General features: G+C 40.0%; 5 protein-coding genes across 10 annotated transcripts; 3 read left to right on the top strand and 2 right to left on the bottom strand.

Moving 5' to 3' along the window:
* Positions 1–23898: 23898 nt before the first annotated feature.
* Positions 23899–25087, bottom strand: P2RY4 (pyrimidinergic receptor P2Y4). Its single transcript, XM_008058813.1, has one exon. It carries the CDS (start codon positions 24940–24942, stop codon positions 23899–23901), a length of 1044 nt encoding a protein of 347 aa, XP_008057004.1. The 5' UTR covers positions 24943–25087.
* Positions 25088–34937: 9850 nt separating this feature from the next.
* Positions 34938–46539, top strand: ARR3 (arrestin 3; the record flags this gene model as incomplete). The annotated part of the gene is made up of 15 exons (XM_021712741.1): positions 34938–34979; positions 35129–35189; positions 35375–35419; positions 40924–41123; positions 41245–41304; positions 41485–41552; positions 42192–42327; positions 42511–42595; positions 42839–42911; positions 43258–43395; positions 44909–44992; positions 45270–45293; positions 45483–45535; positions 45795–45804; positions 46368–46539. Coding segments are annotated over 15 exons (1176 nt in total), but the record flags the coding sequence as incomplete, so codon positions are not given.
* A 389-nt stretch (positions 46540–46928) lies between these two features.
* Positions 46929–50353, top strand: RAB41 (RAB41, member RAS oncogene family). The gene is made up of 7 exons (XM_008058812.1): positions 46929–47052; positions 47229–47284; positions 47487–47540; positions 48258–48363; positions 48514–48625; positions 48857–48950; positions 49145–50353. Exons 1-7 carry the CDS (start codon positions 46929–46931, stop codon positions 49277–49279), a joined length of 681 nt encoding a protein of 226 aa, XP_008057003.1. The 3' UTR covers positions 49280–50353.
* A 736-nt stretch (positions 50354–51089) lies between these two features.
* PDZD11 (PDZ domain containing 11) lies at positions 51090–54168 on the bottom strand. 6 transcript variants are annotated; one of them, XM_021712737.1, is made up of 8 exons: positions 54055–54140; positions 53707–53782; positions 53431–53530; positions 52927–53010; positions 52614–52670; positions 52221–52319; positions 51792–51852; positions 51112–51637 (listed from the first exon to the last, which is right to left on the bottom strand). In XM_021712737.1, the coding sequence occupies exons 2-8, from the start codon at positions 53766–53768 to the stop codon at positions 51603–51605; spliced, it is 498 nt and encodes a 165-aa protein (XP_021568412.1). In that variant the 5' UTR covers positions 53769–53782; positions 54055–54140; the 3' UTR covers positions 51112–51602. The 6 variants fall into 6 exon arrangements, with proteins under 6 accessions (XP_021568411.1, XP_021568414.1, XP_021568415.1 ...); XM_021712736.1 differs by having other exon boundaries at positions 51090–51852; positions 54055–54112; XM_008058809.1 differs by lacking the exon at positions 53707–53782 and having other exon boundaries at positions 54055–54168.
* Positions 54169–54255: 87 nt separating this feature from the next.
* LOC103261202 (chromosome-associated kinesin KIF4A-like) lies at positions 54256–68002 on the top strand. Its single transcript, XM_008058823.2, has 7 exons — positions 54256–54332; positions 54675–54815; positions 54928–55042; positions 60957–61147; positions 63130–63222; positions 67111–67277; positions 67524–68002. Exons 2-7 carry the CDS (start codon positions 54696–54698, stop codon positions 67660–67662), a joined length of 825 nt encoding a protein of 274 aa, XP_008057014.2. The 5' UTR covers positions 54256–54332; positions 54675–54695; the 3' UTR covers positions 67663–68002.
* Positions 68003–70862: the final 2860 nt, after the last annotated feature.

The raw sequence follows: 70862 nt of genomic DNA, 5'->3' as shown, positions 1-70862 counted from the left end.
GTACCCCACAATTTGAAAATAAAAAATTTTAAAAAAGAAATAAATGATACAGAATAGTGTCCACAAATGAACGGGAATAAAAACTACTGTCCTGACAAATGACTCAGAAAAGAAATTTAGAGATAATAATGGAATGTGTTGAGAGAAACAAATAAAATGTAAATGTAGCATGCAAAAATGTATGGAAATACGAAATCATTGTGGAGCATTTTGTAGTTTCAGAAACCAAAGAAGTGCTCAAAAAACATGAATGAGGGTATATCAAAGGAGCAGGAGCAATCCGTAAAAGTTTTCAGTGACCAAAGCTGGAATAATTCGAACAACAAGATAAATAACGTAGTGTTGAATTATAATACAAAGTATAAAAAATATATATACTTTGTATTATAATTCAACACTACGTTATTTATAAGCCTGGCTCAGTGGCTCAGCCTGTAATCCCGCGCCTTGGGAGGCTGAGGTGAGTGGATTGCCTGAGCCCGCGGGTTCGAGACCTGCCTGGGCAACTTGGTGAGACCGCATCTCTGTAATAAATAAAAAAATTAGCCGGGTGTGGTAGTGCACGCCTGTAGTTCCAGCTACTTGGAAGGCTGAGGCGGAAGGATCGCTGGAGCCCCAGCAGGTCGAGGCTGCGGTGGCTGGGAGCCGCCACTGCACTCCAGTCTGGGTGACAGAGTGAGACTCCAACTCAAAAAAATAAAAAATAAAAAATAAAAAAATAAAAATATATATATACACACATACATGAGTCTATGTTGATATAAATAAATTATTGAATAAACAAATAGTGGGAGAGGGATAAATCTTTACAGAAGAATTACAAATAATATATGGATATAGATATAGGTATAGATATAGGTATAGATATAGGCATATATATTTCTCCCTCCTGCAGGTGGAGCTTAAACACCTCCCCACTCCCAAGTGTAGAGTAGACTTAGCAACTCAATTCCAAATAATAGAATGTAAGAAGAGAAAAATAATCCTTTACAGTGGAGAAACCAAGAAAACACTACCTTAACCCACTAATCAAGGTTAACATCACAAGGGGTAAATCATGTTGATATCTTGCAATGAGAAGGTCATTTCACCTCTGTGCTATTCTTCTCCAGTCCCATAAACCCAATCTAGTTATGACAAAAACATCAAAGACGCCCAAATTGAGGGATATTTCACAAAATACCTGGCCAATACTCTTCAAAATCATCAAAGATACAAAACAAGGAAAGGCTAAAAAAACTGTTGCCAACCAAAGGAGACATGATGACTAAATGCAATGTGGTATTCTGAATTGCATCCTGGAACAGGAAAAAAAGAAAAAGAATATTAGTGGAAAAACTGGTGAAATTTAAATAAAGTCTGGAGTTTAATTAATAGTTATGAACCAATGTCAAAGTCTCGGTTTTGACAAATGTACTATGGTTATATAAGATGCTAATATTAGAGGAAATAGAATGAGAGGTATATGGGAACTCAGTGTATCATCTTTGCTGTTTTCCTGTAAATGTAAAATTATTCTAAAATAATTTATTTTAAAAATGTATGGGTTGCTGCCAAATTGGTACTGAGATGCCAAAAAAAGTATACACACACATACACACACACACATGCACACACACACATACACACATATATACATATACATAGGGGTTGTGTGTGTGCGTGTGTGTGTGTGTGTGTGTGTGTGTGTGTGTGTGTATATACTCACATTTTCTTTGTCCAGTCCTCCACTGATGAACACTTAGGCTGATTCCATACCTTTGCTATTGTGAATTGTGCTACAATAATCATGCCAACGCAGATGCCTTTTTTTAAAACAAAATATGATTTATTTTCCTTTGGGTAGATACTCAGAAGTAGGATTGCTGGATTTAACTATTTTAGTTCTTTGAGAAATCTCTATTCTGTTTTCCATAAAGGTTGTACTAATTTACAATCTCACCAGCAGTGTATAGCACTCCCTTTTCTCTGCATCCTCACCAGTATCTGTTGTTTTTAGGCTTTTTGATAATAGTCACTGAATGTCCAACTTTCAAAGTCAATATTCAACTGAAACTCAAGATGAAGTTGAATATTACTATCCATTTTAGCATGAATACCTGGTGTGTAAGAACAAATCGGACACTTTATTAAAAATAAGTGTTTTTACAACTTAAAATTTTCAGTAGTGAATTTTAAGAAATTTGACATTACAGTGAAAGAACTATAATGTCATGGCACTGTGAGTTGCACGATTGTTCTTGTGCTCACTATTTTGCACATTTGCCAGAGTAAATAAATGTTCACTTTCAGTTGAAGTCCTGGAAGAATATGATTCATGGCCCTTTTAAATGGAATTAGTTAACTAAAAATTAAATATAGTTCCTGAGTTACTTTTAATGTTGTTAAGGCTAATATATCAAACAGTTCTATAAATATTAGACTTGAAATAGTAGACTTGAGATATAGTTCAATTTTTTTGGTTGACATTTTCATAAATATTTGTTGGTTCATTATCCACTGATTGGTTGATGGGCATTTAAGTTGATTCCACATCTTTGCAATTGTGAATTGTGCTGCAATGAACATGTGGGTGCAGGTGTTTGTTTGTTTTTTTTTTTAATATAAGGACTTCTGTTCCTTAGGGTAGATACCTACTGGTGAGATTGCTGGATCAGATAGTAGATCTACTTTTAGTTCTTTGAGTAATCTCCATACCACTTTCCATAGAGTTTGTACTAATTTACACTCCCACCAACAGTGTATAAGTGTTCCCTTGTCTCCAAATCCATGCCAGCATCTATTTTTTAAATTTTTTAATAATAGCCATTCTGACTGTTTTTAATTTGCATTTCCCTAATAATATGATGTTGTGCAATTTTTTCTTATGTTTGTTGGTCATTTGTATATCTTCTTTTGAGAGATGTCTATTCATGTCATTTGCCCACTTTTTATTTGCTTTTTTCTTGCTAATTTGAGTTATTTTTAGATTCTGGATATTAATGTTCACTATCTGAAAAATGGGCCACCTGAGATCCAGTCCCCACCACTACACAATATGTCCATATAACAAGTATGCATGTGTATCCCTTGAATCTAAAATAAAAATAAAATAAAAGTTTAAATGTTTGAATAATTAGATAAATTTGGATATTCAAGAAGAATTGAATTGAATTGAGGAATAATGTTAATTTTGGTAGCTATGAGAGAAACATTGTAGTTATGGTTTTTAAAAGACCTCATCTGTTTTATATATAAATGGAAGCACTTATGGGTAAAAAAGAATTTGTTGGTTCAAAAGGATATAATGTTCTTTCTAAAGTTATCTAGATAATACATTCTTTCTTATGGTTCATACTATCTATTTTATTCCATATTTAGCTATTGAATGGTCTTAATAATTTTGTACACAAAATTAACAGCTTTTCCAATTACTCATGTTTATAGTATTTAAATCTTACAATAATATACATGTATTAATACTTTAATACAATTTCACTATATTCATCATAGAAGTTTTTAACTTCAAAGTATATTTAGAATGCTTACATGTTCGAAAGTATATATTCAGATATTAATAATAAATTCAAACATCTTATATTTATAATACTGTGATGTTATGATGACTAGATATAATGGTAACCATTAAATCATGTGATATTAGATCATATAATTCAGTGACTTGTGGCTCAGTAACACAAATTCAGTGGTTACAAAAATGACATTGAATTGTGAATAAACAGATACATACTCATATATATCGCCAACATCCTCCAGCCGAAGGCCACAGAGAATAGGCTAGGTTTATTACTCATTACCGTGAGAGAAAACAGATATGTGAAACCATGAATCATCTCAGTAAGACAGAGTTAGAAAGAAACTAGTATAGGATTGGGGCTTTGTTTGGGTAGTTTGGGGGAAGATCTAAGGAGATGGAGGTTTGCTCCAGATTGAGCATTGTCGAAAAGCAAGGGTCATTCTGTGACTGGGTATGTCAATAAATCTTATCTATAGGAAGGGGAAACTAGAGCAAGGATAAAGTTGTGATTGGTAAAGAAGTGACACTCATTCATTTTGGTTGCCAGTGGGGATGTTGGGTATTTTGTGGGTGGCACAGTAACCTTATTTTGTTTGTGTTTAGACAAAATTATAAAGTGACCTTGTTCTGTTTCATTTTATCATGGAGTCAGAGTAACCTGGTCTGAGGTTGGTAGTCCGTGAGATGTTTTATGTCCAAAAGGAGAATAACATGGCAGATTTGTGAGTGTCAGGCCAGCCTCTGGGTGTCAAGTGCTTCTCTCTGTTCTCTGCCTTGGTGTCTCTCTCTCTCTCTCTCTCTTTCTCTCTCTCTCTCTCTTTCTCTCTCTCTCTCTCTGTCTCTCTCTGTGTGTCTTTCTCTCTCTCTCTCTCTCTATATATAATTTATATATATATCTGTGTATCATCTTTGCAGTTTTCCCATAAATGTAGAATTATTCCAAAATAGTTTATTTTAAAAAATGTATGAGTTGCTGCCAAATTGGTACTTAGGGAAAATGTCACTTTTTAATTGTTTTTATTAATTAGAAGAGAAAAGTAATTAATTATATCCCTACCTTAAAGGCTTAAAAAGTGAAAAGAGAGTTAACTAATGAAATACAACATATATAAAATAAATCCCAGGTGTATGTGTTGTGTGTGTGTGTGCACACGCATGTGTTTAAAATAAATCTTTGGTACAGGATATAAATACATATGTATACAAAGAGAGATAAACGATATATATATAGAGAGAGGAGAGATTATATATACACAAACACATTTTATAAGATAATTTTATACATACTCTTCCATAAACTCCACTTTTCACTTAATTCATTGAGAATATTTTTTCGCATCAGAAATATAATCTTGCAATGTCACTTTTAATGCCTATGTTGTATTCCACTGTATAGATGTACTTAGCCTTTTCCCTTTTTTTTAAGAGACGGAGTCTCATTATGTTGCATAGACTGGACTTGAACTCCTGGGCTCAAGGGATCATCCTGCCTCCTCCTCTCAAGTAGCTGGGACTATAGGAGCATGCCACCATGCTTGGCTTAGCCTTTCTCTTTGTGATGGACATTTAGATTGTTCCCATCATTTTGCTGTCATATGCCTGGCAGAACAAACCCTACTGGTTGAAAGTCAATTAGAATTTGGGTCTGACATGGAATATTTCTTAAGATATGAAAATGATCTTCTTATGCTCTGGGTATACAACATGGTGTCTGTTAAGGACTGAAAGTTTGTATCCTCCCCACCCCAAATTTATATGTTAAAGCCCTAACCCCCAGTGTGGTTGTAGCTGGAGATGAGGCCTCTAAGGAACTAATTAAGGTTAAATGAGGTCATAAAATGGGGCACTGATCTGGTGGGATTAGTGTCCTTACAAAAAGAGACATCAGAGAGCTCTCTCTCATGTTCTCTCCCCATGTGCATATATCGAGGAAGGACCATATAAAGACCTAAAAGCAAGAAGATGGCCATCTACAAGCCAGAAAGAGAGCCCCTTACAAGGAACTAGATTGCTGGCACCTTGATCTTGGACTTTGCAGCCTCCAGATCTGTGGAAAAATACATTTTAATTTTTTTTTAAAGCCTTCATCCTGAGGTATTTTGTTATAGTGGCCCAAACAGACTAACACAGAATTCATTGGCCAAATTCTATGACTTTACCTAGGATTTATTTTACACACACACACACACACACACACACACACACACACACATCTGGGATTTATTTTACATATGTTCTAACTAATTAGTTAGCTATCCTTTCACTTTTTAAGCTTTTAAGGTAGGGATGAAATTAATTACTTTTCTCTTCTTATTAATAAAAACGTTTAAAAAGTGATGTTTTTTAAACATATGTATACATGTTTTTGGCACCCCCCCACTCAACAATAAAAAAGAATGAAATCATGTCTTTGCATCAACATGCATAGGACTGGAGGACATTATCCTAAGTAAAATAACTCAGAAACAAGACACACAAAATCAACTGCCATATGTTCTCACTTGTAAGTAGGAGCTAAACAATGGGTACACATGGACATCGATGTGGAATAATGAACATTAAAGACTACAAAAGGTGGGAGGGTGGGAGGGAGGTGAAGGCTGAAAAATTGCCTCTTGGGTATGATGTTTACTATTCAGGTGGTGGGTACACTAAACGCCCAGATTTTACCACTGTGCAATAAACTTGCAATAAACATGCAAGAAACATGTGCAATAAACATGCAAGAAAACTTGCACTTGTATTCCTACAAATTTTAATATTTAGGGGTTGTAGACCCTTGTATCTGTGCATAAAAAAGGATCTGAAAGAATATACACCAAGGTATGAATAGTGACTTTCTTTTTTTTTTATACTATTTTAAGTTATTTCTTTTATTTTTTAATTTTTTTCCAGGTTTTTTGTTTGTTTGTTTCCTTTCTTTATTTTAAAGATGTGGGGTACAATTCAGGGTTAGGTATACAAATGTTCATTATGCAGATTGATGAGGTGTGACTCTCCCTTTCCTGGCAATTTTCCTCAACTGCCAATCCCTCCCCTCCCTCCCCTGGCAGTTTCCCACTACTGCCAATCCCTTTCTCATAGTATTATGATAATTGCTCAAGGTCCAATTACAAGTGAGAATATGTGGTACTCAGTTCTTTATTTCTGTGATAGATCACTGAGTATGATAGACTCTGAATCCATCCAAGTTGCTGTGAAGTCCATATGTTTGTCCTTTTTTATGGTTGCATAATATTCCATTGTGTATATATACCACTTTTTTTATGCAGTCCAACTTCGATGGGCAGCATGATTGGTTCCATGTTTTTGCTATTGTGAAGAGCTGCAACAAACATGTGTGGGCAGGTATCTTTTTTGTAAAATGATTTGAGTTCCTCCAGGTATATTCACCATAGGAGGATTGTTGGGTCATATGGAAGGTCAACTTCTAGTTCTTTCAGAAATCGCCACACTGTCTTCCAAAGAGGTTGCACTAGTTTGCTTTCCCACCAGCAGTGTAGAAGAGTTCCTTTTACTCTGCATCTTCGCCAGCATCTGTTGTTGTTTGTTTTATTAATGATGGCTGTTCTTTTTTTTTTTTTTTTTGAGTTGGAGTCTCACTCTGTCGCCCAGACTGGAGTGCAGTGGCCACTCCTGGCCACCGCAGCCTCGACCTGCTGGGCTCCAGCGATCCTTCCGCCTCAGTGTTCCAAGTAGCCGGAATTACAGGCATGTGCTACCACGCCCGGCTGATCTTTGATTTATTATAGAGATGAGGTCTTGCTGCCCAGGCGGATCTCGAACCCGCGGGCTCAGGCAATCCACTCACCTCAGCCTCCCAAAGGCGCGGGATTACAGGCTAAACCACCGAGTCCGGCTGATGGCCGTTCTACTGGGGTTAGGTGGCAACTTAATTTGGTTTTGATTTGCATTTCTCTGATGATTAGTGAGGCTGAGCATTTTTTCATGTGTATGAGTAATGACTTTTAATCTTCTTTATGGTGAACTTTATTTACCTAACCTTTTATTACGAAAATTTTCAAGCATATAGACAAGTTGAAAGATGGATACAGTGACATTTTGCTATATTTTCTTTATCATGCATCTATTCATTGATCCATTTTGTCTTATGCATTTCAAAATAAAGTGCAGACATCAACACACTTCATCCATAAATAATTTAGAATACATGTCATTCGAGTTAAGTATTTATGTAAAGTTTGCATGCAGCCAAATGTGCAAACCTTAAGTGTACCATTGTACGTGTGATGAACATACACACCTGCATAACCTAAACCCCTATCAAGATACCGAGCATTACTATCGCCCAAAAATTTCTTTGTGGCCCTTTCTTGTCAATCTTTGCCTCCCAAGGTCCCCAGAAGCAACTTTTTCCATATATATTTGTTTTGCACATCCTGGACTTTAGTATGAATGGAATCATTTATACAAAATGCACAAGCTCTCCATGTCTGGCTCCTCTCATGCGGCATAATGTTTTTTGTGTATATCAGTGGTTCGTTCCTTGCTATTGTCAATGGACACTTGGAATGTTTTCAAGTTGGGGCAATGATAAGTAAAGCTACTGAGCATATTTATATGGACATAAGTTTCTCTTGGATAAGTACCTAGAAATGTAACTTCTGGGTCATAGGTATATGTTTACTTTTAAAAGAAACTAACAGACTCTTTCCAAAAGTGGTTGCAACATTTTACATTTTCCCTAACAATGTATGAAATTTCTGGCTACTTCACACTCTCATCGACATTTGGCATTGGCGGTCTTTTTAACTTTAGCCATTCTGAGCAGTGTGCAATGGTATCTCATAGTGGGTTTAATTTTCAGTTCCTTGATGACCAGTGATGCAGGAAATTTTTTCATGTGCTTATTATATGGCTTCATATATCCTCTTATCAATTACTTCATACATCCTCTTTTTTGAAACAACTGTTTATATATTTTGCCTATTTTGTGGAACTATTTGTGTTGTCAACCAGTCCTTTGCCAGATAGATGTTTTACGAATATTTTTTCCCAGTCAGTGGCTTGTCTATTCACGCATTAATGGTCTCTTTCAAAGAACAAATTTTTGTTTGTTTGTGTTTTCATAGACTTTATTGCTTGGAATAGATTTACTGAAAAATTGAGAAGATAGTACAGAGTTCCCTTATTTTTAAAAATTTTTATATTAAAGATATGGGGTACAATTCAGGGTTAGGTATACAAATGGTCGTTATGCAGCTACCCTTGTTGATGAAGTGTGCCCCCCTCCCCTAGCAGTTTCCCACCACTGCCAATCCTTTTCTTATAGTATTGTGATAATTGTTGAAGGTCCACTTATGAGTGAGAACATGCGATACTCAGTTCTTTGTTTCTATGATAGATCACTCAGTATTATAGACTGTAAGTCCATCCAAGTTGCTGCGAAGTTCATAATTTTGTCCTTCTTTATGACTGCATAATATTCCATTGTGTATATGTACTACATTTTTTTAATCCAGTCCTCTTTCTATGGGCAGCATGGTTAGTTCCATGTTTTTACTTTTGTGAATAATGCTGCAATAAACATGCGTATGCAGGTATCTTTTTCATAGAGTGATTTAAGTTCCTCTGGTTATATTCCCAGAAGGGGGATTGTGGGATCGTATGGATGGTCGATTTTTAGATCTTTTAGGAATTGCCACACTGTTTTCCATGGAGGTTGTACTAGTTTACACTCCAGCCACCAGTGTAGAAGTGCTCCCTTTTCCCCACATCCTCTCCAGCATCTGTTGTTGTTTGAGCTATTGATGATGGTCATCCTGGCTGGAGTTAGGTGGTATCTCAGTGTGGCTTTAATTTGCATTTCTTTGATTACTAGTGAGGCTGTGCATTTTTTCATGTATCTGTTGGCTACTCGTATGTCTTCTTTTGAGAAGTGTCTATTCATATCTTTTGCCCACTTTGTAATGGGGCTTTTTTTTTTCTTTTTGGCATGTTTGAGTTCCTTGTAGATCCTAGATGTTAGGCCTTTGCCAGATATATGGATGGCAAAATGTTTTTTCACAGTCTGTGGGCAATCTCCTCACTCTCTCAGTGGTTTCTTTGATTTTGCAGAAGCTTTTCAGTTTGATGAGGTCCCACTTGTCTATCTTATCTCTTATGGCAAGGGCACTTAGGGTTTTGATCAGGAATTGGTTGCCAGTTCCAAATTCCATAAGGGTGTCTTCTGCATTTTCTGAGGTTCTTATGGTTTGGGGTTTTACATTTAGGTCTCTGATCCATTTAGAGTTGATTCTGTGTAAGGTGATAGATAGGGGTCTTGTTTTAATCTTCTGTATGTGATCCGTCAGTTTTCCCAGCATGATTTACTGAATGGTTCTCCTCTCCCCAGTGGTTGATGGTGGAGGCTTTGTCGAAGATGAGTTGGTTGAGAAATTAAGGTTTTGCTTCCAGAATCTTTATCCTGTTCCATTGATCCATATGTCTGTTCTTGTACCAATACCAGGCTGTTTTTTTTTTTGTTTTTGTTTTTGTTTTTTGGGGTTTTTTTGAGTTGGAGTCTCACTCTGCCGCCCAGACTGGAGTGCAGTGGCCGCTCCCAGCCACCGCAGCCTCGACCTGCTGGGCTCCGGCGATCCTTCCGCCTCAGCCTTCCGAGTAGCCGGAATTACAGGCATGCGCTACCACGCCCGGCTGATTTTTTGAGTTATTGTAGAGATGAGGTCTCGCTGCCCAGGTGGGTCTCGAACCCGCAGGCTCAGGCTATCCACTCACCTCAGCCTCCCAACGGCGCAGGATTACAGGCTGAGCCACCGAGCCCGGTTTACCAGGCTGTTTTTATTACTGTGGCTTTATAATGAAGTTAAAGTCTGGAAGCGTGATGCCTCCCACTAGTTTTGTTTTATTTTTTTGCTGAGGATTGTTTTGGCTATTTGTAGTCATTTATGTTTCCATATGAATTCCTGTATTGTCATTTCCAGGTCTGAGAAGAATGTTGCTGGTAATTTAATGGGTATTGCATTAAATCTGTAGATTGCCTTGGGTAGGATGGACATCTTAACAATGTTGATTCTTCCAATCCATGATCATGGAATATTTTTCCATTTGTTTGTGTCATCTTTGATGTCTTTGAGCAGTGTTTTGTAATTTTTGTTGTAACGATCTTTGACTTCTCTGGTTAGGAAGATGCCAAGGTATTTCAATTTTTTTGTGGCTATTGTGAATGGGCTTGTGCTTTTTATTTGGGTTTCTGTTTGTTTATTGTTGGTGTATAGGAATGCAACTGTCTTTTGCACATGATTTTGTACCCTGAGATCTTGCCAAAGTCCTTTTTTAGCGCAAGGAAGTTTTTGACAAATTCTCTTGGGGTTTTGAGGTATAGAATCGTATCATCTGCAAAGAGGGATAACTTAACTTCCTCTTTTTGTATTTGGATACCCCTGATTTCCTTCTTTTGTCTGATTGCTCTAGCTAGGACTTCCAATACTGTGTTGAACAGGAGTGGTGAGAGTGGGCATCCTTGTCTTGTTCTGGTTTTCAGGGGATATGGTTCCAATTTATGTCTATTTAGCAGTATGCTGATTGTGGGTTTCTCATAGATGGCTCTTACTATTTTGAGGTATGTCCCATCTGTGCCTAGATGCTTGAGGGTTTTTATCAAGAAGGGATGCTGGATTTTATCAAAAGTTTTTTTTCTTGTCTAATGATATAATCATGTGGTTTTTGTTTTTATGTCTGTTGATGTATTTAATTACGTTTATGGTCTTGTGGATGTTAAACCAGCCCTGCATCCTGAGGATGAAGCCTAACTTGATCATGGTGCATAATTTTTGAGATGTGTTGCTGGATCCAGTTTGCTAGAATCTTGTTGAGAGTTTTGGCGTCTAAGTTCACTAAGGATATTGGCCTGTAGTTCTCTTTTGTTGTTGGACCTTTACCCAGCTTGCGTATCAATGTGATGTTAGCTTCATAAAATGATTTGGAGAGAGTACCATCTTTCCTGATTGCTTGGAATACTTTCAGTAGGATTAGTATTAGCTCCTCCTCGTATGTTTTATAGAATTCTGCTGGAAAACCATATAGTCCAGGTTTTTTTTTTTTTGGTAGGTAGTTTTCTTAAGATATAGTCGATTTCCTGTGTTGTTATTGGTCTATTTTGGGTCTCAATTTCTTCTTGTTTCAGTCTGGGGAGATTGTGTGATGTCAGAAAGTCCTCCATTTCATTTATGTTTTCAAGTTTGTTTCCATACAAGAGTGTATAGTAATCTCTGATAATTCTCTGAATTTCTTCAGCATTAGTTGTGACTTGATCTTTTGCATCTCTGATTATGTTTATTTGGGCTTTTTCTCTCTTTGTCTTGGTCAGTCTAGCTAGGGATCCATCAATCTTGTTTAGCCTTTCAAAGAACCTGCTTTTTGTTTCATTGACTTTTTTGTGTTATCTATTTGTCTTCTATGTCCTGAATTTGGGCTTTTATTTTGGTGATCTGGATTCTTCTGCTGAAGTTGGGATTTTGGTGGTCTTGCTTTTCCAGCTTCCTTAGGTGATTTGTTAGGCTGTTAATTTGTGATCTTTCCATTTTATTCATGTGTTTTCATAGAGATATGAATTCCCCTCTTAGGACTGTTTTCTTGGTGTCCCAGAGATTTTGGTAAGATGTTTCTTCATTTTCGTTTGTTTCCAGGTATCTTTTAATCTCTGTTTTGATTTCCATGTTGACCCAGGAGTTATTCATACTGTTTAGTGTCCATGTCTGTTGGTTTTGGGGGAACTTTGTTGGTGTTGATATTTATTTTTATTCCACTGTGGTCTGAGAAGGTGCATGGCAGAGTTTCAATCTTACGGAATTTGTTTATGTTAGATTTATGACTGAGGATGTGGTCAATCTTAGAGTACGTTCCATATTGTGATGAGTAGAATGTATATTCTGTGTTTTTTGGGTGGAGTGTTATGTAGGCATCAATTAAGTTCATTTAGTCAAGTGTCATGTTGAGGTTCCAGATCTCCTTATTGACTTTTTATCTTGATGATCTGTCTACGGTCGTCAGTGGGGTGTGTAAGTTTCTCCAACTATGAAATAGTTAGAGTCAATATCTTTTTTTAGTTTACCCAGAAGCTGCTTTATGAAATTTGGTGCTCCTATGTTGGATGCATATATGTTTAGGATGGATATTTCTTGTTGATGGATTGAACCTTTTATCATTATGTAGTGACCCTCCATAACTTTTTAAATTTTTGATAGCATAAAGGATATTTTGTCTGATATTAAGATTGCAACTCCCACTTTCTTTTGTGTTCTGTTCTCCCAAAAATTTGTTTTCCATCCTTTTACTGTGAGTCTGTGAGTGTCCTTCCCAGTGAGATGAGTCTCCTGGAGACAATATATTATTGCATCATGATATTTTATCCAACTGGCCATTCTATGTCTTTTCAGTGGTACATTTAGTCCATTCACATTCAGGCTAATTATTGAGATGTGAGAGTGTATCCCTGTCATGAGGTTCTTAAAGAGTTTGCTGTTTCTGCTGCTACTAGTTTGTTTGTTGTCTTTCTTTTGATTTTTGAGTTGATGTATGTGTGTTTTCAACCTTTTTCCTGCATTCTTGTGAAGGGTGTGGCCATTCTTTTTTTTCTTTCTTTCTTCTGTGTTTAATACTTTCTTAAGTGTTTCTTGTAGAGCTGGTCTAGAGGTGGCATAAACTCTTAGGGATTGAATGTCTGGGAAGGATTTTAATTCTCCATCACTGATGAAACTTAGCTTAGCTGGGTAGGTAATTCTTGGTTGAAATTGCTTATCTTTGAGAACTTTGAAGATTGGTCTCCAAGCTCTCCTAGCCTGAGGTGTTTCTGTAGATAAGTTTGCTGCTATTCTAATTGGTCTTCCTAGGTAGGTAGTCTGACCTTTCTCTCTTGCTGCCTTTAAGATTTTTTCTTTTATACCTATTTTGTGTAAGCGAATTACTGTATGTCTAGGAGATGGTCTTCTCATTTGTTGTCTTTCAGGGGTTCTCTGAACCTCTTGTGTTGAATGGTCGCATCTCTGATGAGATGAGGCAAGTTTTCTTGAATAATTTCATGGAATGTTTGTTCCAGGGTGGTCTCTGTCTCTCTGTCTGCCTCAAGGATTCCAATTAATCTTAGGTTTGGCCTCTTGAAGTAATTGCTCATCTCTTGGAGGTTTCGTTCTGTATTTTTAAGCTTCTTCCTGTGTTTTTAACAGTTTAGGTTAGTTCCATATTTTGGTCCTCAAGCTCTAAGATTCTCTCATCTTCTTGGTTAATTCTGCTTTCCATGCTTATCAGTTTGTTATTTATTTCATTCACTGTGTTCATTATTGCTGCTATCTCAGTTATCAACTCCTTCATTCTTTCCTCTTGTCTCTCCTCATTTCTTTAATTATCTCTATTAATATCTTGATATCTAGAATTCCCCTATTGTTAACATCTTACATTAGTAAGGTTTATTTGTTACAGCTAATGAAACAATGCTGATACATTATTATTAACCATACTTCAGGTTTCTTTAGTTTTTACCTAATGTTCTTTTACTGTTCCAGGATCCCATATAAGACACCACATTACATTTAGGTTTTATGTTTCCTTTGGCTCCTCTTGGCTATGACAGCTTGTCAGAGTTTCCTTGATTTTAATGACTTTGTCAGTTTTGAGGAGTACTGGTCAAGTATATTGAAAGATGCCCCACTATTAAAATTTCTCTGAATTTTTCTCATCATTAGACTGGAGTTATAGGTTTGAGGGAGGAAGACCACAGAGGTAAAGTGTCATTTTTTATCACATCATAGCTAGGTTAAATACTATCAACACAACTTTTCACAGTTGATATGGACCTTGATCACCTGACTGAGGCAGTTTTTGTCAGGTTTTTCTTTACCCCCTTTCCATTTTGTGTTCTTTGAAAAGAAGTCTCCATACTCTCTGATTAAGGAGTGAGGAGTTATGCTCATTCTCCTTGAGGATGAAGCACCTGCATACATTATTTGGACTTTTTCTGCGCTGGAGATTTGATTCTGGCAATTTTTAAAAAGATTTTGATTAAACATCATTTATCAAATTATTTTGTATGGTTAGTGTTTTCTGGATTCTAAGAAACTTTTGCCTGCCCTATAGGGGTCTCTTTACTTGTCTACATTTTATGATCCTTCTTTAATGAGAATACATTGCTTTTGGAATGATAAAATGAAAGTTTTAAACATTTAATAAAACAATCCATAGTTTTTCAGATGTGAAATTTTTCCTCCTACATTTTTGGAATTTTAGTTCTAATTTATTTTTAGACATCTATGCCAGCCCTGTTGGTTTGGAAAAGTCTTCATAAATTAAAAATAAAATCACAATTTTTGAAAAACAAAGATGTTTAAAGATGAATAAAAGATTGCAGAAACCATCTCTGGTGCACCTAAATCATCAACATGTGAAGAATTAGTAACAAATCACTTTTGAATCAACCATTGACAGTTCAGTATTTCTGCTGTCTTTTCACCTGGCAGACTGGTTCTTACCTACTTCAGGGTTTGATCTTCCTTGATAAACTAAGACCCTGTCAGATCCTCCTGGACACCTCACACATTCACTCATTCGTTCACTTCATTCAGCAATATTTATTCATCACCTATTTTGTGCTAGACACTGGGGGAGACACAGAAATAAGTCAGATAACCACCCTGTCTTTAAGGAGTTCAGTTTATTGTATGAATGCTCAAATACAGTTGGCAGTTATTAATGTTGATTCATTATGTACCAATCATTCTCATACACAGACTGTATAAAACTTTGCATGTGAAATGGAAGCAATGACATCAGGCTACAATAGTATGCATACAATGAGTAAAAGATAATTTGGAGGAATTCAAATTGAATTCAAGGTTTATTGGGTTCTTGGTTTTTCAAGAAGTTCACAATAAATAAATAAATATGCTGCTAGTCTTGCTTTTGTAACTAAGCTTTCTCAGAGAGGAGTTTAATTGTGTTTATAAGGAGTTTAACCTTCTATTGAAGATTACGGAAAACCAGATTTTAAGTCCCAAATAAACCAAACAGCATGTAACAGACCCTGCTAGTGTCCTACCCAATACCTATTATCCCCATCTTCCTTACTCAAAGAATCTCAACTTGGTTTGAGGCAGCAATATACTCAACTTCCCATACACATAACTTCCCATGACTTAGTTCTGGCCAGTGAGTTGCAAGCAGAAGTCTACTGGATGGAGTTTCTGGAAAGGCTATTGTTTCCCTGATGAAGAAAAATCCTTTCATGTACCAAATTCTTTAACCCTTTGCTTTATCCTTTTACCCCTTTCCTCTGGTGTAGAACACAGACAAGGTGCTTGGAAGTTGAGCAGCCATTTTACAAGCTCAAGGATGAACCATACACTAAAAAGATGGTAAAGCAGGAAGCTGCAAGGATTCTCTTGAGCAGCTACATCTACCCTATACTGCCTACCAGGGAATTTCTTGTTAAAACAAATAAACGCACACAAGACGTATCTTGTTGAGTCCCTGCAATAAGTTTTCTGTTACATGCAGTTGAATGCAGTCCTAACTGTTCACTACCTCAAAGAGGAAAAGTTTACAGGAAAAATGTGTTACTTTTTATTTGGAAAAGAGAAAAAGTCTTCCTTCTGATTTGAAAATCAATAAGATTTACTGGCATATGTATAAAAGTATTTTCTATATGCAAAAAAAAAAACTTTTCATAGTCTATTTCTGGGCATGGTGGAGGGCGAGAAATCTGGAAGAGCAGAAGATGTTAAGCTAACTCCTGCCCTCTGACTAAGTGTTTTCCCATACTAGAAAAGTGTCTCCTAATATATGTCTTGGCACAGCAGGTCCCTGAGATGCACCTTAGAGAACAAAGATTCCTTTGTCCATAAGTTTGGTAGATACTGTGTATAGAAGCTCTCCTTAACAGTAGCTATTGTCTTGTTAAAGGCTCTGAATAAATCTATAGTTAAAAAAAACCTGCTTAATATGATTTAACTTAAACCTTTAAAAATGTAGTAGCACCTATTACAATCCTGGAAAATGTATTTGGGAAAACCTCACCAGAGAAATAAATAAAGATACAAACTTTTGAAATCCAACTAGTTTAAAATCCTCAAAGAACCAGAACAATGGCTGCCTTCTGGAAAGGAATCTATCAAGAACAGAATGGGCAAAAAGAAATGTTTTATTCACACCGCAGGTAGAGAGCTATTGATGCAGTAAAGGGAATGAGGTTTACAATGGGCAGTAAGTTAAATATCAGTGATAACACAAATTGTGCAGGTACCATCAGCATGGTAATCATTGAGAGACTATCAGTTGATTTTTCTCTTGATTTTTCCCAGTACATTTGTTTTCTCATCAGTAGAGCCCCATACAGGATAAGGGCCTCAAATTGTGGTACAAAATTAATAATGATAGCCAGCCAGCCCCAGGAAGGATTTCATCTTCCTCTTTCTCTTGGGGAGTTCTCATCTCTTAATAATTTACACTTTGACTCATGGAGGAATAATTTGTTCTCTTCCCACTTTGTGACCCAAATACATAACTTCTAGAGACCAAATATAGATTAAGATGTCCTCATAGACAGGCTTGTTCTTTGGTTGCACTCGGGTATTTCTACTCTTTCTTTTGATGACAAGCAACATCTCAGCTCATATTGGAAATATAATTTTCGTAGCTTATAAGCAAGTAACCCATTGGTTACTCTGAAATATTCAGAAAGAGGTGGGAGCACATAAAAACTCAAAGTGAAGGAGAAGTAAAAATACATGTAAACAGATAACAGTTACAAAACTTATTTAAGATTGATATATTTAAGATTGACTAAAGGTCAATGACACTGACTAATATCTTTTGTGTGTATAAACCCAAGTTGGCAGGGAATCAAGTATTTTTTATTGAATGTTTCTGAGTATCTTATCCTTCCTGAATTTTCTTGGACATTTGACACTATTGCTTACTTTCTTAATTTTTATCTTTTTTATTCAAAGATTTTTGTTTTTTAAAATAATTGTCATAAGTCTCTCTTTCAAACTCTCTTCTCCCTTGATGGAATGTCAAAGTCCCAATCTGTTTCCTCTCAATCCATCATCATGGCCATCCCTCAGTTATCAGTTCTTAGCTCTCTGCTTCTCACACTCAAAGGTTTATTCTTTGTCATGGTCTTAACTATCACATATAAGCATCAGCAGATCCAAATCTAGAATTCTGGCTCCTCATGCAGCTATACCAAAGTTGAAAACTGTCTAAAGGGGAGTTCCCACCCACATAAATTGTAAGTGATATTTCTTTATCCATTACTCCATGGACTCTTTGTAACATCCTGTAAAATGACATTCCTATCCCAGTTTTTCAGTGAGGAAACAGAAGTCAGAGAGATCAAGTCATTTGTCTAAGATTGTGTAGCTAGTGAGTAGCAGATAAAGGATTCAAAGCCACGTCTGATGAAAATTACTTGTTCTCTCTATTACTCCTCATCACTTCTTCTTTAATCAAATGCTGGCTTTCATCATATCAGTGAAGGAGAATAGAGTCCTAGGTGAATCATTTGGCCTAACCAGCTGAAGATTGTGAGATGAAAGAGTAGAAAATGTGGGCAAAGTGAAATAGCAGATGTGCCACCTTCCTTCCTCTTCACATCCAGAGTAGCCTTACAGGCAGGCCAAGTAGTGAGTAGCCCACATAATGGAATGTGAGAGATGCTGAATAGGCCTCCTTCCCCTCAAAACATCTTTCCAGTGCAATCCCCACCTCCACTGCTCCTAAAGTCCTCTAAGTTTTTAATTCCCAGAAGTTCCTGTGGCCTATCAAAGTGGAAATATACCCAGGAGAAGAAACAATAAACTGAATTACTGGCATGAAATCATTCAGAAAATATTTATTAAACATCATTTATTAAGCAAATTGGATCATATAGTAACAACCACTTATGTTTACTTAGCTCTCTAGATTTGCAGAGCCTTATCAGAATCTGAAGAAGTACGTAAGGCTTGAGATTATAATCTTCTTTTTACAGATGATGAAATTTTGTCTCAGAGAGTCTGAGTGACTCATCTAAGGTGACACACTTTCAGAACCAGGGCTCAGACTTGAGTCTTCTGATTTTCAAGCTTGTGCTCTTTCCTTTCTATCACAGTAACTCAAGAGGTTTATTCAAGATGAACATACTGAAGAATTAAATAACAATTCAAGATAATAATATAAGTAATGTCAAAAGACAATAAAAGGGCCAAATGACCAATATAGACAATAATTACTGTAGGAGTGACCAGGAAGTTCGCTATGGGTAAGAGTCAGCATAGAAGGCTTCAAACAGGAATTAGAACTTAAGCCTTGTCTTGGAAATTGAATAGGAAAAGGACAGCCAGAGAAGAAAGGGAGGGCATTCTAATGTGGGAGACAGAAAGAATCATGGTGCAGAAGAGAGAAAGTGCAAGTCTTGCTTGAAGAAAGAATGAGGAGATCAATTTAGCTAGAGAATAGAGATTTATATTGGGAAAGAATGAAAAATATAGACAATAGGGAACTGTGAAATAATTTTGAGTAAATAGTGAAACTCTGAAAGCAGTATATAGGCAGATTTATCCGGCAATATACATTGTAGAGGATGCATTCAGGCAAGGAGAGACTGGAGGTAAGGAAGACCAGATAGAAACCTATAAACAATCAGTTAGGTAGAGATAAAGTGACAAGAGCCAATATAATGCTGGGACTATGAAAGAAAGCCAATTGTAATTGGCAAGATGAAGAAAGGAGACAAGAGTTGAACTTGCCTGAGAGTTTTCAAACCTAGGTGACATGAAGAAAAAATTCCATGAACAGAAATCAGCAAGGCAGGTAGGGAAACTGGTTCAGGAAGTTAGTTTTTGACATCTTGGGGTGGAAGTAACAATGGAAGGTCCAAGTGAAACTGCCTAGTAAGCAATTGAAGATGTAGACATGGAACTTGAGAGGTCAGACCTAGAACTTCGTTGTTATGGTGTAATGGGAAAAGCCCTGGGAGTCAGGATACCTAGTCTCTGCTCTGCCACCAACTTACTAAGTTATGGGCAAGCCATCTCTCTGGGCCTGTTCCCTTCACTGTAAAGTGAAGAAGTACTCAGGCACTATATGGGAGAGACAAAAAAAAACCCCAGAATTTATTTAAAAATTGTGTACTTATTCTTACATGTTTAAACTTCAGTCGCCTTCAAAGTTCTCTCCATCTGGTGCAATACACCTATAGAGATGCTTTTTCCACTGCTCAAAACAGTTTTTGAACACATCAATGTTGATGTCTTTCAGTACTTTTGCCACTTTTTGTTTCACCTCTTCCACATTGGCAAACATTTCCCTTTGAGGACTTTTTTCTTCTGGGAAACAAAAAAGTCACTCAGGACCAGATCAGATGAATAGAGAATGTGGGGCATGGGGGTCACACTGTTTTTGGTCAAAAACTGCTGAACACTCAGAGCAGTGTGGGCAAGTGCATCGTCATGGTGGAAGAACCAGTCACCTGGTTGCCACAACTTGGGATGTTTCTTCCACAAATCATGATGCAACCTTCTCAAAACTTCCAGATAAAAGCTTTGGTTGATTGCTTGATCTGGAGGAACAAATTCCAAGTGTACTCCAAGGAGCCTGCCCTACAAGAGATACTTACAAGGGTTTTTTTGGGCCCCGCCTCATATGATCTCTGAGGTACTCTTAAGGACCATGAATCAACTGAATTGTATTGACCTGCATACATTTCCTCTCTAAGAGAAAATCAACAGTCTTATGGGGGAAAGGCATTAAATAATCTCCAAATGCTATGATTCTGTGACAGATCTCAGAAACTCTATTCACTTAGGGAGTAAAAGAGAAAGAGAAGCCAGCAAAGGAGATACAGAGAAAGTAATCAGAGAAGTAAAAGCAGGAGAAGAGAAATTCTAAATCAAGGGGCTAAAACAAGGAATTAAAAGTATTACTATTAATGAGATAAATATTTATATCAAATATGACAAAGTATTAACATGTATATTAAATAAAGAATACATTTAGATAGATAAGAATACCACTAAGATTCCAACTGAAGAATGATGCAAATAGTAAACATATGGAAAAATGTTCAGTCCCATGAGTAATCAGAGAAACGAAAAAATTATTAAATTAATTTTTAACCATCCCAAAAGATTTTTTATAAAGTCTGATATTAGAGCTTCAAGGGAACTGGAGCATTCATATGTCATTGTGGTGTTGAAATTTGTGCAGTCCTTTTGGAAATCATGATCCACAAAAACGTTCCTGCTCTTTGGTCTAGTAATCTCACTCCTGGGACCTTGTCCTAGAGACAGAATTACAAAGAAGAAAAGAACTGTACATATTAAGATGTTCAAAGCACAGAAAAATTTGGAGTTATTTAAATATCTAATTATAGGAGAATAGCTAAATAAAGTACAATATACTGGTGGATATAACTGTATGTGACCGTCAAAATGATAAATACGAAAAACTATAGCAACAGAAATAATATTTACAATAAAAGTTGTTTTAAAAGCATAATTTTAAAAGATGTGTATGCTTTAATTACATTTATATAAAATATGTATATGTATGCAAACTGACAAAGTGGAATGTGGAAACATAAAAATAATTTTTAAAAGACATGTAACAGTGTCAAGTGAAGTAGAGAGGTCAAAGAGGATTATGACAGAAAAGATCATTAAAAGTCTTTCTTAAGAGATTATTTGTGTTGCTCTGAGTACAGGAAAGTGTAGGAAGGAAAACAGATTCAGACAGTTAAAGGGTGATTTTGTGGTCAGTAAGTGGGGTTTATAGTATTCTTTCTAGAAATTTGGCAATGAAATGAATAGAATGGTAGCTGGAAGGAACAGCAGGGTTGAAGTGTCTGGTAATGTTAAGTTTTTGTTTGGTTGGCTTTTGCTTGTTTTAAGAAGGGATGAAATCAGGGAGGGAAGAGACTGAAAATGATAAAGAGGAATAAACAATGGAATGAGGAAAAAACACTACCTCTTATTCTGGAACTGCAAGAAAGAAAGGGAAAAAACAAGGTAGATATAGAAGTAGAGCTATCATGAATGAAACAGAGAGAAGTCGAGGTATCAGAGCTTCTCAGTTTTGCAACAGATAAGAGAACTCTTTAGAGGACACAAAGGGAGAATGAAGTTAGGGCCTTCAGAAGGTAGAAAAAATAGGAAACAGCTACTGTGGAACATTCACTAGGAACTCAGCAGGCTAAAAGGAATGAGAGCTTTGGTGAAGTTACAGGACACAAAGTTTTATTTGGTCAACTCAACTTTGTGCTCGGGCTTCATCCACAGTCCCCTCCAGTCCTAGGTAAGAGAAGATTACCCCAAGGTGAACTAAAGCTAAATTGCTAGAGAAGGCAGCCCTAAAGTAACAGACCAGGAAGTCTAGGCGGTTTGTCTGGATTACACATATGGGACTGAGGAAATGGAGGAGGCTGAGTCAGTTGGGATGGAGAGAGCAATTTTACTGGGTGGGGATGGCAAGCAGGGGAGGTGAATGGCAGAGAGGCCATGATCATAGGAATACACGGGAGAAAGTGCAGATGGGGAACAAGTTATGCAATCATTTAGGCAGTGCCCATGAGACTGGGAGACTAGTAAGGAATGGTGAAGAAGGCCAGTTAATTTACTCCTAAAGGAAAGAGTCCTGCAGAGCAGGAGAGTCCTGGGCATCTAGTAAGAAAGTAGGAGCCCTTCAAAGAACAACAATGGAAATTTAGAGACACTGAAATCATTTTTTTCTACAGTCCACCTGAACCCTACTCTCTAGAGAGAGACCCCTTAGAAACCAATAAGAACTTGGTATCACTAGATCAAAGATCAGAGACGGGTCAAGAAGGGTGGAACAAAAGAAAGGCAAGGCTTGAGTCTGGCTTAGGAGATCAATAGGTGGAAAAGCTATTTCAGAAAAGGAAAGCTTAGAAGTGTGAGCCCACTCTTTTCATGAATGCCTGCCCAGAAATTCTTACTTACCAAGGCTTAGGGGTTAGCTTTCCAAGTTCCATACCCCTCACCCCATACTGGGAGAGAGAAGGAATGAACACGTAGGAAATTCTGAGGGAAACTGTCCTGATCCCAGTGCTCTGCCCTGACCTCAAAGTCTGATCTGAAAGAGCTGGTGATAGAGTTAGCACTTATCTTGGGCAAGAGTTAGAGAAAGAGAAGAGCTCGGTACAGCACCAGCTCTGGGCATCAATTCCTGCCACCACCCCATCCTCTGCACAAACCTGCTCTACCCCTCAGTGCAAGCCAGAAATTATAACCATAAACATGAAAGCTCCTCCTCCTCCTCAGTCTGAGGCATCTAGTCTTCCTTTCATTAAGTACAGGAGAATTGCCAAATATGTTCTCAGCAAATATCATAAAAGGAGTTCCAGTCCCATTCCTGTCCCAAAGGCTGTTATCAACAGGGGCCTTACCCCCGAGTCTCCTCAGGGTCCCCGCCCCATTATAGGACTCTAACTCATGCTGTACGCCAATCAACAGTGCCAGGCCTCCTGCTGCATGTAAAGACCCTGGCATACAGGCCCCCTAAGATTGTGCCCTATTCTAGCACCGTGGTAGGCAAGACTAACCTGTCTTCTAAGGGGGTACCAGGAAGTGGGTATGGGTGCTACACAGCACATCCTCGGCATCTGTGGTATGTAAGGTGCCCCCACTTCCTGATTCTGGTTATCAGCATCAGATAAATCAGGCCAATCTTGAGATTACTCTGCCTTATCCATACCTTCAGTTGAATGCTCTGGACTGACTGAGGAAACACATGCTATAGGAGGATATAGAGGGAGTCATTGCTTTTCTAAATTCTGGTGTGTCTATGTGGCTCTTTGAGCTATGGCCACCATATTTCCTAGCTTTGGTCCCCTCCCCCACCTTGGGAAGGTGAATCTCTTCTCTCTCTCTCTCTCTCTCTCTCTCTCTCTCTCTCTCTCTCTCTCTCTCTCTCTCTCACTTTCTAAATAAACTCTATTTTCCAATCTAATAAAAGGGGGGGCAACCCCCTAAGGTCCCTTCCTGCTCTGGGAACTTTTCTGTTCTCTTGATAAATCCTGCTTTCCCACCAAAAAAAGGGAGGATAATGTGGGAAATAGGATGGGGAAAGACAACCAAGAAGATTTCCAGGAGGCTGTGGGACTAACAGCCCCAGGAGAGGACAGAGACAAAGAAAAAGAAGAGTTTATGAGAGATAGAGTGTCACATGATTTCCCTGCCTCTCCAAAACCCTCAGGGTGGGGGTTGCTTTCCAGAGCCTGGAAAGGAGGAGGAAGCACCCTGTCAGGTATTATGATTGGATTCCCTCACCTCTGCCCTGCATTCATCCCCTTTTATCTCATTTCCTGGCTTCCAGTGTTACAATCTATCTGCCCTATGGGTAAGGCAGCTACTGTCCTAGGGGGTGGTTGCCTACCTGCAGTTGCTTTCCTCAGGCAGAGACACCAGCACCAGAGAGGAGGCAGTTGTGGGAGGATGGGGCCCGCCACTATGGCAGAGATGCTGGAGCTGACGTCGATACTTATCCCCAGTGAGCAGGTAGAGCACAGGATCCAGGCAACTGTTGGCACTGGCCAGGGGCCGAGTCACTTTATAGACCACATTGACAATGTTCAGCACCCGGCAGTCAGCTTCCAACAACCTTGCCAGGTAATAAATGGTGCGGGTGATGTGGAAAGGCACGAAGCAAACAGCAAAGACAGTCAGCACCACAGCAATGGTGCGGAGAGAACGGAGACGAGAAGACGACTGGGCAGCCCCTGGCAAGGGTTGACACAGGCGCCGAGCCATGAGCCCATAGCAGACAAGAGTGACCAGGCAGGGCAAGCCAAAGAGAAGCCCCATGACTGCCGAGCTGAAGTGCACATAGTGGTCAAACTCCTCAGGCCGAGTGGTGTCATGGCACAGGATGGTGGCCCCTCTGGTACTGGTTGTGACAAAGAACAGGTTGGGCACGAGGCAGCCAGCCACAACCAACCAAACTGCCAGGCAGAGAAGGCCTGCAAGGCGAGGGCGGCCCCAGCGTAGTGCCCTCAGCGGGTGGCAGATGCCCAGGTAGCGATGCACACTGATGCACGTGAGGAACAGGACACTGCAGTAGAGGTTCCAATAGAAGAGAAAGCGGACAAACTTGCAGAGCCCAGTGCCAAAGGGCCAGTGGTTGCGGGCTGCATAATAGTAGATGAGGGTGGGCAGCGACAGCACATACAAGGTGTCTGACAATGCCAAGTGGAACATGTAGGTAGCTGTTGCATCCCAGGGTCGGAGACGGAAGAGAAAGAGCCAGAGGGTTGGAGCATTGAGGCCCAGGCCCAGAACAAAGACAACTGCATAGCTCACAGGCAGCAGGATAAACTTGAAATCCTCATTAAACCAGCAGTCCAGCTCCACCTCACTGCCATCAGGATCTGGGTCAGGGCCCAGGGATCTCAACGACGAGGACTCTGCACTGGCCATGGCCCCCCTAGAGGTGGAAAGGGCAGAAGTGAGGGTGGCTAGATGTCCTTGCCCACTCCCCAACAGCTCTGACCTGGGGCAAAAAAAAAAAAAAACATAGAGCAAGGAGAGCAATGGTTGAAGAACTAGGGAGAATGGAAAGCAGTTCATCTGGGCACACTCAGGCCAGGCTGGTTTCTACCTGAGCTCCCCTGGGTCAGCTTGAGTAGTAGTGGGCAGCAGGCAGTGCTGGGGCTCAGAAGGGTGGTCAGTGGGTTTGTTGTTCACATTCTGCAACTGACTCTTTCCCTCAGAGCCTTTCAAGCCAAAGAAAGTGGAGGCCTACCAACACTATCCAAAATGGGAAGATGCCCAGACCCAAATTGTCTCCTAACTTGTCATCACACTGTGTCCCCATGAAGAGTGGCGAATTTCCCCACAGTGACTTCACCACTACTCTTGCCCTGGTCACAGTGTCTTTGGATGACATTTACCTCTGACACCTTTTCCCCTCCTGCTTATAGCCCAGGAGCCCATCACCACCCTTGCCCAAGAATCTTGGCACGTCTCCTACCTGATCCCCTTGAAGCTGAGCCCAGCTGACTCTGTCACCCTTTCCCTTGGCAGCCAGAGGGCATATCCAAGGGGGTGGAGTTGGGGGTGGGGCCTGTCTCTCCTCCTACCGGGAGATTGTAAGAGCTAGAAAGGCCCTTTCAGATTATCTAGTCCAACCCACTCATTGTACAGATTGGGAAACTGGGGCCCAGTAAGATTACTAATTAACAGCTTTGAAATGACTATAGGAAGGAGCACACAAGGAAATATGCAAGTCTTTAGATGAATAGCCAGGCCACTGAAGATGAATTACAGAAAGATCATGCAAGTCTATGTGAACAGAAACACAGGAAATGAATTTTAACATGAGCAAGTGCAAGACAACACATTGAAAGATTTTAGAAAATCTAAAATACTGATACAAACCTTAACTCCATATGCATATAATTACAACAAATGAAAATATATACCACTTACTATGTACCAAGCACTGTTCTAAGTGTTTAATACTTATTAATGAGCCCGTAGGCTCTGCATGAACTAGGTACTATTATTGTTTCTACTTTGTTGATGAAAAAAGGAAGGCACAGAGAGTTTAGGTGTTTTGCTGATTAGTGGCAAAACCAAGATTTGAGCCAAGGCAGGCCTGCCTTTGGACTAGGCTCTAGCATCCATGACTTAATTACTATGCTTAGTTGTCTCTCTAAGCCAATGGTCATGATCCAGGAAAAAAAACATCAACAAATATTTACTGAGAGCCTACTATGTGCCTGGTCCAATTCTAGACACTGGTAGTTCCCTAATAGTGAAGAAAATAGACAGAAACTCCCACTCTAATGGTACTTACACACTACTGGGAGAATAATAAAATTAATAAGTGCAATATATAGATTGTAATCATCATTATGGATAAAAATAAAAGAGAAAGGGGGAATAGAGAGAGAAGGAAAGGGGAATGTAGAAGGCAGCTGTTTGAAATATTAAGGGTGACTTCTGAATAAAGAACAGGTGTGAGGAGAAAAAGTAAATGAAGTCAGAGAGCTTGGCAGGGACCAGATCATGAAGGTCCTTGGAAGCCACTGAAAGAACTCTTTGGTTTTTACTTCTAGTGAATAGGAAGGCATTGAGGGTATAGAGGAGAGATGTTTCATGGTCTGATTTACATCTTAGAGGGCTCACTGGCCAGCTCTATGTTGAGAATAGACTGCAGGGATGGTGACACAGGAAGATCAGTCAAGAGACTATTGCCAATAGAGGTGATGGTAACTTGGACCATTGTGGTAGAGATGATAAGTGGTCAGATTCTGGATGGATTTTGAACGTAGAGACAGCAAGAGTTACTGATATGGAGTGTAAGAGAAAGAGAAGAGTCAAAAATGACTCCAAGATCTCTGGCCTGAGCAACTGGAAGAATAGAATTACTGATGACAGAGACAGGGAAGGCTGCGAGAGAAGCAGGTTTGGGGAAAGATTGGGAGTTCATTTTTCAGCCAGTACATTTTGAGATGCCTAATATACATGTAAGAGGAAATGACCAGGAGGAAGGTCATGCCTTCCTAAGGATACTAGCCAATAAGTTTCCCCTACAGACCCCATCTCTTCCTACACAGCACCCCTTATCTCTCTCTATCACTCCCAGAGACCCTGGTCTAGATACAGTGGAGGAGGTACAGAGAGCAGGCCTAAATGTTTGAGAGCTCAGTGCCAGGGAACACTGAATTGTCAGCAACTCAGGGTCTGGAGCTCCTGAAGCTAACTAAGGCTCTATAATATGAATGTCTTAGGCACCAGAGGCAAACTCTGGGTCTGGAGAACTCTGAGGATGAGGTGGGCAGTGCCTTTGGGGAAAGGTAAGAAGGCCAGAGCAAAATCCACCCTAAATGGAGCTGAGAAGCAATGGGGACTCTGAACCTGATCCTCAGGTCCTGAGAATGTTGCCCAGCTTGATCCTGAGAATGAGAGGAGGAGGTAGGCCTGCAAAGGAGGCTCTAGAATCTAGAGTCTGCATCTCTTGGCAAGCCCAGAAACCTGGATGTGAGAAACTGAAAGATACTAAGGATCCTTGCCCTGTGGCAGGGTAGGGGGTGGGATAAAAGTAGGAGTGTAGCGGTCATAACCTGAGTCCTGGACAGCTGACCACTGTGATACTGCATAAAAGGCCCAGGTTTCTGAAGGAAGGTGAACTTGAGTTTAAAACCTTGTTCTTCCACTTACTAGTTATGTGACCCTTGGCACCTCTTTGTAACTTTGTTTCTTCACTAATGAAATGGGAATGATGATATCAACCTTTTAGGGTTGTCTGAATATTAAATCGGTTAATAGGTGTGGAAACACTTTGTAAACCATAAAATGTTGCAAATCTATGGATGTTTTTTATTATAACTTTGCTCCAAGAGATAAACCTGGCCTCTTCAGAGGTGGACAAATGTGACTTGAGGCTCGGTATACATCCAAGGCAAAGCATCACACTAGAGAAGCCCCAGCCTGAGCCAACTTCCTGCCCTTACTGTTCCAGGCTGACTTAGCTCTGCTCCATTCCACCTGACTTAGCTCTGCTTGGCTTCTGCTTGTCCCTGGACACAGCTGCAGCTGCTGCCGCCGCCACCACTACCACCCAGTGGCTACTTCAGGAAAAGAGCTCTCCCAAGCTTCCCCAACCAAAAGCCCTGGCTTCCATTACCCTCATTCCTCAAAAGAAATGGAACGCAGCAGATCACACTTGCTCTCTTTTGTGAAATTCTTCTTCACTTTGGTTTCTGTGACTTTGTATTACTCTGGTTCTCCTATTCCTGGTTGTTCCTTCTGACTCCTTCCCTGGTTACTTTTTGTCTTCTTTTTCCCAAATGTGAGTCTTCCCTCAAAAAATCTCTCTCCCCTGTCCTCTATCTTCCCACATCATCTCTCTTTCCCCACCCCCTCCCCCTCTCTTCCCTTCTCCCTCAGAACTTCCACTCTTATGATTTCGACTACGACTTGGAATTATCAATAATTTTAGTGACCAAGACACTCCAGCATACAAATCTCTCTCTCTGATCAAAATTTATCTCTCCCTCTCTCACATTCTTATCACATTTGGCTTCTACATTGATGGCACATACCACAAGCAGCCTAGAGTTATACTCATTTGTGATTTTGCCCAGATCCTCCTGATCTTCCCACCCCCACACAAGAAGAACTCCTTAAAAACATGTACCTTGTTTTACCTCTGCCTTTTCCACAGCCTTCCAGGTAAAGTTATTATATGTGTTCTAGATATTTTCTTTCAAATTATATGCCCTGCTGTCCAAAACATACTTTCCAGTTCAGAGATAAGAAAACAGGTACCTTGCATATAGTAAGTATTGAATAAATATCCATTGAATAAATGAATGACTAAGTTATAATTTGTTGAATCAATGGTTCCCACATCTATAGTCTAAGTCATGCATATGTTGTTTACTATAGGACACATTCACCTGGGTATTTCATTGACATCAGGAATTTAGCATGCAGGAAAAGTTCATTATCTTTTATTCCCTGACAGAGATAAATAAAAGGTATGAATACCATTATTACTGATACACTTCCATTGCCTTACTCTTCCAGTTTGTTCCGGTCCTCTTCTTCCTGATCCCTCACATCTAATATTCAAATTGTGCAGATGACAGTTTCTCTGCAATGTTTGCTATTTCCCTGAGTTAGCTGAATTAGGAGGGAAGGAAGGAAGGAAGGAAAAGAGAGGGAAAGAGGAAAGAAATGAGTGAGGGAAGGTAAGTGATATAGTGGGGAAAATGCAGGCTTTGAAGTCAGACAGACCTAAGGTTGAACTCTGGCTCCATCATCTACCAGTTATGACTATGGATAAGTCTTCCTGAACTTCCATTTCTTCATATGTAGAATGAGGATACTAGCGCCTAGCTTGTGAGAAGAAAATGAGGCAATGCATGTAAGGAACCCAGCATAATGTCCTCATCGTCATTATTAGGAATTAAAATATAGGAAATATAGAAGCATTTGAAGATGCGAGAGGTTCACCCCAATTGCCTGGATTTTCTTTATGAAGTGAAAAAATGCTGAGAGTAAGTGGAACAAAGACAGTCACCCAATCTTGACAAAAAGAAGCAGGAATCTGAAGCCCTGGATAACCAAACTTACTAATAAAATCACGGGAAAGTGCCTGGCTCCATATAATTGTACCCAAATTAGTTGTGTCCATATATCTTCTCTGCAGTGTGACCTTTTTGTCTTTTTAAATGTCTGACTTTATCTCCAGCAAGTCTGTTAACAATTTTAGAGCAGAGACCAGGACTGCTTTGTTCAGCACCTAGGACAGCACAGAAAGTCTGTTTCTACCATTTGAACCATCCATCTCCTTTCCATGCTCTCCAACTGAGCCTTTGCCCACATCTCACTAGAATCTGTTGGTATGCTTTCAGTTGCAATAACAGAAAATTCCTACTCAGCAGACTGTTTAAAAAAAAAACCCAAATATATTATCTTGCATATAAGTCCAAGAGTAGGAGGCTTTGGAGTTGACTAATTCAGCAGTTGAACAATGTCATTTTAAAAATCCCGATTCTTTCCATCTTTCTGATTTGCAAACCTTAGCATGTTGTTTAACAACTTTCATGATCACAAGGTGACTGTTGCAGTTCAGGCACTGCATTCAGACATGGCAATATTCAATGGTAAGAGAGGAAGTCCTCTCTTTTCTGTATGCTTATTTTATCATTCAGGAAACCTTTCCCAGAATCTCCCCAGTATACCTCTCCTTCACACCTCAGTGGCCTGAATTTCATCATGCCTATAACTAAACCAATCACTGACAAGAGAGATAAAATGACCATAGCTGGCATAGAGGGGCACAGAATCCTGTGGACGAGCAAGGAGTGGCTTTTTTTTAAAAAAATGGGGATTCTGGCCTGTAATCCCAGTGCTTTTGGTGGCTAAGGTAGGAGGATTGCTTGAGACTAGGAGTTCAAGACCAACCTGGGCAACATAGCAAGACCCTGTCTCTTCAAAAAGTAAAAATAAAAAAGAAATAGCTGGGCATAGTGGTGCATCCCTGCAGTTCCAGCTACTTGGGAGAATGGCTTGTACCCAGGAATTCAAGACTGCAGTGAGCTATGAGTGTACCACTGCACTCCAGCCTGGGCAATAGAGTAAGACCTTATCTCTTAAAAAAACAAACAAAAAAAATAAGGATTCCACTCACAGAATGAAGAGAGAGATTCTCACAGGAGGAAGAGAGAGATGACAACTGAGTTGATAAACAATTCTGTCTGCTATAACATTTTACTGAATAAACCACCTTTTCCTCATGCACAGATATGATCATCACTTTCTAACTAGAAGGTCTGGTTGAGAATATCTTTAGGGTATGCAGAGTGAGGATGGGTAAGGACCTGCAAATATTTCTCCCACCAATCTATTATAGGGTCCAGAAACTACATAATTAGAGACGCATTCCTTTGTCTTCTTATTGTTGCATCCTTGTAGATGAAACTATGGTGATGGTCTTCTTTGGGAAGTTACTAACTGGAAAGGGGCCAAGGAATTTTCTGGGGAAATGAAAAAGTTCTACATCTTGATCTCGGTGGTGGTTACATGTGTGTTTACTCAAGTGTATTCATTTCTAATGGATACTGTAACAAATTACAACAGACTTGGTGGCTTAAAAGAATACACATTAATTCTCTTACAGTTCTGGAGGTCAGAAGTCCAAAATCAGTTTCAGTGAGCCAAAATCAAGGTGTCAGCAGGGTGTTGCCTGAACAGCAATAGCCACCTTTTGACCATGAGACTATAGGGTAGCTATATTCTAGAGCTGTATTCCTTGCATTCCTTGACTCATGACCCCTTCCTCCATCTTCAGAGCCATTAGTGTAGCATCTTGCTTCAGTTCTCATATTGCCTGCTGTCTCTTGTAGTCAAATCTCTCTGCCTCTTTCTCATAAAGATACTGGTGATTAAATTTAGGACCCAACCGGATAATCTAGAATAATCTCCTCATTTCAAAATCCTTAATTTAATCACACCTGCAACATCCTTTTTCAAAATAAGGTAGTATTCGTAGGCGCCAGGATTAAGACCTGACATCTTTGGGGACTAGTATTCAGCCTGCCACAGTAGGCAAAAATTCATTGAGCTGCACTTATAGATTAAGTGCTGCATTTATAGAGTGTGTCATGGGATTCTCCTTTCAGAAACAGAAAGGTCTATACTTTGAGCCTTCTGATTTTTTTCTTTTCTTTTTCTTTTTTTTCTTATTTTATTTTTTCTTTTCTTTCTTTTTTTGTGCATTTTACTGTCTGTAAATTATACCTCAGTCAAGAAATGCACATACTTGAAAAGAGATCATGATCATCTCAATCATAATAATGAATTAAAGATCTAGCAGGTGTGTTTTCTTCCTACTGAGAGGCCCATGGATCTAAGTAGGAAAAGGGGATAAGTAGCTAAAAGTGAGGCCGGAGTCTCGAGTGTGGATCTGAAGATTAAAATGGATTGAAGACTAGTCCAAAAGTAAATATATTCTGACTTTTCACCTTCCCCACAGACACCAACTTTGGCATGTATACGGCCTGTCCTATGTGTCCAATAATAGTTTCTACCCCATTATGGTCCCTGCAGAGTCTGAGATTCTCACTTTACTTGGAAACACCCAAGAAGGAGAGAGTTATAGCAACTAAACAACAAGGCCCTGAGCTGCATATTGGCCAGAAATGACAGAGGTCAGCACACTTAACTGTGCAAAAGGAATACAAGATAACTGTCCAGGGTCCTCAGTGAGAAGCAGAAGTTAGGGAAGGCCCTGCCCAGACCTCTAGGCCATAGGCATAGCCATCTTCTGAGGAATGGATACTACATTGTGGGGGTTGAAGGCTGTGTCTACAGATAAGTACTAATGGCCAGACAGCTCTAAATGGAGGCAAAGGGGATAAGGGTCCTAGTCCCCCAGAGCTTGAAGATTATGTCTCTACATTCTCCATCCCCATGAAGCCTGAGTCTAGGCCATATCAGAAAGATAGTCAGAAAAGGAAGATTACTTTGTTGTTGCCATTGTGGGGGTCCTCCTGGCAGCTGCAGAGACAAAAATATCTCTAATTCCATAAGCGGTCATATGAGGTAAGAGAAGCTGCTTAGAGCATGGACTTAGTTTCAGGGATTGGAGAGAGTCAAAAGCTGGAGCATGGGAGTTTTCCCTAGGTGGGGGATGACACAAATATAAGTTGTCTACTCCCTCCAGATGCAATGCCCTGCCAGAAGAATCTGTTCCTTGGCCAGAATTCTTATGTTATCTTCGTCTCCAACAACAACAACAACAACAAAATAAGTTCAAGGCTCACAGACACAAGCACACACTGCTCAATACACTCCACTCTCCCCCACTCCTGTCCCCACTACCTACAGAAGATTGACTCCCGCTGTGCACATAAGCTGGGATAATCAGGGTTTGTGAACATCAGCTTCAAGAGTCTGAAGTCCCAAGTGGTGGGGGGCTGGGGAAGGGGTACTCTTTCCCATACCTTTGGCTTTTGTGTGGATAGGAAGTCCTGATAAAGAGATGAGAATGTGGCATAGGATTCTCTTTCAGAAACACAAAGGTCTATACTTTGAGCCTTCTGATTTCTTTTTCTTTTTTTCTTATTTTCTTTTTTCTTTTTCTTTTCTTTTCTTCTTTCTTTCTTTCTTTCTTCCTTCCTTTCCCCTTCTTTCTTTCTTTCTTTTTTGAGACAGGGCCTCACTTTGTTGCCCAGGCTGGTCTCAAATTCCTGGGCTCAAGCAAGCCTACCACTTCTGTCTCCCAAAATGCTGAGATTACAGGCATGAGCCACTGCGCCTGGCCCAAGCCTTCTGATTTCTATCCCCCACCATACTTCACCTTTAAGACCTCAAATTCCACTTTGATCCCAGCCACTGGGCCCAGGGTCTCACAAGGCCAAAACCCTGCAGTTACCCTCTCAAACTCCCTTGCCTTTAACATCATCAGAATCAAACTCCTATTCCCATCCTGTCCCAGCAGCAATAGCCTGCTAATCTTTTAGCTACTAATCTTTTAGGCACTAATCTGCTTTCCAAACTCTTGGCACTTGAGCTATTTATAGCAGTGTTTCATGCCCCCTATTCTTCTCCTGTGACCCCCACCAATCTAAGCATTCAGAGGACTGTGGTTATAAGAGGCTGAGGATGCAAGTATAGCAACCAGAGCTGGAGACTGATGTGAACATCATCTCTCTCCCCAGGTAATATTCTAAAGCCCTCTACTTCTAGCCCATACTCAGTCCTATATCCCTTGCTCTTAGCATCTCTCTTAATATATCAGGAATTAGTAGAGGGGCACCTTTTCTGACACAGCCAAAAGACATTTAGGCTGAGAGTCCCTAAAAGAGACCTCTGGAAGCTTTCCTAAGCTCACCCCTTGGGCCAAGCTCAGCATTCATCAAAGGGAAACACTAGAGAGACATCTTCCTCTCTCTAAGGATCCCTACTCCCTATCCCTGGGGACATAGATGGAAATAAGGATGGGAAAATTTAGGGAAGGCAATGAGAGGAATGAAGAGGTTCAAGGAGGACTTTCAGTCTCCATAGAGGCTTCTGCCACCAACAACCAAGAGTACGAGGGCACCAACCCCTTCTGTCTCATGCCTTTCTCCCTTTCTGACTAAGGGTCAAGGCCATCAAGAGGATACTCAGGCTCGGGATTCAGTTCAGAAGCAGAAAGAGACAGAATCCATTCATTTTTCATTAACATATCTATCAAACATGTCTTGGTGCCTACTGTGTGCCAGGTGTTATCCAGCCTCATCCAGACCAAGAAACACATTTTTTTTCTGGATGGAGGCTTCTGTCCAGTCCCTTTCCAGACCATTCCCTTCTCTCTGAAAGCTCTTAAGAGTGCCTCAGCCATTCCAGGAAGTCCAGTCATTTCTGGAGAATAGACAATATGGTTAGTCAAGGAGTTGTACAAGATAGGGATGGGTAAGAGTCTGGCTAAAGAAATACCCTTGGTGGGAGGGAGAATAGGAGACACTTAGTGGTGGTGAGGTATCTATATAAGGAGGAAAGGTTACATCACACTAGGTGTATATGGATGGCATACTGTACTTGGGTAAGAAAAATAGAGACCAAACAATTGAGCCTTTCTTCTTTCCTTCTTCCCAGAAAAGGCTCAACATCAACTCTATGGCCAACAAGTAAGTAAGAACTCCTTCTAATGCTCTGAATCTGTGAATCGCTTCCTGGCCAAACCCAAGTATTTGCCTTTGAGGTAGAGGGGTTTCCAACCTCTCCCTAACTTGTGGCCTTGAACTGTATCCCAGTTACCCAATTACTTCTACCTTTGCTCCATCTTATGCTCCTGGAGACTCTTCTCCTAATTCTAGGAATGTTGTTTTTTTCTCCCTATTTGCCTTCCTTTTCTCTCCCATCATTTCATCTTTCCTGCTTTCCCTATCCTCCTCCCTATTCTCTTTCTGTTTTCTCTCCATAGGGTGTTTAAGAAGACCAGCTCCAATGGGAAGGTGAGAGAACCTGGCCCAGCTGGGCAAATGAAAGGGCAAAAGGGATAGGTGGGTACATCCTTCAAGGTCTTAGGAGTTTGGGTTTGGGGCTTCAGTAGAATCTGCTCAAGATGATTGTGAGAATAACATGGGAGATTGTTCCACAACAGCTTTCCATCTACCTGGGGAAACGGGACTTCGTGGACCATGTGGACATGGTGGAACCCATTGGTCAGTGAGTCCAAAAAGAGGAAGAGCCCGGGGAAAAGGGAAATGGGAGCCAGGGAGTAAAAATATCATACAGAAAAGGGGGCAAATTAAAGAGAAGAATAGGAAGAGTCATTTCAGGTTTCAACTTCTACTTCATAGTCTAAGAGTTTTTCTGACCAAGGTGTCATCTGTCCCTCTCTCCATAGATGGTGTAGTCCTGGTTGATCCTGAGTACTTGAAAGATCGAAAGTGTGAGTGGAAATCTTTGTTGATCTTTGTATGTTTCAGGGACCCCAAACTGAAACATCACACAGACAGGTAACCTGGATGAGTAGACTGCACCATATATATACATATATATATTTTTTAAACCATATTTTTATTTTTAAATTGTGGGGTACAGTTAAGGGTTAGGTATACGAATATGCATCGTTCAGGCACCTTTGTTGATAAGGATTTTTTTTTTTTCTTAAACAGAAAGTGGCAGGAACTGTAAATGCCTTGTCTTATGAGGGCAGACAACTGGGAATTCCAGTCCAGTGTGACCAAATTTTCTGATTGTTAAAGAGAAACTGGAAATGAGACTCAGAATAAGATATTTAGAGGACCAAAAGTTGGGAAGGGTTATGGTGTCTGTCCCTCCCCAAATAATATTCAACATATATTTCTAAAACATAAATAGAATTTTACTTTTCAAAATTGCACAAACTTACATGTATGCTAAAATTAAAATCGCTTCCTTCAAAATTTTCTGATTTTCTCCATTATTGTCAGTGGTGCCCCTGCTTGGCTTATTGATCTAAATATGGGCTTAGATTGCCTATGGAATGATCCAATATGCCAGAAATCCATTTTTATGCAAATTTCCTGATTTTAAAATGTTGGCAACTCACTAAAAGACTTTAAAGGGTCTGGAGAGATTTTTAAAACTTTCTGAAGGCTGAATGTGACCCTTAGACTGCCATTTTGCAACCTCTGGTACATGTCTTTTGGTCTCCCTTTTTGTGTAGGGAACTGCCTAACCTTTCCTTTAAAAAAATCCCAAACAAAGAAACAAAACAACCATCATAGGAAGTAACAGTATCTATAAATCAAGATTACACTGAAATATGTCTTGCTGCTTCTTTTCCCTTTTAATTCTTATTATGGATTAACCCCACCGTAATCCAACTAGACTGAAAATTGGGTTTGATTTGAAAAAAGGCTCAGAACGAGCTGGTGAATGCTAGCTTAGAAGTAACCATTAGATATTGGAGAATAAAGTAGCCTAAATCTCTCTGACTAAGCAGTGTGGATGAACAATTCGGCCAGTTTTAAATATCATAGAAACTCTGGGTTATACCCATAAATTAACCAACTTATTTAAGGTTCCCAACTCTAAAACCTAATTTTTTTTAACATTCCTACAAAATCTTTATAAGTTATGGAAAAAAATCTTGCGTCTAAAAATTACATATTCCAGAAATAGGATATATTTTTCCTTTTTTCCCCTTGCATCTTCTTTTATGTCCCCTTAGTAGAGTTGTATACAATTATTCATTTAAGTTGTGCATATTTCTTAAGTTTATTCCTAGTTACTGTATGCGTTTTGTTACTTTTATGAAGGTCATCTTATTTTCATATTTTCTAATATGTTTTTCTATCAAGGTGTATTTGTTGATGTAAAATATGTTTACTCTATATGGCAGGGCAATATTATGTAGTAGTGTGAACAAATTGATTTTTTTTAACAACAATCTATCTAGAATCTCTCTGTATTGTTTTTTACAACTGCATGTAAATCTACAATGATCTCAAAATACAAAGTTTAATTTCAAAGAGACAATGACGGACAGGCACGGTGGCTCACATCTGTAATCTCAGCACCTTAGGAGGCTGGGGCAAAAGGATTGCTTGAGCCCAGGAGTTTGAGACCAGCCTGGGCAATATAGCAAGACCTTGTTGCTATAAAAATAAAAAATTATCCAGGCATGGTGGTGCACACCTGTAGTCCCAGCTACTCAAGAGGCTGAGGCCTGAGAGGTCAAGACCGCGGTGAGCCAGGATCGTGCCACTGCACCCCAGCCTGAGAGATAGAGTGAGACTCTGCCTCAAAAAAAAAGGCAGCAAAAGAAAAGTCATAAATATCTAAGCTAGCCTTGTAGTCAATTATAGCAACAGACAAAATTGGGAGGCATACACAACAGAGATTAACAGCAGGATATCTCTGGCATATGAAGTATTATCGTGGAACCTTGATTTATCTTTTTGTTTACATTTTCTGATGTTCACACAATTAATATATACTATTTGTATAATAAATACAACTACAAATTTAGAATAGATATTGATTTTTGAAAGAAAATAAAAACAAGCCATTTCTTAGCACAAAAAAAGAATGATTCTAAACTTCTAGGGGGCCAATTAGGTGTGGAGGCGTGATCCAGCTGATGGCTTATTCTGCTGCCCTCCTTACACAAACAGCAAGGGGTGCCAAGAACAAGTCATCTGATTAACATCCTCACCTTGGAGGCTGCTAGATTACCCTCTACCCTCCATCCCTTCTCGCTCATTTCTTTCATTTCCTCCCTTACCCTGCCTCCTTCCAGTCATCCCTTTTCCTCTCCCTCTCACCTTTTCTGTCTTTTCCTTTCTTTTGTCCCTTATTTCTTTTTCTTTCTCTCTCCCTTCTTCCACTTTAATTGATCATAACTAAGAACGAAGGTGAATCTATTCATTATGGGTTTGTTTTCTTTTTAGGAGCAGGATCTTTCTCTATCACCCAGGCTGTAGTGCAGTGGCACGATCCTAGCTCACAGCAGTCTCCAGCTCCCGGGCTCAAATGATTTTCCTCTCTCAGCTTCTCAAGTAACTGGAATTATAGGTGCAAACCACCACCCCTGGCTATTTTTTTTTTTTTTTTTTTTTTTTAGAGACAGGACCTTGCTATGTCACCCAAGCTGGTCTCAGACTCCTGGCCTCAAGCAATCCTCCCACCTTGGCCTCCCAAAGCACTGGGATTACAGGCATGCACCACTGTTCCTGACCTGTTGTATCTCTGAAAATTGTCAAGTTTGCCTTCACTACAAGTAGACAAATTAGAGAGCATAGACTGTAATCCTATCGTAATTAATCATTAATATCTTAGCTCTTATTCATATTTCTGTGCAAACACATCTATATTTTTACTAAAAATGCTATACTATAAGTAATATTTGATAATCCTTTTTTAAGCCTATGCTGATATATAAAAATCTACAACTTTTAAAGTTGCATAGTACAATATTGTATGAATATACCATAAAACCCGGTAACACGCATCCTTTTCATACTTGTCCAATTATTTCTTAAGGCTAAATGCCTAGAAGAGGAATTAATAATCAAAGGACATTCACATATTTTTTAAAGTTTTCTATACCTATTCCCAGATTTACCTCTAAAAAGTTTATACAAATTATATCCCCCTCCTACAGTGTTGCCCCAATTCCTATAAACACTGATATTATCATTGCGTTCACTCTTTGTTGTATCTTTTGACTATAGATTCATTTTCCTCATTCGTAACTTTCAAAGCAAATAATCTGGTGTTCGATGTTTGGGGCTTCTTAAAAATACAAAAATAAGTGGCTTTCTACTCATGTGTGACTGTAGGTAGTTTTCTTTTCTTTGAGTCAAAGACCCTGATAGAAATAAAGTTACCCACCCCTGTTCTACATCTTTCCTTCCTCAATCTCTGTCACTTTGTACTAGGACAGGTATCCCTCTCTACTCCATCCTTCACTCCATTAGTGCATTTCAGAGGATATCTGCCTCAAATCTTAGGTACCAGCTGCAAAGTATGAGTTCTGCCAATATTCCCTTCATCATCATCATTCACATCTACAATTACTTTGCAGTTTCCAAAGGAATTTCTTATACACCAACTTCTCACAACCATCCTATGAGTTAAGTTGGGCACCCATGTGTATGGGCTTTGGAGTCAGATAGGACTGAGTTGAAATTCTGAGCCATTATTTAACTGCTCTGAGCTCATTTCTTTACCTGTAAAACGGAGGTAATAATACTCTAGAGGGCTATTGTGAGGTTTAAATAACATGTGTAGAGCCACTAGTGCAATCCTACAATTGACATGTGAAATAACTGAGACCCAGATAACTCAAGAGATTTGCACAAGTCCTATCCAAGTCCAGGTATTCTAACCCTAAATCTTATTGTCTCTCTTTTTCATTATAAAGTATTTCAGGCATAGAAAATTGTATTATGAATACCTTGCACCCACCACTAAGCTTTAAAAAGAATTACAGAAACAAACTAAAGTCTCCTGTGTGTCCTTCACTGATCACATTTACCTTGCTCCCTCCCTCCTCTGTTTTTCCCCCCTCCCAGTTAACCACTATCCTGAATTTGGTGTTTATCCTTCCCATCATGGTTCTATATTTCTACTCCATATTTATGTATCTGTGATCAATTTTGATATTGTTCTACATGCTTTTAAACTTCATATGAATGGCAACAACTGTGCATATCATTCTGCAGTTAGTTTTTTATTCAATCGTTTTTAAGATTTAACCATGTTAATACATGTCTTAGTCTGTTTGTGCTGCTTTACAAAATAACTGAGACTGTGTAATCTATAAAGAACAGAAATTTATTTTCTCACATTTCTGGAGACTGGGAAGTCCAAGAACAAAGTGTCAGCAGATTCAGTTGTCTGGTGAGGACTGCTCTCTGCTTCCAAAATGGTGCCTTGTTGCTGCGTTCTCCAGTGGGGAATAGTTCTGTGTCCTCACACCATGGAAGGTGAAAGGGCAAAGGGTTGCTTTTACAAGGGTCTTAATCCCATTCATGGAGGGATTCATGAGGAAAGAAGCTCTCATGACCTAATCATCTCTTAAAGGCCATCTTAATATTATCACAATGGCCGTTAAGTTTCAACACATGAATTATGCAGAAGACACATTCAAACCATAGCATTACATGAAACTTTAGCTCATTTATTTTAACCTTAGCTTAGCATTCCATTATATGAATATACCACAGATTTTTTACGCATTCTCCCAATAGATGTTTAGATTATCTCCAGTTTTATGTTCTGACAAACATTGATACAATAGACATTCTCATATGTATCTCCTTGTAAACATGAGCAAAATCTCCTCTAAAGTAGTAGAATTATTAGGTCATATGAGCAGATTCAATTTTACTAGACAGTGCCAAACAGTTTTCCAAAGTGGTTGTATTAATGTATATTCCCATGAACAGTATATAAGAATTCCCATTGCTCCACAACTTCACCAACACTTAGTATTGTCAGACTTTAAAATTGTTGTCAATCTGATGGGTGTGAAATGCCATCTCATTGTGGTTTCAATTTGCATTTATTTGATTACTAGTGAGACTAAATATGTTTTCATATGCTATTGGCCATTCCATCTCGAGCTTCTGCAAAGGACTTATTCATGTTCTTTGCAGGTTTTTATATTGGTATATTATTATTACTGGTGTGTGGGAGTGCTTATATATTTTGGATGCCAAACTTTTGTTTGTTATATGTGTTGCAAATGTTTTCTCCCAGGTTTTCCTTTTTTTCTTTATTTATAAAGACTTTTAACATGAAGAAGTTTTAAATTTTACTGCTGTCAAATGTAGTAATCTTTTTCTTTATGGCCATAGTCTTGTGATCATATTACATCACCTCTCCATGTCTTCCCATGACCTAGTTAAGATCTTTCCCACTCAGGCTTGACAGGTCACTCTCTTCCTCCTTTGTCTACAGTGTTTGTCGTGTTGACATGTGCCTTTCGCTATGGCCGTGATGACTTGGATGTGATTGGTCTGACATTCCGCAAAGATCTGTATGTACAGGCTCAGCAACTGGTCCCAGTTGAAGCCACCAGCCCCCAGGGGCCCCTCACAGTCCTACAGGAGCGACTACTGCACAAACTAGGGGACAATGCCTATCCCTTTACACTACAGGTACTGTTCCCAAGTCCTGGGCAAGGGTTCAAGGGAAGATTAAGAGCAGAAGCTAAAGCAGGAGAACAGGGGAGAGGGAGCCCTATTTCTTCTGTTCACTGATGTCTTTTTGGTCTTCTAGATGGTGACCAACCTGCCCTGTTCAGTGACACTGCAACCAGGTCCTGAAGATGCAGGAAAGGTGAGGCCTGGGTTCTGAGAAAGGAATAGATGGTAGTGCCAGTGAAAAAGAACAGTGGGATAAATGAACAAGACTGGAGAAATGGACAGCTAAGGGATGAAGTAAGGCATTTTCTTATAGGCCCATGTGGAAGGGAGAACAGCATTAGAAATGAATTCTCTTTGCCCTGTCCCTTTATAGGCCTGTGGGATTGACTTTGAAGTGAAGAGTTTCTGTGCTGAAAATCTGGAGGAGAAAATCTCCAAGAGGTATTCTTTGGTCCTCCAAATCTCTGCCTCCAGTCTTTGCCAGGAAACATACACTTCTTTCATGACAGAAATGGCTAACCTCCATAGCACTGTCACCACCAATGATACGCAGTTCTGAGTCCCCTCTGATTTATCTTCTTTCTCTAGGGAAGGGGGTCGGCCAACTCTTCTGTAAAGGGCCAAAAAATAAATATTTAGGTTTTGTGAACCATGTAGTCCCTGCTGCAACTACTCAACTCAGTCATTATAGTGCAAAAATTGTCACAGATGATAGTGCAAAAATGAATGAGCATGGCTGTGTCCCAATAAAACTTTATGGACACTGAAATTTGAATTTTATATAATATCCTCATATCATAAAATATTATTTTTCTTTGATTTATTTCAATCATTTACAAATGTAATAATCATTATTAGCTCATGGGCCATACAAAAACAGGTGATAAGCCAGATTTGGCCAATGGACCATAGTTTACCAGTCTTGAGTCTAGATACCTACTTTAAAGGTCTAGAGGAGTTCTCTGAGAGAGGCTTTCCTCTGCGCCCACTCCCAAGCAAGGACTGAGCTATGAGGATGGCATGGGGCGGTCTATGGGTTCCAAAGGAGACATTCTGGCTAACCCCTTGGTCTCTGCTTAGAGACTATGTGCGGCTGGTTGTTCGGAAAGTACAGTTTGCACCACCAGAGCCAGGCCCTGGCCCCTCAGCCCAGACCACCCGCCGCTTCCTTCTGTCGGCTCAGCCCCTACAACTCCAGGCCTGGATGGACAGGGAGGTTTGTAGCCCCCACTTCCTATCCTTACCCCAGAATTTCTCTGATACTTTTTCTTCACTGATTTCCTACTTGGGCAGGCAGAAATGGGAACCAGGGTGGCAACAGTTCAAAGGAAACAAATTCTAGGTCTTGGTCTGGGCATTCTTCCTCCAACCTTGTTATGGGCCTCTCCTCCTGCTTTAGGTTCACTACCACGGCGAACCCATCTCTGTCAATGTTTCTGTCAACAACTGCACCAACAAGGTCATCAAAAAAATCAAGATTTCAGGTGAGTTTCTTTTCCCCTCCCCCTCTACCTAGTCTCCAAGGTCTTCTTCCAAAACTTTGCCCCACTTACCTGTCTGCATTCATCTAGGCTTTCCCTCCAACACAGGTTTGTCAAAATGAATATCTTCATTTGTCCATGAGCACATCTTACTGCATCCTATGTATAAAAGTCACATCTAAAGGCAGTAAGCTAGGGTGTCTCAACTGACTGATTATAATCATGTGCTTTTCCTGGCTTGTTTAGTTGACCAGATCACAGATGTTGTCCTGTATTCACTAGACAAGTACACCAAGACTGTGTTCATTCAGGAATTCACGTGAGCTGGGGCTGGGGTCAGAGGGTTGGGGAAAAAAGAAAGGGAGGGAAGAGTTCAGGAATGGGGAAGGTCTGGGTAAGCACAGAAGTGGGAAAAAAGGAGGAATTCCCAGGAGAATTAGAGAGAGGACACAACTTACCCACTGTGGGACCATCATAATGCTGAGCAAGGGCAGGGACATGAGGATTCCCACCAGAGCGCATTCCTTCTGCTCTTCACAGTTAGGTATGTCAACTCTCTTGGATACTCCAGTAGGTTCTTGAGATTGTGCAAGAGACTCTTGTGAGTGAAAATACATTTAGTTGACAAGCCTAGCCTAAATTCTTCTTTAATTCTCCTTTCAAAGGGAGACTGTAGCTGCCAACTCCAACTTCTCCCAGAGCTTTGCAGTAACCCCACTCCTGGCTGCCAGTTGCCAGAAACGGGGCCTGGCACTGGATGGCAAAATCAAGCATGAAGATACCAACCTGGCCTCTAGCACGATGTAAGCTCAAATGTAACTCTCATCCTTCATTTCCTACCCATAACCCATTCCACATGCTATATACATATACAGTTTCAGGTTTCATCTTCAGTGAGGCCTACCTGTTTAAAATGTCTGTAGGCCAATGTTCAGAAACTCCTCCAAGTCTGAGGGCCAGCAGCAAGCTAAACAACGTCCTTGGGACCAATGGCAGGCTTAGGTAAGAGGCAGCAAGAAAGAGAAATGTGGAGAGGAAAAAAAATTCTTATGTTGTATAATATTCCGCAATTCACTAAGGTCCTACATATATCTTATGTTACCTTCCTGAGAATCAGGAAGTAGGCCAGATTGGTGTTCTTATTTCATTTTATAATTGAGGACTCTGAGGCTCAGAGAGAAGGAACTTGCCCAAGTTTGTACAGCAAACAGGTGGCAGAGGTGGACAGGATTTTATTATATGTAATCTGGTTGTAAACACTGTGATGTTCACAGTAGCTAGTCTCTAAAGAAGATGGAAATGAAAGAGAAGACTAGGAGATGAGAAATGAAGGAAAAGGAGGACAAAAAAGAGAATGATATGATAGGAATCAATAGAATTCTATGAAGTCATTCATTGGGTCCTATGCCTTCCAAGGCCGTAGTGTTACACGTGTCTCCCACCAAAAACTATTTGCCACCCTCTGACAAGCGTTAATCCCTTTCCTCTCCCCATTCCTTATCAGTCAGGTAGCCATAGACTGTTACTGCTAGAAATACCCTTAGAAATCATCCAAACATCATTATTTGACATATAGGGGATCAGTGGCTCAGAGCAATGAAGAGATTTTTTTCAAACTCATACAGCTTCCAATGTCTTGTTTATCAATCAGTGGGTTTTAATTGAGCACCTGTTACATGTTCATTTCTATGCAAAGCAATGTGGGGGGACAGAAAGAAGTTTAAGACAGTCTCTGCCTTCAGTCAATTTATGGCTTAGATGAGGAACAAAGAAATATGCAAATATAATCTAACAGTTAAATGTTAGCTCATGTGATTCAGATTATACGTACACAGAAGTTTAAAGAAGCCAGCATAGCTGGCCAGGACTTCCTGGAGGAGATAGAATTTGAGCTAGATTTTGAAGAATGTGAAGGATCTGGATACCAACAGAGGAACGTTCCAGACTGGAAACACAGCACAGGCAAAGGCTTAGAAAGTGGGAATCCATATGGCATGTTGTAATCAAGGAGAGAGGATATGTCTCCTTAGGTTTTATCCCAGGTGTCAGGAAATTAGGGCAGAAAGGTTAGAGAGGCTAGATGGTGCCAGGTTGTTAAGGGTCTTGAAAGTAAGGCAAAGGATGACATGGTAAAACTGAATTTTAGGAAGAGAAATGTGGTCTCGATGGTAGGAGAGATTAGAACCTGGGAGATCTTCAGGGAGAAAACAAAGAGTAATAGGGCGTGGTGATAGGAATGTGTGGAAAGAAACTGTGGACTGAATGGATTATTTCTCATGTCCCCAAACACACAAAAATGAATACTAATACATCCAGTCTTCGATCTGGAATGGACAAAGAGCTGCTGGGGATCCTGGTGTCCTACAAAATCAGAGTCAACCTGTTGGTGTCCTGTGGGGGGTGAGTGAGGATTCAAGGTCTGTCTGGGAAGGGGCTGGGTAACCGAGGGTTTTTCTCACTTCTGTTTTTCTCCCAGTTAGACTGGCCAATCAAGCTGTTCTCCACCCCTTCTGTCAGACCAGGTTCTCAAAACTGTGAACTCAGTGAGCAAGCCACTTTCCCTTCTAGAAACCCATTCTGTGTCCAAGTTGGCCTTATGATTCCTCATCCCCCAGTAAAACCAGGTTGCCTCTTCTCCATTTCCAGTTGCTAATTTTGGATTTTATTCTACCCACAGCATCCTAGGAGACCTGACAGCCAGGTGAGAGACTGTGGGGTGGGAAAACTGAGGCAAGAAGATGTGGATAAGGGGATAAAGAGACCAAAATAATGACTAGGAAGAGTTTGTGGGCATCTGAGGACTGGAAAACTGCAGGAGGGAAATTCACGGACTGGGCTTGATCTTCCCAAAAGCCCCAATCCCTGAACCTCCACCTTGGGATCCTTGTAGTGATGTTGGTGTGGAGCTGCCCCTGATCCTGATCCATCCAAAGCCTTCTCATGGTGAGTGACCAGATGGGACTCACAAGCACGGCTGTCCTAAGGGTTGGGGGCCACGCAGTACTGCTCTCATGAATTGGAGACTAGCAGTTTGGGTAGAGATGGAATAGCAATAGGCAGGCTGAGTTTTCAGGGGAAGTGTGTGTACCAGAGGGAAAGGGCTGGAAAGGGAGGGGGAAGAGTGAAGACACTTCTTCAGGGAACTAAAGAGCCCCTAATTAGCTTTAGCTCTATTTTTCCTCCTTCTCCATGCTTGCTACAGAGGCCACTAGGTAATGGAATCTGAGACCTGAAGCCTCATTCCCCCTATCCCCATCGCCACCCTCCATTTTATGACGGTGGAAATGTAAAAAAGCTTCCCCGGGTGTTGCCGTCAATGCGTGTGCAGTGGAAACATGTGGTTTAGCTTCGTGTCACAGTTCAGTGCTTTTTATATGCTCTGTTTTGTTTTTCTGCACCGCCACCTGCCACCCTGCTCCTCAAGAATCATTGTTTCCTCTTGTCCCTTCCATTTTTTTTCCTTTCCCTGCACCCCCTCGCCTTCTTCCATTTTTCATCCTTCGAACCCTTCCCATCCTCCATTTTTATTTTCCTTCCAGTGCTCCTGGGGGACTTTTGTGCCAGTAAATTTGAGTGGAAAGGAAAGACAAAAACCAGAGTGGTTGATGGTGGGTGGGGGGAGGGGAGTAAGGCAGGGGAAGCTACTGAGAGTGGACCGAGGAGCCTATGTGGGAAGGAGGGCAGAGATAACTTTTTTGGGATCAGAAAGTGTGAAAATGGAGGATGGCCCGAAAGGTGTTCGTAACTTTCCATTCTCTTCTGCTGCTTCTGCAAGCTCTGAGGATATAGTCATCGAGGAATTTGCGCGGCAGGAGCAAGGCGAGGAAGACAGCCAGAAAGGTGTGGAGGCGGAGGGAGAGGAGAGGAGCTGATCGCCTTGCTCTGGTGCCCCTTTGTGTGGGAACTCCCACTGTAACGCTCTAATAAATCGGCTTGTACAGATGTGCTTGGCGATCTCTTTGATATTTCCTCCGCGTGGAGGGTAATGGAACCACTAAGAACGGTCTTCCCTGCCCCCATACCCCCACCGTGATTAGGTTATCCTTGGCAAGTGCTTTTCCCTCTGACACAGTCACCTGCCCTCTGTAGGCCTTCAGCTTCTCTCAGGCCCGGCCCACGCCCGCCCCCACCACATGATCCCACTACCAACAGTAGCGGGACTGCTTAGAGCATGAGGCGCCCCGGGAGCCGCCGGAAGTGGGGGGGGCGTGGCCGCGCCTAGGTCGGGGTGCGAAGCCGACCGTCGTGCGTGCAGCCGTTGGGTAGAGCGCCGAGTGACGTCAAATGGCGAAGGGCCGAGACTGAAGCCAGCGTTGCTCATTGTTCACCTGCCGCGATGTATGCCTTCGGTCCTCACAAGACCCTCAGCGAAACTGGAGGCTTTCGCCTAGAGGCCAACGAGGGACCAGAATACCAGTCTCTGCGCCAATCCAAACTCGTATTCCTGGGAGAGCGAAGCGGTGCGGGTCTGGGTTGGGCTTTGGGGATAGGAAGGTGTGGTTTGGGGCACTTTCTAGGGAATCGAGTCATTGGGAAAGTGTGGAGTGTATGTGGGGGGCGGGAAGAGTTCATAGAAAGTTTGAGGGGAGAAAGGGCGCCCAGGCGCCTACTGGCCTGCTTATCTCCCTCACAGTAGGGAAGACGTCGATCATCACCCGCTTTATGTACGACAGCTTCAACTGCACCGGCCAGGTGAGCCCATCACCAAGGAGTAACACGGTCCATTTTTGCCCCTCCCTTGGCTGGCACACCTGGGGATTCTATTCCTCAAAGTTATGCCTTGGGAAGCAGAGACAGCCTCCTAAAGGGCCATTCGCCACTTTCTTTTGTAAGACTGCCTAATATTGGGAATGACGGGTTGATTCAGAAGACAGTATCTGACTTTCTTTTGCAGGCAACCGTTGGAATTGACTTCCTGTCTAAGACCATGTACTTGGAGGACCGAATAGTAAGTACTTTCACACTACTAACCGTAAACCTCAACCCCTTGGGCCTATTCATCACAGTAGGGTAGCACCACCCCACATCACTTGTGGACAAAAGAGAATAAAAAACTGAAGCCTTCTCAAATTACCAAGCCCTGTGATTTTTTTTTTTTTTTTTCGTTAGAGTCTCATTCTGTCGCCCAGGCTGGAGTGCAGTGACACACTCACAGCCACCCCAGCGTGAACCTGCTGGGCTCCAGTGATCCTTCCACCTCAGCCTTCCACACAGCCGGAACTACAGGCATGCGCTACCACGCCCGGCTAATTTTATCGTAGGATGAGGTCTCGCCAAGTTGCCCAGGCAGGTCTCGAACCCGTGGGCTCAGGCAATCCACCCACCTCAGCCTCCCAAAGTGTTGGGATTACAGGCTGAGCCACCGAGCCCCACCTATGATGTTTTTTGTTCTCTCTGCCCTCATCTAATCTCCAACTGTAATATATAGCACAAAAGGTCTTGAATCTTGAAATCTGCTGTTCTACAGGGTCTTCCTTAATCAAAATGATATATTGATATTGGTTGGACCTGTCCTAGGGCTGCAAGCCACTAGGTTTGAGGCCATACCAGGCACTTTAAAGGGATCCAGTGTCTCTGACTCTACACTCTGCCTTCATTAGTTTCTAGCTTCTAAAAGGCTAAGTTGTTTCCTACCTTTCATCTTCTTCCCATTTGTTTTATGCAGGTTCGACTGCAGCTATGGGACACAGCTGGCCAGGAGCGCTTTCACAGCCTAATTCCTAGCTACATTCGTGATTCAACTATTGCAGTGGTTGTCTATGACATCACAAGTGGGTGTTATGCAATATTTTATTTGAAAAGGGGATTATAAAGGAAGTGATAGAGAGGCTGGTAAAACTAGCCAAGGACAGGTACACACACACACAAAAAAGACCCAAACCCCTAAATTTTTCAACCCTTTGCAACATATTCTCTTGCAGACATCAATTCTTTTAAGAAAACAGATAAGTGGGTAGAAGATGTACGGGCAGAAAGAGGTGACAATGTTGTCATAATGTTGGTGGGTAACAAGATTGATCTGAACAACAAAAGGTAAGTTATAATTTCTCCTAGCATACCTAGAGTTCAATCTCTATGGGGAGGGTCTACTATGCCCTATTTACATGGGGAGGAGTTACCAGTGTCAGGGATCAGAAATGTCGGGTGCAAGTCTTCTAGTATTCCTGGCCCTAGGGAAGCATCCTTATACCACAGAACTGATCCCTATCTACTAACTCTAGGTTACCACCATCTAGTCCCTTTCATCATTTCTGATTTGTCTAGACAAGTCTCTGCAGAGGAAGGAGAAGAAAAATCTAGACACCTCAGCGTGATGTTTATTGAGACCAGCGCGAAAACTGGTTACAACGTGAAAAATGTAATACTCATTTCTTTATACTTTCACTTACTCTGTCTCTAGCTACCCACCACTGCTTACTCTTTCAGATAACCTTGGCTTGTCCTTCATGGGATGGGGGCAAGGTTCATCTTCCCATCATACAGCCTAAAAGCCCTGAATCATCTCGGCCACTGAACCTGACCTTTTCATTTTGTTGCTATTCATACACACAGCTATTTCGACGCGTGGCTTCTGCCCTTCCTTCGTCATGTACTTCACCTCCACTGAAAGAGGAGTATCCTTTCTACCAGCTTTGCTGGCATAGGGAGTGTATAAGCAGAGAAGACAACCTTCCTTTGTTGAGTTGATGGCCAGGCCAATTTTTCTGCCTGAGTGGCATTTAAGAGAAAATGGAACAAAATTTAGCCCACAGTAGTTCCTTGGTTTGCCTTCAGGTGAGGGTAATCAAGATCAGATTTTCTCTGCTGTGTCTCCTATAAGCTTTCCCTGGGAGTTGAAATTTGGCTTTTCACTTCACTCTATTACCTTCCTTAACACACACTTCAGTGGTTGAAATTCAACTGGAGTCCTTTGGGGAGTCAGGCATCAAAAATCATTGTTCCTGTTAATAGCTTAGGCAGTCTCTTTGCCTAATTTGATGCATTTATTGCATTTGGGCTTTACATACCAGTCCTTTTCCTCCACCCCAAGGATTATGGTTTTAATACTTGACCACTTACTCTCTTCCAATTCCTGGCTTCAGGAGTAAAACAGAACCCCTGAAAGTGCTATCATTTTTTTTTTCTTGACTGCATCTAACAGCTACTGGGTAGAAGCTTCTTGCAGTAACTGGGAATTCCAACTAACCTTCTCTGACAGCTAAAAGACATCTGCACAGAATGCAGTTCTGCAGCAGCTGAGATACCTCAAAGGCCAATACAATTTATTCTCCACTGTTTTCTTACCTACGCCTTCAATAAATGACTGGTCCTTTAACTCAAGCTATTATTGCTTGCGCATTCTCCACACTATACCTGTACTTCCACAATGCAATTTGCCTGTTGGTGCCATAACACAGAACTACTCCAAGTAGCTGGAAGTGAGAACTAATTTAGGACAGGGAGTTTCTGCCTCTTAGGCCTATGGCACCTGGCTGGGATTTTTTAAATTTTGCCATGTTTATCATACTTCTTAGATGAGTTGTTTTAAAACCTGTTAACCACAGGAAGAGTCTTGAACCTCAACCTTCAATAGTGTCTTTATGGAAGTATTTAAGCCTCTATTTTCTTTCTCAGTTGACCATTGGGTGGCAGCAGAGCAAACAGAAGCATAGAATAGGAGGGGATTTCCCAGGACGTATAGAGACAACTAAATTAATTCTACTTCCAGCTTTGCTCTCAAGGTATGTTGCCACCTAACAATAGCAATGAGCCTCTAGAAGAGCTGGGGTGGGATATATAGGAAGAACCAGAATTTCCTCAACGAGACATCCTACTGTTTAGAACGCTTTCCATATTTGAAGACTTATATACTTTGCTTATTTAAACATCCATATTTCCAGGCTCCACCTCAGACCAGCAGAAATCACCATCCAGAGTAAGGGTCTGGAAATATATTTTTAAGGTCCCCAGTATTCTTTCAAGGCAAATTTTGGGCCTTGATTATAGGAGCACTTCACCCCATACCACACTAGGGTACTTTGAACATGTCAGTGGAGATGGTATAGATGTGACCTAAAATCTCTAACTTAGATTGATAGCTAAAAATCTAAAAACATGGCAGAAGGTTATTTGAGGCTAGGGGAGAAAAGGGGAAAATTAGCAATTAGTACTAATCAACCTCCAAGTTAGAAATTTGGAACAAATTTCTTACTGCTGCCTCAAAAAAGAAATGCATCTAAGCCTCTTCCTTGGTTTATATTCCAGATCAAAGAATCTGGGAAAGGAGAATTATGTTAATACTTTCCTCTGCAGACAAACATTCAAAGCTCCTAGAGGAAGGGACATTGTTTCTTCCAGTACCCCTTACCCTTGGTTATGCTATAGCTAAGGTTTCTGGGTCTCCCTAATGTTCTGGTCAGATATAGATAGTTGTAAGGTTGGTATAGTGTTACTCTGTTCATCCTGGTGGCTCCTCTCTTTAGAAGCTTTTTCTTGCCTCAATAGCATTTTATATCCAATCAGTATCATTCACACCAACATTTCTTCAGAATTGTGTTTTACTTTTGGGGGAAGAGAATAGAAGTAGAAAGGGGGTGAAAACAGGGTCTCAATGGAGTCTCAAAGTGTATGAAACCTCTGGTAGTACAAGGATGGGATGAGACGTCCTGGCAAATGAGACGGAAGATCCCCAAGATTCTTTTTTCTACTGATTTCTATAATTAAAGTGATACGACATGTGTAAAGGACTAGCACATGGTATTCAATAAATGTCAGTTACCTTTTCCAACTGGGTTCCCCACAAGCTAGTTTATACCTAGACAGCATCATCCTTCTTCTTTCAGGGAATGAAACTCCCCTAGAAAACTAGGGAACTAGAGGTACAGTATAATTTGGGTAATGCAGTTGGCTAGCTGCCTCCCCATCCTCCCCACTCCACGACATCAGGGAGAGGTTGAAAGAAGTGGCTTCCCTGAAGCCTAGCCAGCCAGTTCTGGCAGCATCCTCATGAAGGGCTATGGGCTGCAACTCTCTAGTGCACAGTCCTCTCTTTTTGGCGATGATAATCTGAGGGAAAAAATAAGAAAAAGAGGAACAGAATAGAATATTTTTAGGTTTGAGCTTCCAATTCCCCATCCCCAACTTGTAGGGCTTTTACTCATCAGTATTTAAAGAGTTCCTAGGGCCCTGCCAGGTAAGAACAAAAGAAAGTTGTACTTACTGTAAGGAAAGAAGCGGACACGCATGCTGATTTCACGGGCTGTCTTCAGGATCTCAACAGCCTGGAAGGAACAAAGCAGCTTGTACAAATGAAGAGACATAACCCAGGATAGAATCATAACAGAAGGGAAGGGATTTGCCACTGCAACCTTCTGAGTCACTAATAGCTGCTCCCCTCTGGTACACTTCCCCAGGAGAGATGTTCTCTCTTTTTGTTTTTGGGAGATGGAGTCTTGGTATGTTGCTTAGGGTAGTCTTGAACTCCTGAGCTCAAGTAATCCCTCCATCTCAACCTCCCAAGTAGCTGGGATTAGGGTGTGTGCCACAGGTCCCAGCAGAATGCTTTCTTATCAAGTTACAGATTAGGCTAATACTGTCTGACCTGTCCTATTTGGCTTCTTGAGCACAACAGTACAAGTGCTGTGCTCACCTTGCTATGCTCAATATCTTGGAAATCCACATCATTTACAGCTAGAACTTGGTCCCCTTCTTGAAGTCCTGCTCTATGTGCATCAGAGTCAGGAATAACCTGTCAGAAAGGAGAGAATACCCATGATTGGGATGCAGTAATGCAGAAGACTATAAGTGAAATTCAGTGCTATTCAAATGTAAGGTGCTATTGTTCTTCTGTGACAATGTAGGGAGACAGACGGCTTGCCAAATGGAAAGTTTTAAATGGGAAAAGGGGTGTCCCCAATATACCCATCCTATGAGTCCACCAACCAAGTCATCCTTCTCTCAGCCTCATGGACATTAGGGTTCTGTAATCTGATAATTTAACAAAGAGAAGTAGCTATCCATATTGCCTACTAGGCACACGCACCTTGGAAATGAAAATGCCTAGCTGGGAGGCCTTTCCTCCTCGAATGTTAAATCCCAACTGTAAGACAAGAGCACAGAATGGGGGCTCAACAGAGACCACAAACACAAGAACATCTAGTAACATCACCATACAGTAGCTCAGCTTGTGTGTCCCTCAGAGAGAAGTCAGAAGTTGTAGAAGTGATAGCTTAGCTTTTCTACCCACAAGAAAAGTTTCCTCACACCCTCACCTGCTTCCCAATCCATTCCCCCAACCATTGCCAACTTCTGGTATGGGCAAATCTAGCCCACAATAAGAGGCTCCATAAGTTCACCTGAGCTCCAGGAGGCTTCTTCAGTGTGACAATTCGGGGCAGAAACTGGGTCAACTCATTGTTGTAGTCTGGGTGGTATACTCTCTGCAAGACACAGCAACCCCAGACATTTTACTACCAGCCTCAGACTTCACAACTATCTTCATCTGGAACACTAATGCATCACCCTGAAGTCAGGGAAAGGTAAAGTCATAGACTTAGTTTAAGCGGAACAGATACCACTGGGACATGCTAGCAGCCTAGTAGCTCCCACTTTCATTCTTGACAGAACGGAAACTAAGGTTCTGAATTTCCATAATTCACTGGTGTGAATGGACCCTGGCAGGAGGCTTCCATAAAGAAGTTCCCAATGGACCCTGCTGCTCAGAATCCAGTTTCTAATTACAACAAGGGCTAAGATGCACTCTCTATTTAGTTTTCTAACCCTGCCATCCTACCTTTCATATATCCTCTCATGCCCGGGGGGAAAAAAATCCCCTACTCAGGAATACAGATAATTCCCACCTCATGAGGAGGAATCCACGCTGGGGGATTCTCATAGGCAGGCAGAAAAACCACCGGGTAGTCATCATATGGAATCCGGCTGTCCATCTCGAAGAAGGCCCTGGAATGGAAGAGTGAATCAAAGGGGACATTAAGTGGTTCAAAAAGACAGCAGCCCAGAAAGTTTACAAATGCAGCTCCTACTCATTCTAAAGGTGTCAGTCTACGGGCCTAGGCCACATCTAAGTGTTAATTGGAGGAGAGAAAGAAGAAAAAAGACGGAAGAAAACTATTAACTTTGCTAAACATCTTCTGGATGCCAAGTAACCTGCTAGGGTACTATAGAAAGATGATCTCATTTCTCACAACAATCCTGCAAAATAGATGTTACAGTGTTAAAATCGCTGGAAAAGAGGAAACCTGGGTCGCGTTTAAAAAGATCGACTTCCGAAGCCCAAGAAGTGCTGACTCCAACTATCCACCGGGACTCAGGGCAAGGCGCCGCCCCACATTCCCTAGATGTGACTAGTAATGGTGGGGTCCCCTGATCAACCCCTCCTTCACCACCAGCCACCTTCCAGATCCCCGCCCCGCATCCTGTCTGAATCCTGCGCTCATGACCGCTTACACGCCATACCAACTCACAGGTGGGCAAGTCTCAGCCACCTCGGACTCCGCTCGCCGCCAATCCAGCCTGGTAACCGGAAGCGGATGCTTGGTTGGGTCGGAAAGGGGCGGGACCGGGGTTCGGCGAGCAGGCCCTCCCCTTTACTGCGCGCGCCAACATGCGCGCTCCGCCCGCTGCCCGTCTGCGCTCCAATTGGCTGGCGTCTGCGGGACTGATTTGAAACTTGGCGGTTAAAGCTCCAGTTGGGACCCTGCGACGCGAGACGGGGAGGAACTGGGAAGGGACGTATAGTTTGGTGAGTTATGGGGGCATAGGTTAGCTCAGAATCTGTTTTTCCCGGTACTCTAGGGCTTTGGTTCTTTGTCGCCGTCCCCGTTGGTCTTTTTGCTTTTCATTCCAGACGCCACTTCAGTGTCTTCAGAATGTTTGGGCTGACGGGCAGTCCCGTCGTGGCCAAGTCTGAAGGAGAGTGAATCTTCTGCGGCAGCGATCCCGTTGGTAGGGGAGGCTGCCGCCGGCACGGCTTAGTTCCGTAACCCACCCCACTTTCTGAGGGCCAGAACTCAGGAAGACGCCCTCCCTCCCCGCCACCTACCAAGATTCATCAGCAAGCCTCTTTCCCCCCCCCCCCCCGCAGAGACGGTGCTGAAGTAGGATCATGAAGGAAGAGGTGAAGGGAATTCCTGTAAGAGTGGCACTGCGTTGTCGCCCTCTGGTTCCCAAAGAGATTAGCGAGGGCTGCCAGATGTGCCTTTCTTTCGTGCCCGGGGAGCCTCAGGTGCGTAGCAGAGTTCAGGGCCTATGTCTGAACAACTGGGGCCAAATGGCAGTGAGGGGTGTGGTCTAGCCTTTCATTTTTTTTCTTACACCTTGTCCCTTACCCTCTCCAGGTGGTGGTTGGTACTGATAAGTCCTTTACCTACGATTTTGTGTTTGACCCCTCTACTGAACAGGAAGAAGTCTTCAATACAGCAGTAGCACCACTCATAAAAGGCGTATTTAAAGGTGAGACTATTTAATTCGTCGAATGTTTCTTGAGTATATACTGTGTGCCAGTAACTGTGCTTGGCCTTCACATACAGGAATGGGTGGAACATTCTTGCCTTCAAAAAGACCCCAGTCTAATAACATTTGTGAAAGATTCTATATCCTTGAAACTAGTTTTATACTGTATTTGCTTTCTGCAGTTATGTTCATCTTTGACCTGAATATATTTTTGTTCGTCCTGGAAACTCATTACATTATAACCTCTTTCATGGGTTCTGATGGTGATCAGTGTGCCAACCTACTTGAGGCCCAGGCACTGCAAGCCTTGTAGAGGGATTCAGAGATAAATAATATAGCTACCAGGTCCTGAAGGAGTTAAAAAAGTTCTGGGGGTAGGAGTGGAGATAGATGACTACATAAGTAATTTTGAATACATAAGCATTTTTAAATTTTTTGCACTTAACTTTAAGAAAAAGTATAAGTTAGAAATATGCAACGGAGTTAGTCCTGCTATAGAAGTAACACTGCTCTCACACAAGGTGATATGAAAAACAAAAGTATGGCACTAACTTTGCCTGGGGAATTTGGGGTGAATTGCACAGAATAGGGAACCTTTGATATAGGACTTAAATGATGAATATAATTCTTTTAGGTAGAGAAAGGCATTTCCTAAAGCCCCTGAGTGCTATGGCGAGTTAATAATCTTTATTGCAGAAGCTAAGGCTTTAATGCTGTTGAAGACCATGGCAGGATTCTAACAAAGGGAGTAATGCCTGAGAGATGTCTAATTGTTATTCTAGTACTGTGGCAAGATTCAAACCAGAGGTTAATTTAAAATAAATAGAATCATGACATACTAGTGCCTTACAGTTGAAAGGGATATTTGTACATCATCTAGTTTAAACTTTTCATCCAAAGAAAAATGCTTTACCTCTGTAAGAAAAATACAATATCCCTGTAAGGCGACCTTCCAGTGTCTGGCTAACATTTTTTCTTTGACAGGGAACTCACAGGTAGTCCAACTGATATTTGTTGGTTTTTTTTTTTTTTTTTGACAACTCTAATTATGTTATAAATACATTTATATTGAGATGAAATTTGCTTCCTGGTTATTTCTACCCAATGATGTTAGTTCATTCCTCTTGACAAACAAAAGTCTTCTTGAAGGCAACAGCTATTCATATATGGTTTTTTCACCTTTTTAAAAATGATATCATGGCTTAAGGCAAATTGAACATTTTTCTTCACAATTTTTAAATATTAATGGCATAATCTCATGTGTGGAAATGTTGCAAAAATAGTATAAATAACTTTTTTTCCTGAACCATTGAGATGAATTGTTGACTTGATGCCCCCAGGGTATTTTAGTCTATATTTCCTACAATAAAGGGCGATCTCCTAAATTACCACACGACAACCATCAAAATCATAAAATGTGCATTACTATATTACTACTATCTAATCTTCAAACCCCATTCAAGTTTCACTAGTTGTTCCAATAAGTACTTTATAGCAAAAGAATATCATTCAAAAGCATGTATTGTATTTAGTTGTGCTGTCTCTTTAGTCTCCACTTTAAAACAGTTCTTCAATCTTTTTTGACTTTTATGATCTTGACGCTGAAAATTACGGGCCAGTTATTTTGTAAACTGTTTCTCAATATTGGTTTGTCTGATATTTATTTATGATTAGATTCAGATTGTGTATCTTTTAGCAGGAATATGTATTCTCATTGAATTCTATCAGGCAGCACGATTTTGATTTGTTCTATTACTGCTGATGTTCATTTTGATCATTTAATTAAGGTGTTAATCTGATGGGCTTCTTCACTATAAAGTTAATCTTTTTCATTCTTTACGTACAATATTTGGAAGAGACCACTAAATGGTTTTGTCTAATTCTCTTTTAATTAGCCATTTCTCCTTTCCTTTAGCCATTTCTGAAACAATATGATTTTCAGACCCTTCCCTATCTGGTCATCTTCCTCTAAATGTACTGCCACAACTTGTTAAGAGCACTATAGGTTCTACTTTTATATTCTTAAGTTGGGAAACTATTGGAATTGAATTACAGTCTTTAAAAGCAATATAAAGTAGAAAGTGATTTCAATATATATGTATTCCATTAACATTGCCCTCAGTTGCAAAAACAAAGCCAGTATTTTTTTATAGTTAGCTCAATAGCACCCTCTTGTACTCTGAACTCGTGGTACTACAGAGCTCTGATCATTTTCTAAACTGAAACCTCATTTCCCAAGTTATTGCTATCTACACATATGTGGTATTGCAGACAATTATGGAATGTTACTCTCTTGCCCCATAGTCATGCCAGGTGATACTAATAGTCTATTACAGTGAAAATCTCAGCTTAGCATTTTAAGATCTTTCATTTAGAACAATAAATTTTTTCAGAACTTCAAAGTTTTCATTTAGATTTACCGTATTGTTTTAAGATGTAAAGGTTTTTTTCCTTCAAACTCCAAAATTATCTTGGTAAATAGTAGATAACAAACAGCTTTGGCATCCATATGATGATCATTTAGTAGAGAAAGCTTGTGTTGTGTTCCTTTAGAATATATCTACCACTCTAATTAAGGGACAGACTTCCCTAAGGTCATATTTTTTTCACCTTGAAGTAAAGTTGGATTTGTAGTTCTTTCGAGCTGCCATGCTTACAGTTTTAGTAGCTACTACCCTATAATTAATTAGCAAGTTACAGTCATGCATCAATGACAGGGGTATTTCTGAGAAATGCATTGTTAGGTGATTTTGTCATGGTGTAAACATCATAGAGTATACTTACACAAATCTAGATGGCATAGCTTACTACATACCTAGACTATAGGGTCTAGCCTATTGCTCCTAGGCTTCAAACCTGTACAGCATGTTACTGTACCAAATACTGTAGGCAATTGTAATACCATAGTAAGCGTGTATCTAAACATAGAGAAGGTACAGTAAAAACACAGTATGAAAGATTTAAAAATGGTACACCTGTATAGGGCACTTAATATGAATGGAGCTTGCAGGACTAGAAGTTGTTCTAGGTGAGTCAGTGAGTGAATGGTAAGTGAATGTGAAGGTTTAAGACATTACTATACACTACTGTAGACTTTGTAAACACTGTAAACTTAGGCAACACTATATTTAAAATTTTTTTCTCTCTTCAATGTAAGCTAATCTTCTCTTCCTGTTACTTTCTTACTTGATAAACTTTATTTTTTAAAAGCTCTTTGACTCCTTTATGATAATATTTAGCTTGAAATACAAGCACATACAGCTGTACAAAAATATTTTCATTCTTTATATCCTTACTCTATAATTTTTCCCCATTTTCTATTTACTTATTTTTAATTTTTGAGTCAAAGGTCCCACTCTATCATCTAGGCTGAAGTGCAGTGACATGATCCTGGCTTACTACAGCCTCTATCTCCTGGGCTCAAGCAATCCTTCTGCCTTAGCCTCCCGCGTAGCTAGGACTACAGGGATGTACCACCACGCCCTGCTAACTTTTTAATTTTTTTGTAGAGACATGGTCTCACTATATTGTTTAGGTTGGTCTCGAACTCCTGGACTCAAGCAATCCTGCCTCAGCCTCTCAAAGTGCTGGGATTGCAGGCATAAGCCACTGCACCTGGCCTCTATTTTTAAATTTTTTAAATTTTTACTTTTTAAACTCTCTTAAAAAGTAAGGCACAGGGCTGTGCACGGTGGCTCAAGCCTATAATCCCAGCACTCTGGGAGCCTGAGGCGAGAAGATTGCCTGGCCCTGGGGGTTCAAGACCAGCCTGGGCAACTTGGTGAGCCCTCGTCTCTACAATATATCAAAAAAACCGGGCTGGGTGGCTCAGCCTGTAATCCCGCGCCTTTGGGAGGCTGAGGTGAGTGGATTGCCTGAGCCCACAGGTTCGAGACCCGCCTGGGCAGCAAGACCTCATCTCTACAATTAATCAAAAAATCAGCCGGGCATGGTAGCGCATGCCTGTAATTCCGGCTACTTGGAAGGCTGAGGCAGAAGGATCGCCGGAGCCCAGCAGATCGAGGCTGCGGTGGCCACTGCACTCTAGTCTGGGCAACAGAGTGAGACTCCAACTAAAAAAAAAAAAATATATATATATATATATCTCAAAAAATTAGCCAGGTGGGGTAGCACATGCCTGTGGTTCCAACTACTTAGAGGGCTGAGGGAGAAGGATTGCCTGAGCCCAGCAGGTTGACACTGGGGTAGCCTTGAGCATGCCACTACATTCCAGCCTGGGTGACAAGAGTGAGACTCCAACTCAAAAAAACAAAACTAAGACACAAACACACGTTAGCCAAGACCTACACAGGGCCAGGAGCATCAATATCACTGTCTTCTACCTTTGACATCTTGTCCCTGAAGATCTTCAGGGGCAGTAACATGCATGGAGCTGTCATCTCCTACAATAATAATAATGCCTTCTGGAATACCTCCTGAAGAACCTGCCTAAGGCTATTTTACAGTTAACTTTTTTAATAAATAGAAGGAGTACACTCTAAAATAATAATAGAAAGTGTAGTGTAGTAAATATATAGCCAGCAACATGGTCTTTTATTATTATCAAGTATTATGTACTATACATAGTACGTATGCTTTTATATGACTGGCAGCAAAGAAGATTTGTTTACACCAGCATCATCACAAACAGGTGAGTAATGCATTACACTATATCCGTAATGCGTTATACTATGAAGGCTATGTCACTAAACGATATGTATTTTTCAGTTCCATTATAATCTTAGGAGATCATGGTCATATATGAAGTCCATGTGACTGAAATACTATTATGCGATGCTTGGCTGTATAATAATTGAAGTTAAAGCAAGAATAGCACATTTATTATCTAATTGTTACTTTTAAAAATCTTGCTTCAGTTGTAGTTGGATTTGTTCGCCTTTAATTTCAGTCAAAACTTTAAATGTATGGGATAAAAGGAAAATATATAAGTAATTAGTAATTTGGATTATCTCACAAGAAAAACCATAAAAACTGATCTATAAAATAAACATTTTTACTGGAACTAAATTCAAACAGAAATATACTTTGTGGGTCTTTCTACAAACAGTACTGATAACATAGGTGACAGCAAAAGATTCAGCCACTGTTCAATAGTGCATTCTATTTAATAATTTAGAAAATACAAACAAGGAAAGAAAACTGCAAAAATTATTTTTACCACCCTATTACTCAGAGATAAACAACAAATGTCAATAATTGATATTCTTTTGATCTTTTCCTATATATACTTTTACACTTAATTATTTTAAGCTGCTTTTTTTTTTTTAGTTAACTATATTGTGAACATTTTTGAATGGATTGTTCTCTGTCAATCCTCTATAAAAGCAAAGGATGTATATCATATTGAATTATACTTAAATGATGATATTTCTGTGAGAAGCCTTATACTATGGTCTAGAGGCACTCTGAGAGTTCAGTTAGGAAGTAGATGTTTTCATTGACTATAAAAAACAATGTTGCATTTTCAAATGAGTCTCTGTTAATCAAAGAAATACATGTCAGAATCTTTTTATGCAGCTTCTAAGTCTTCTATTTAATGCTCTTAATTTAGAATTAAAGATAGGGAGACGATTTTAAAGCTCTGAATGGCTTTTGACAGTGGGTTGGCCACCTTTATTCTCTCTGTCATATCTTTAAGTGTTTGACTTCCTAGCTTTTAAGGGCTATCAAGAGGGGGTACACATTCTGGAGGGTTTTTTTTTTTTTTTTTTTTTGGTTTGAATAGTGCAAAGTCATGGCACCCACAGAACTTTTCTTTATGTCTAAGTTTTCTAAGAGGCTGTGTCACAAGAGTAATCTCAATGTTGTTACAAGTTATTGATGAAAGAAATGGACTATATTTATTGGATGAAAATGTTTGAATACACTATGCATGTGACTTCTATTTTGCTAGGATATAATGCAACTGTCCTGGCCTATGGGCAGACTGGCTCTGGAAAAACCTATTCAATGGGAGGTGCATACACTGCAGAGCAAGAGAATGAACCAACAGTTGGGGTCATTCCTAGGGTAATACAAATGCTCTTCAAAGAAATTAATAAGAAAAGTGACTTTGAATTTACTCTGAAAGTGTCTTACTTAGAGGTAAGTTATTTATCTTTAATTATTTTGAATTCAAAATTATCTTTGGGTAGAAAAATAAATCCAAATCTGGTTTTTCCTGGCATGATTCAAATTAGTAAATTTCATTTTAATATATTGATAGAGAAAACTTACTGGCTCAGTTGGATCTGGCTCCTACTCAATTCTTTCTTGTTGTTGGAAGTCTATCTTAATCTGATTGTTAGAGGAATTGGCATTGTCATATAAAAAGATGACTGGAATTCTTTAATTCCAGTTTGACCTCTATTACTGATTCCCTGTAGAATCTGCAGAAAAGTGTTTGATTTTCCTTCACTGGTTTGAGACTTAAATGATAATTCATGAAGAGTATTGTAAAAATCAGGTGAAATATTGAGCAACGTAAATAGTGATAGAGTATGTTTACTCGATAGATATTTATTTGGCAACTACTATGTGCCAGGTTCTGCTCTAGGCACTTGATATGTTAAGTACTTAGGGCATATCAGTGAGCAAAACATAAAAATTCCTACCCTTAACAGTCTGCATTCTAGTGCATATCAGTATAAGAGTAGACTAGCCAGTTATATCTAACCTCATGACATCAAAAACACATGCTTGGGGAACTAATGACTTCTGGAAAGCTATCTGGTTGGTTCCATAGCAGATACTTATTTTTAAGTAGCAATAAATAAAGTTTTATAATTTAGCCGGGCTCGGTGGCTCAGCCTGTAATCCCGCGCCTTTGGGAGGCTGAGGTTAGTGGATTGCCTGAGCCCGCGGGTTCGAGACCCGCCTGGGCAGCGAGACCTCATCTCTACAATAAATTAAAAAATCAGCCGGGCATGGTAGCGCATGCCTGTAATTCCGGCTACTCGGAAGGCTGAGGCAGAAGGATCGCCGGAGCCCAGCAGGCGAGGCTGCCGTGGCCGGGAGCGGTCACTGCAGTCCAGTCTGGGTGACTGAATGAGACTCCAACTCAAAAAAAAGTTATATAATTTAAGCGTGCAATTATAAATTGTATGTAAATACTTCATCCTGAAGTTGAATCTCAATAGATTAACAGGTATAGGAGGTGTAGAGTTGGAAGAGAGGGAGTTAACATCATTAAAATGACCTTCTTGGGTCTCTTACTTAATCTAGTTGTGGCCAAGTTAATTGAATATAAAAATAACTCCAGAACCGGCTATGTTAAATAATAGTAACAACATAATAGCAAACAAATATAGTGCTTAATATGTGCTAAATACTGTTCTCAATACTTAAAGTTTAACTTGCTATTGAAATATTAGTTGCTACTGCTCCCTTTTGCATCCCCACCACCACCTAAGAACTTGATATTCACATTTTAGCAAAATCAGTGAATGTGATGCTATTATGACATTATCAAATAACTGAATTTGGATACCCATGAAACTTTTCATGTGTCTACTATTCCTAAGAGACTCTGTCTTAAGAGAGTAGTCTCAATTTTGTTGGAAGTGATATGTGGCTGGGTGCAGTGACTCACACCTGTAATCCCAGCACTTTGGAAGGCCAGGGTGAGGAGAGGATTGCCTGAACCCAGGAATTAGAAACTAGCTTGGGCAACATGGCGAGACCTCATCTCTACAATAAATTAAAAAAATTAGCTGGGCATGGTGGCATGCATCTATAGTCCCAGCTACTTGGGAGGCTGAGGCGGAAGGATTGCCTGAGCCCAGCTGGTCAAGCCTGCGGTAGCCATGATTGTGCCACTGCACTCCAGCCTGGGTAACAGAGTGAGACTCTGACTAAAACAGAAAGAAGTGATATGTGAATTTGTGAATTTACTTTATAAAATATCAAATGATTACATATAGAGTTATAGTCCTTTCTTTAATTCTAAAAATAATACATGTTCATAGTAAACAAATCTTTAAATATAGAAAATCATAAAGAATTTTTTAAATTACCTATGATCCCACTACCCAGAGATTACCACTGTTAACATCTTGTTTTTGCCACTTTATTTTCAACAATATCAGATTTACAATGAAGAAATTTTGGATCTTCTATGCTCATCTCGTGAGAAAGCCTCTCAAATAAATATACGCGAGGATCCTAAAGAAGGCATAAAGGTGTGTTTATCTCTCATTTGATGATATTTTAAAATGTTGGTAACTTCTAAAGTTCACATACCTTTTATTTCCCACTGTGGTTTTAAATGACTGCTAATGTCCCAATCTTTTTGGTTTGTGTAATCCTAATTCCCTTTGTTAATCTAGAATTTTTAGATGAGAGCTCTTGTGGGGAAGGAAGGACTTATTCAGTTTTATCACCTTCCTGTTACTTCCTAAAGGAATGTGAATATCAATTAAATATTTTAAAATTATTTACAGAGTTCTGAGACTGAGCAGTCCAGTATGGTAGCCACTAGTCATGAGTGGTTATTTAAATTTAAATTAATTAAGATAGAATAAAATGTAGAATTCAGTTCCTCAGGCACACTAGCCACATAGCAAGTGCCCAATAGCTGTATGTGACTAGAGCAACCATATTGGACAGCACATACAGATACAGATAGTCAGGATCACAGAAAATCCTATAGAACCTCACTGTGATAGACATTGTACTTGGCTTTGGGATGATATTTTTAAAAAGTGAAATAGTATAAATATAAAATAAATATAAAATGTTTAAAAATTGTAAGTACCATAGGAAAGAGAGATCACTTATTTGAGAGCCTTGTGTTACATAGGGTGAGGACATAGATCTGAGCAGAAAGTGTGAGGCAAGGTTGGATGTTTTGTATGTGAGAGCAGGCCAGATCCAGGAGCCAGCATTGAAAACGGGAAGAGCCTAATCTGTCTGCCTAGCTGGCTTCTTGTTTACTCCTCTCTCATTCTACCCTTTGAGTGATGACCCTAACTGTCATTAGTGGGTAGGGGCAATGACTGGTTTGGCTACTTTCTGCTGATCATGGGTGTTGTATGAGAACAGCAGCTAGGGACCCCCAGAGGGTAATCTAAGGGTCCCCAGAAAAAGTACATTTCCATTTGAGGTTCCTTTACCATCTGGAGTTTGATGGCCTCTAGGTGAGAAGAAACAAATTTTATAAGGAGGTTTAATAAACAAGGTTTAAAGACAAGGACTAAAAAAAAAAGAAGAAAATAGGAAGAGCTCAAGTATTCAGTAGTGGGAAACTCAGAGGATAGGTAGTACAGACTTGGGAAAACTTGGTATAGTAATATTTTACTTATCTTCTTCCCTTCCCCTGCACAAAGGAAAAAAATATAAGAAAGATGAAGGTTTGGAATACAGGTGAGGGGCAGTTGCCTGTGCTTCAGAATTTTTTTTTTCTGGGTTGTTAAGTTGTTAGCTAGATAAAGATCCCAAAGCAAGGCCTGATAAGCTTGGAATATAGGAAGATGATTTGGATAGTGGGAATAAGAAACCAGGGCAAAATACGGCTATCACAGAGAGAATGTTGATACTGAGTCAGCACTTGACCCTGTTTCAAGATCTTTTATATGTCCTTTGTTAAGGCAGGAGGAATTAAATCCCAAACATTGCTTGAGGTAAGATTTACAATACAAAAAGTATGAGTTTCTGGAACAGATTGGGGTGGGTAAAGACAAATTTGTAAACACTCTTCAGATGGGATGGATAGGCTTTAAGTAAGTAGAGAAAAAAAGTAAGGATATTCTTGTAGTAAGGAATAACTATAGCAAGAAAGCAGAAAATACACACTTGGTGGTAATAAGACTAAACCAGTCTGGGTTAGAGGATTTGGGCTGGGAAGTAACAGGAGATATGTTACGACCAGATTATGAAGCCAGGCTAAAAAGCTTGTTTCTATCCCTACGAACTGTATATAGACTATTTAATACTTCTGAATAAAGGATTACCATGGCTACTTTTACCAAGTTTTTATCTTATGTGTGTATTTCCAGCTCTGTTAGCTCCTAAAGGTTAGGGGAGTATTTTTTTTTTTAAATATTTGGAAGCTTTTATACTTTGGAGGTAAGGAAGGGAGAATAAATCTTATGAGATGAGAAGCCATTAAAGGAAGCCCACTGAAGAGTTGGTGGTGGCAACAGTGGGCACAGTTGGGATGAACAGTCTGTTTTCAGGGGGTGACAGGAAGCAGAAGGGGAGGAAGGTACACTTATAGGGCATGTTCCATTAGTGCTCATAACCCCAGGGTAGTCACTCCATAGTCTGAAGTGGAGCTGAGGGCTGCACAGGCCCTCTTCATCCCCAAGATTTTAATTATGATCTGTATATACAGATAACTCTCTAATGTGTCTCTAGCCCACACTTTCTTGGACTTAAAAACTCAACTGACTACTAACATCTCTTTGGTTGTCTCAGAGGCACCCAACATCCTAAACTGATCTCATCTCTGCCTCCTGAAACTGGCTCCTCCAGCATTCCTGAGCAGATGACACCATTAATTACTTAGCTCTTAAGCTAGAAACCTGCGCATCAACCCTGTGTCCTCCTTCTCCCCTAACCCGAAATCCTACCAAGTCCTATCACTCACCAAGTTCTATCAATTCTGCTTCCTAAACACCATTCAAATCTGTGCTCCCCGCATCACCACTATTTATGTTAGGCCATCATCTTTTCTTTCCTAAACCAATGCAAAAGTCTCCTGGCCAAGGCTTGTTCCCTCTAATCTCTTATACCCTGAGGTCAAGTAATTTTTCTAATACAGGTTCTTTTCAACTTACGATAAGATAAAGCCATCATAAATTGAAAATATCATAAGGTAAAAGTGCACTTTTGACTTGATGATATTTTCAACTTAAAATGTGTAACCCCAAGATGAGGTGCATACTGAATGTATACTCCATTGTAAAGTCAAAATTATAAGTTGGACCATTGGAGGTTGGGGGCTATCTGTACATAAAACCGATCATTTCCCTGCTTAAAACCTTTCAATAATTCCTCGCTGCTCTTGAACTAAAGTCTATACTCTTTAAGTTGCTTTACAAGATTTCTCTACCTTTTCAGCCTCTCCTCTCGGCATTATCCCTTCCCAAGCTGGTCTGCAGTAGAACCGGATCTTGTCTATTCTCTCTTGTAGAGGAGTATTTTTAAATCTCTTTCTATCACTATCTGGCCCAAGTCTTTGAAGGTTGGTGACATTTTAGGAAATAGGATTTTAGGAAGAATAAGCAGAAATGTATTGAAAAGAAGAAAGACTAAGATGAGGAAGACCATTTGGGAAACTGTTGCCTTATTTTTTAGGCATGAAGTAATATGGGCCTGGACTAGGCAAGTAGATGTGGAAAGGAAAAGAAATGACTAAGAGTTGGTGATAGATGGGATATGGAGGAATAAGAAGAGTTGAAGAGTATCTAAGTTTTTGAGAATATGAGACTAGAGATGTTAATAGAAAGGGAGAAGTAGTAGCGAGAATCCGTGCTGGTAGAAGGAAGCTGAATTTGGTTTATAATTTACTGATTTCAAAGTATAAGTAACAGCCAGTTAGAGAGTCAAGAGATTTTGACTTGTGTAAGTTCTCCCAGGTAGATAAAGTATCAAGCCTGGGACCTTATTTTCCTGGCTTCCTAATTGAGTGAAACTGTACCATAATATTTCCTCTAGTGAAAATGATGTATAGAATGGGTCAGAAGTACAGGGAGGAGTGTGCAGTTACATGGAGGAGAAAGTAGCAAAGAGAAATACCATAGCTGTTTGAGCTGCACTTGTTCTCCCTAGGACCAAAATTAACTTCGCATAGGCTCTGTGGAAGGCACCTAGCCACTACTACCCAAAAATCTAGATATCTTTTCTAGCTCCTGGCACCCTTGTTTCTGAAGTTCCTAAGGAAGCTTGGAGACCTTGGTTTCCAGAGATCTTCACAGAGTTGCTTGTTAAAACAGTGCTTATTACCATGACTATCTATTTATTAAAGTTCTGCTGGAACTTTAAGGGATTTTTTTTAAACCACCAAATTTTTGATCAAGCATTTGAAGTATGAATCATAAGGGAATTCTTTTCTCTTTTGGATTTAGATTGTAGGACTCACTGAGAAGACTGTTTTAGTTGCCCTGGATACTATTTCCTGTTTGGAGCAGGGCAACAACTGTAGGACTGTGGCCTCCACAGCTATGAACTCCCAGTCATCCCGATCTCATGCCATCTTTACAATCTCTATAGAGCAGAGAAAGAAAAATGACAAGTAAGTTACAATTTAAAGAGTCAAGCTTTTTAATATTAGTTCTATTAAGGTTGAATATTAGGCTGCTTCTTCAATGGATTTGACAAATTATCAGACATTAGTATTGTAATAAATGGAGCACTAGTGATTAATGGAGCCATTTTGCCTGACCTGAAAGAAATCGAGAGCCAGCAGGTCAACTTTGATACTCAGCTACTCTCAAGCTTGTGTACCATTCTCATTTGTGTCTTTCTGTCTTTATCACAGGAATAGCAGCTTTCGCTCCAAGCTGCATCTTGTAGACCTTGCTGGATCAGAAAGGCAGAAGAAAACCAAGGCTGAAGGAGATCGTCTAAAAGAGGGTGAGAAAGTAATTAAGGTCATAGTTGTGGATAAAAATTTCTAGTAGTCCTATTGGTATTGTTAGTGTTTTGACTGGGATATTTCAGATCACATTCTAACAATAACTACAATTCAAATTTGAGGCTGATTTCAGAAATAGTGGAAAATTTTTTCTTTCCCTTGCACTCATTCTCTAATTCAGGTATGAGATTTGGATCTGGCACTTGGTTTGACTTTATCTGGTCTAGGCAAGTTTTAGCTTTTGTATTGTTTTGTTTTACTGTCAGCTACTTATAATTAAAATAAATATGCTGATTCTGTCATTTTAAGTATTCGCTATCCCTTCCAGAAGTTGTCACATATAAACCTCATCAGCATAGTTTCCATATATTCATTCAAGTTGTTGCATTTAAGTGATGTCGTTCATATGGCCAGAAGAACCTTACAGTGTATGCTATTAGAAACTTTCCTCTAGCATGATAGTGACCTGGTAATCTGCATGACTTGGAAATGGTACTTCAAGTGATTATTAATCTGTCTAACAACAATTAACTTTCACCTCTTATTTCTTGATTTTGTTCTTAAGGATCTCATAAAAGATTTCATCAAATGCTTTGTTGAATATGTTTACCATATTTCTCATAGCTATCCGCTTAGTAACAGTACAAAAAAGAAATAAGGATTAGCCTAAATTGACATTTTCTTAGTGAATCCAAGCTGGTTTCTAGTGCTTATTCTTCCATTTCTAGGGTCTTGCAAGCTAAAGTAAACTCAGTGGTCTGTAATTTGTAGGATTAACTTTTAATCCCTTTTTGAAAATTGAAGTTAAATATCCCCCATCTTCTGGAACATCTTTCTCGGTGATTTCTTAAAGATCATTGACATAGTTTCAGTGGTCACGTTTGAGATTGCTCTCAGTTCCCTTGGCTATAATTCATCTAGTTCAAGAAAGATATTTGAACTCTTGTAAAAGTAATTGGATTTACACTTATACTACTTTTTTACTCATTGGGCTTTAGTTTCCTCTTGGGAACTGAGAAGGCACAAGGAAAATTCATAATTGAAGAATTTTACATCTGTCGTTTATAATTATTCTATTACTGGCACAGGGCAGAGACCTATTTCTTCATTCAGCTTTTTGTTCTGAGTATATTTAAAAGTGCTCTTTTTGTTCTATGTTTGCACTTGAGATTTAGGTTTCCTAATGCTAAAGGTTCTTATACCGTTTTTATTTTCCTTTAGGTGTTCAGTTCCAAGTTGTTTTACTTAACAGCTTTATTGAGATATAATTGACATTCTATAAAATTTACCCATTTAAACTGTACACATTAGTGGATTTTGGTATATTCACAGAGTTGTACAACCATCACCACAATATAATTTTAGAACATTTCATCACTTCCCAAAGAAATCTATACCTATTAGCAATCACTCCTTATTTCCCCCCGACATATGTTCCTAATCCCTCACCCTAGGCAGTAATCAGTCCTCTTTCTGTCTCTGTAGATTTGCCTGTTTCTGTCTCTCTAGATTTGCCTATTCTGGATATATCATATAAATGGAATTATGTAATATGTGGTCTTTTGTAACTGGCTTCTTTCACATAGCATAATGTTTTCAAGGTTCATTCATGTTGTAGCATGTATCAGTTGTTCATTTTATTGCCAATCTCCCATTGTATGGAAAATAACATGTTTTTATTTATCTATTCATCCACTGATGGATGTCTGGGTTATTTCCATTTGGGGTTTTTATGAATAATGCTGCTGTGAACATTTGTGTACAAGTTTTGTGTAGATATATGTTTTCATTTCCCTTGGGTATATACCTAAGAGTAGAATTGCTGGATTATATGGTAACTTTATGGGATCTTATAATGGTTTTTTTGTGTGCCTGGCTTCTTTTGTTCAATATAATGTTTTTTTGAGATTTGTTTGTGTTCTTACTTTATATATATAAGTGATTTGTTCATTTGTATTGCTGAGTAGTATTCATTCTATGATTATACCACTATTTTTTTTTCTAATTTCCTATTGATGAAAATTTAGGTTATCTCAAGTTTTTAGCTATTATGAATAAACCGCCCCTGAACATTTGTGTACAAGTCTTTTTGTGAACATGTTTTTAGTTCTTTGGATAAATACTTAGGAATGGAAGAGGGCAAACATAGGCTTCACTTTTATAAGAAAGTGCCTCACAGTTCTCTAATGTGGTTTGTACCATTTTACAACCCAGCAGTGTATGGGAGTTCCAATTTTTCCCATCTTTTCTATGCTGTAGTACAGTTTATATATCATGACAATTATCTTTGAAGGTTTCTTGAAGATTTGATTTTCTATATCTTAAACCAATTTTGGTAATTTATATTTTCTTAGAAAATTATTCCTTTTATCTAGATTGTCAAATTTATTGATATAATAGTACAAGTAGGTTCACTTTATATTTTTAATCTCCTGTCTATCTGTAGCTATATCTCTATTTTCATTTCAGTTGTTTACATAACTATTCTATCACATATGACAGATTTATTGTTAACGCTAATATTTTTCTATTTTATATTTTTACTCTCTGTCAATGACTTCTTCCTAGGTTGTGTTGTTTTGTATTCTTTTTATTCTTCTTGAGTTGAAAACTGAGTTCATTTCTTTTCTTCTTTTTTTTTCAATTTTTTTTTTGAGTCAGAGTCTCATTCTGTTGCCCAAGCTGGAGTGCAGTGACATGATCATGGCTTACTGCAGCCTCCAGACCTCCTGGGCTCAGGCTCTTCTTCCACCTCAGCCTCCCAAGTAGCTGGGACTACAGGCACTCTCACCACGTCCAGTTAATTTTTTTTTTTTTTTGAAGAGACGAGATCTCTTTATGTTGCCCAGACTGGTCTCAAACTCCTGGCCTTAAACGGTCCTCCTGCCTTGGCCTCCCAAAGTACTGAGATTATAGGCATGAGCCACCACACCTGGCCTCTTTATTTATTTATTTATTTTTTTAAGTTGGAGTCTCACTCCTTTGCCCAGGCTGGAGTGCAGTGGCACACACGCTCACAGCCACCCCAGCGTCGACCTGGTCTTCTGAGTAGCTGGGACTACATACCCATGCTACCACACCCGGCTATTTTTTATTTTATCATAGAGGTCTCGCCAAGTTGCCTGGACTGGTCTCGAACCCGCGGGCTCAGGCAATCCTCTTGCCTTAGTCTCCCAAAGTGCTGGGATTACAGGTTGAGCCAACGAGCCCAGCCTTATTTAAAAGCTTTTCAGCCAGGCTTGG

Source organism: Carlito syrichta, unplaced genomic scaffold (genome assembly GCF_000164805.1).
Source record: "Carlito syrichta isolate Samal-C Ts95f unplaced genomic scaffold, Tarsius_syrichta-2.0.1 Scaffold303638, whole genome shotgun sequence".
Taxonomy (NCBI): Eukaryota; Metazoa; Chordata; class Mammalia; order Primates; family Tarsiidae; genus Carlito; species Carlito syrichta.
This window is presented reverse-complemented; position numbering and strand designations above follow the sequence as displayed.

Bases quoted from the DNA above. Each gene is read 5' to 3' on its own strand.
- P2RY4 (XM_008058813.1), bottom strand. From the start codon at position 24,942: ATGGCCAGTGCAGAGTCCTCGTCGTTGAGATCCCTGGGCCCTGACCCA.
- RAB41 (XM_008058812.1), top strand. From the start codon at position 46,929: ATGTATGCCTTCGGTCCTCACAAGACCCTCAGCGAAACTGGAGGCTTT. The intron at 47,541-48,257 runs GTAAGTACTTTC...TGTTTTATGCAG, and splicing joins TGTACTTGGAGGACCGAATA to GTTCGACTGCAGCTATGGGA. The intron at 48,626-48,856 runs GTAAGTTATAAT...TGATTTGTCTAG, and splicing joins ATTGATCTGAACAACAAAAG to ACAAGTCTCTGCAGAGGAAG.
- PDZD11 (XM_021712736.1), bottom strand. From the start codon at position 53,768: ATGAGATCATCTTTCTATAGTACCCTAGCAGGTTACTTGGCATCCAGA. The intron at 53,531-53,706 runs GTTAATAGTTTT...CTTCCATTCCAG, and splicing joins TCCAGAAGATGTTTAGCAAA to GGCCTTCTTCGAGATGGACA. The intron at 52,671-52,926 runs GTGAACTTATGG...CTTGTCTTACAG, and splicing joins AGAAGCCTCCTGGAGCTCAG to TTGGGATTTAACATTCGAGG.
- LOC103261202 (XM_008058823.2), top strand. From the start codon at position 54,696: ATGAAGGAAGAGGTGAAGGGAATTCCTGTAAGAGTGGCACTGCGTTGT. The intron at 54,816-54,927 runs GTGCGTAGCAGA...TACCCTCTCCAG, and splicing joins TCGTGCCCGGGGAGCCTCAG to GTGGTGGTTGGTACTGATAA. The intron at 67,278-67,523 runs GTAAGTTACAAT...TCTTTATCACAG, and splicing joins CAGAGAAAGAAAAATGACAA to GAATAGCAGCTTTCGCTCCA.